Genomic DNA, 72,089 nt, shown 5'->3' with positions numbered 1-72,089 from the left:
ACTAAGCTAGTCAGGCTTATGGGGCGATAGTTTCCAGGGTCCATAGAGGCTCCACCTTTGTGGAGTGGGACCACTGTTGCTGTACGCCATTCTGTGGGCACATATCCTGTAGTGAGGCTGAGATTGTATAGCTGTTTTATTTGAGGGATTAGTTCCTCTTGGAGTTCATGTAGGACGCAACCTGGGGCGCCATCTGGTCCCATGGAAGCAGTGTTTTTTTGCTTTGGAGAGGGCAGCCTTCACCTGAGCATCAGAGATGTTTGGGAGGCAGCCCTTTGCTGGGATAGATACTTGCTTTTTTTTGGGGGGGGGGGTGGAGAAGTTTGCACTGAACCTGTCTGCCAGGATATTGGCGATGTCTGTGGGTTCAGTGTACTTTTTGTCATTTAGAATCAACTCAGAACAAGTCTGGGAGTTGCATCCCAGGTTTCTAACATAATTGAAAAAAGCCTTATGATTGTCTTTGGTGTCCTGTGCAATTTTTCTCTCAAAGCTGGCCTTGGAGGATTTTATGAGGGATCGTAATTTTTTGCTAGTACTGATCAGAGATGCCTTCCCTATTAGGGATTTTGCTCTATCATGTAGTAGCTTCCTCCTTCTGTTGTACAGTTTATTTATGGCAGGGGTCCACCAGACTGGACGCCTGCCTTTGGATGATTGGGTCTTGGTTTTGTTTGGGATAGCATGATCCATGCATTCCTGGAGATGTCCGTAGAATGCATTTATATAGGATTCTGCAGTTTGGGCCGTAGTTTCCACTGGCCTTGGGGCCTTGAAAGATTCCACTTTGGTTTTGAGAAGTGAGAAGTTCACTTTTGAGAAGTTTTTCACTGTGGTTGTCTGGGCTGGGGGTGGGGTCGGGATGTGGACATCCAGTGAAATTAATTTATGGTCTGATCTTACCAATGAGGGATATACTTCTGGTGTGGAGCATAGAGTCCCCATGTTGGTAATGATCAGGTCTAGTATGTTGTCCCCTCTTGTGGGAGTGGTGACTAGTTGTTCCATAGCATTTGAGTTTATAATTTCCAGGAACCTTTGGGCTAAGGTGCTAGAGAGAAGTCAGCCTTTGTGACTCCTTTTGGCTTGTATGAGTTCACAAAGATGCCCTTTGGGATGAAGAATGCCCCGGCAACTTTCCAGAGACTGGTAGATTATATCCTAGCAGGGGCAGGAGAGTTTGCCCTTACTTACCTAGATGATATTGCTATCTACAGCCATTCCTGGCCAGAGCACCTTCAGCATGTCAGGGAGGTGCTGGGCAGACTACAGAGGGAAGGGCTGACCATTAAGCCGAGCAAAGGTCAGGTGGGTATGGCAGAGGTCTCCTACCTAGGACATAGAGTGGGGAGTAGTAAGATAAAGCCAGAACCTGTAAAAGTGGAAGCTTTTCAGGCATGGCCTGCACCTGTTACTAAAAAATAGGTGAGGGCATTTTTAGGGACAGCAGGGTACTACAGAAAGTTCGTCCCAATTTATAGTACCATAGCTGCTCCCCTCACAGACCTGACAAGGAAGAACAGACCAGATAGACTAGTGTGAACACCAGCATGTGAGCAGGCATTCCAGAAGCTTAAAGAAGCTTTGGGTGGACCCCCTGTGTTAGCCAGTCCAGATTACAGCGAATAATTTGTTGTGCAGGTGGATGCTTTGAACCATGGGTTGGGGGCTGTACTTAGCCAGATTTCTTCAGAGGGAGAAGAGCACCCAGTGGTTTATCTCAGTTGTAGGCTCCAGCCCAGGGAGGAATGCTACGTAGCTGTAGAAAAGGAATGTCTAGCCATAGCGTGGGCACTGCAGAAACTTCAGCCTTATCTGTATGGTAGAAAATTCACCATTATGACAGATCACAATTCTCTAACATGGTTAAACAGAACCAGCCAGCAAAATGCCAAGTTACTAAGATGGAGCCTGGGGTTGCAAGTATATGATATGTCCATGCAGCCAAATGAAACACAATAAGAGAACCTGGATGAAGCTCACGACACACCTTCTTAGTAATTCAAAAGTTCACAGTATGCAAAACAGTACATCTGAGCTACCCAGGTTATGTCCATGCAGCACCGCAGTGGGATTAGCACTGCCAATGCAGATGGACTCTTAAGACAGGGAATGGGGTAAGGTATACTCAGATAGACCTAACTCCCTCAAGCAGCATTTCTCAAGGGTCACTTGAAAAACTAGCTTGAGTTCTCTGGGGGGGGGGGGGTATGTGAAGATTGGGTGAAAATAGGTGAAGGCTGCCAGCCTAGCCAGATAGAATTTTGGAGATAATTCTGCCATCTGTAAATATTAATGTAAACCACAGGCTTGTTGTCTTAAATGGTAAAATAGTGTTACCTGTGGAACTGGAAAATAATGTAACAAGAGTGCACTCTGCTGACCACGTAAAGCATGTTGTGACCCTTTGATCTAAACACGGCTCCGGCCAGTCTAGATGAAAGAATTCTTGCTATTGTTTTAAGGCCAGAGTTAATGGACAGAGTTTGCATGCATAAATGTCCTGTATGGCTTTGCTTCCTGACTAGGTGTACGCTTTCTAAAGAATGTAGCCTGGGAACCCCAGGGAAGTGTGAAGAATGATGTAATGTGAACCAGGAATGTGATTTTAAAAACAGAGAGAATCAGAGATCATTAAGCATTTTTGTCTTTACCATCCAACTCCCCAGCACTGTCTTGCTCTATATGTAAGTTTATCTTAGATTTGCGTTTTCTCTTAGAAATAGCTAGAAACTAGAAAGATTAGACTGTGTTTTTCTGTGATGTCAGAACTGTACTACTGAATTATTTAAAGTATTTCTCTGTGATCTCTGAACTCTTGACTAGCACTGTGTAGTACAAAGTATTGTCTTGTGTTTTGACTATTTGTTATTAAATATTTTTAAACCATTTCAACTGTGGCTGTTTTTGTAGAGATAATTTAAGCTCTTTAGATTACTTGCATGCCTTTGGTAAAATTGTACAAAGCCACTCTAATAGCTTTAGCCCTGGGCTATACTACCAATTGGATAATAATATTGCACAGTAATAATTGGACACCCTTTTAAGGGCTTTTGAGTAGCTGATAAATATTAGTGGGTGGTGGCAGCTGGTACTATCATATAGTCTAGGAGAAAGGGGCACAGCTGGAGAACCTGTGCCAGTCTTCCCCAGTAGTGTCTGTGTGGTTGTATAAACTCTTCTCAAAGTGTGTGTGTGCGTGTGTGTGTGTGTGTGTGTGTGTGTGTGTGTGTGTGTGTGTGTGTGTGTGTGTGTGTGTGTGTGTGTGTGTGTGAGTGCGTGTTGTGTGTGTGTGTGTGTGTGTGTGTGTGTGTGTGTGCGTGTGCTACTTGGGCAGGGACATGAAGCACAGGTTGGACAGAGAGGGTGCTGGAGGTTTTAGCTTGCCCACTAAGCTGAGATCTGGACCTTATAGCTGTGCCAGTGGGGAGTCTTATTGGGGATCTGGAGAGCAAGGGAGCGACCAGCCCTGGACTGACTGTGATCTCTGTGTGGTCTTAAGGGTAATTGCACTTTACTGTGTGTATTTGTTATCCTTTCTTCCTATATGAGACACCCCTCTCTGGTGTTAGTGGTGAGAATTGAGGCTCCTTGATTGCTGAGCCAGGGCACGGGCATCACACCCTGTATTATCAGATTAGGTATCTTGTGCCCACAGGAAGGACATTTCTTAAAACCAGTGGGTTTATCAGCCATAGCGACAATAAGGGAAATAGCTGACAAAGACAGAAGGAAAACATTTTTTTTAGAGGACTACCAACAATAGTAGATGAAAGGAACTACCCTCTGAAGGGTAGGAAAAAAACAGAGAAGAAGAAGGGTAGTATCAAAAATGGTACAAAGAACTACCAAAGGCAGAAGCAGGAGAGAAAATAAACTATAACCCTAATATGAATGAAACTGAAAAACTAAGTTAAGAGAGAAAGATGAGATTAAAAAATAAAGCTGTAAGAAAATTACAAAAGAAATTGCACTCACTGCAAAAAAAGAAAAAAAAAACACACTCCAAAGCTCTGCGAGAAGGATCTGCATCTGAAGTGATAAGGCAGCAAATGAGATCTGAGGTATTGTATGGTGACCAGGGCATTATGGGTAAAGGAAGGCGTTCAAAAGTTGGATCTGAGAGTCTAGTAAATGTGGTTGAACAGGATCATCATGAGACCCATCAGTTAAGGAACGAATGAAAAGGACAACATCAGATCAAAAGGAAACACCCTTAGACAATCATTTGGTTATCTTGTCTTCAGACTCTTAATGGTCAGCACCCAGCATTTGTATTTAGGCTACAAGTTCACTCTCCAAAAACTCATTATTTTCACTTAGTACAGTAACTTATCACATTACAACACATGCATTTATTTCCCCTTGACTTATTAACACTTACATGGTTTGGATTGTAATTTAGGGAAATTTGTTGCCTCCATCAAGTGATTTTTCTTCTTACAAACCCCAGCATTGGGATTTGAAAAGAGGAAGACTGTTGGTGCTGGGACCAAAGATACTTCAGATACCAGTCTATATTTCTCATGTGGAGTCTTGACAGGGATATAATGAGAATCATAGATGCCATGAGACCTAAAATCCTAAGGTAGTCCCTCACATTGACCTACGTTTGAGTGGAAAACCTTAGAAATAGCTCTAGATATAGATCTATTTTTCCTGTAGAACTGAGGTGTCTAGTTGGCATCTCAGGAACACAATCCTATTTGAAGGTGTCAAAAAGAACTATTCAGTATTCTCATGGAATTGGAGCTTCTGTAAGAGAGATCCCTGACACTTTGAAAAAGACTCTGCAAAGGTAAGCAAGCTAAATATGGAAAATGTGTGCCTGCAATGAGCTATAACTGGAGCTAGACACTTTGTAAACACTCTTGGTGCAGTGGATAATTCAAAGGGTATGGCAGAAAACTGATCATGTGATCCAAACACGCAACCTTAAAAAACTCCTGGTGCCTGGATGAATGGGGATGTGATGATAAACTTCCTTTAAATCTACTGTTACCAGGACACTTAAATGAGGAAGACAGTGGTAACATATTGTAAAGTCACATCATTTTAAATTGGGCACTATCAAAAACAGGTTTAGGAAATGTCTTCATTAAAATGGAATCAGTCCCTCTTTCTTTAGCAGATACCACCTTATAAGTTAGATCAACAGCCTGAATTAAACCCTGAGTCACATCCAATAAACTACTTCTAAGGAAATTTGTGGAGGAGTAGATACATGTTTAGTTTTCTGTTTCTTTTGGACAAGAAAAATGGTGCTAACAGTGTTATTTATGGTGACAGCAGCTTCCTCAGGGGTGAGCACAACATCCTGACCAAACAGGAAGTCTTCTCTGTTCCTTCTCCCAAGACCAACAACAGTGGCTCTCCCTTGCACACTGAGGGGATCCCAACAGCTGCAGAGCAGCTGTATGTCCCCCTGTCTGCCAAACTTTACCCCACTGTCTCCACCAGACATACCTCAAAGCATACCTGTCACCAGTCCTCTACCTAGTATCTCCAAAGAGCAGGTCATAACCAAACTCTCCATGGCCAAATACACAGCCTCTATGGGACCAGATGACATTCCACTAAATGGTCTAAAACAGGACCTAGTGGAACCACTTGGCACTCTCTTTAGCCACAGTCTAAGTACTGACTTTGTCCCAGCAGAGTGGAAAACAGCAACAGTAATTCCCTTGCACAAAGGGGTCCATCAACCATTCCTGGGAACTGTAGCCCCATAAGCCTAACCAGCCTTGTCTGCAAGGCCATGGAGAGAATCATCATGAACCTTATCAACAAAGACATAGATGACCTTCAAACTCTTGACCTGGCCCAATTTGGCTTTATTAAGGAAAGCTCTTGCTTATTAAACCTGGTGGAATTCTTTGAGAATGTCACCAAAGCCCTGGATGAAGGCAAAACAGTACATGCAGTCTATCTTGACTTAGCCAAGGCTTTTGACACAATCCCTCACTCGGGCATCATTGAGAAACTCACCCAGATGGGAAATGAAATGGCTACACCCAGTGTCTTGTGTACAGAGAGGCACAAAGTCATAAAATATCAGGATTTGCAGGCAGAAGTGAGAGAAATGTGGAAGAAAGATATCCAGATAGTACCAATAGTAGTAGGAGCAACAGGTCTTATAAAATAGAATCTACAGTTGTATTTAGATATGTTACCAGTGCATGTAACTCTATACAAATTGCAGAAGAAGTCATTACTGGGCACATTACGGGTGCTGCAAAGAGCACTTCTGGCTGACATCAAAGACTGAAAGCATACTAATTTCATGAACTTTAATCATACTTTGACTTAGGAATGGGGTACATTTCTGTCATGGTAATAGAAACCCAAAAGACTTGGAGAAATTGAAAAAAAATGGGAATTAACCCATATGTCATTCAATGGATAGCCAACTGACTCATCGACAGAACACACACACAGTCAAAGTTGGGAATTCCACCTCTACCAGCAGATCAGTTACCAGTGGTGTACCACAGGGATCTGTGCTGGGCCATCTACTGTTTGGAATCTATTTCTCAGAAGTCCAGGTGAAACTAGATGGCCTCTGGCTTACCAAGTTTGCCGATGACTGCAAACTGGGTGCAATCATTGAGTCTTCCAATGATGTTGACATACTACAAAAAGGGATTACAGAGACAAATGATTGGTGCCAAAGCCACAGACTTAAATTAAAAGCAAAAAAAATGTGTTATTATCCCTTCCGGCAAAGGGGAGGTCCCTGCAAATTGCAATATTAACAGTAACCTATTAGCTCAAACTCTATGGTGACAGACTTGGGAACGCAGGTTAACAGCAACCTTAACTTCAATCACCATGTGTCCAAAGTGGTAAGGAAGGACTTTTATGTTGCACATCTCATAAGTAAGGTCATTGCATCAAGAGCTAAGGACATTATAACATCCCTGTATTCATCCTTCATCAAACCATTACTAGAGTACAACACTCCCTTCTGTATGTACCTCACCACACACCTGCAGCAGCTGGAGAGACCTGAGAGGATTCTCATCAAGAAGATTCAGGGCCTTCAACACATGACCTACATAGACTAAAGGCTCTGTCACTGTACTCTGTGTCTTATAGGCTGCTGATAGGCATCTTGTGCCTCGCCTACAAAGCAGTCTCGGGCCCTGCTCTAATGGAAATGCTGCACATCCGCAAGTCAAGTGGGACAAGATTTACTCACCCTAGGGATCTTAAACTAGCCTTTGACATTATCAGGACATGCCTGGAGAGACAGATATGTCTCCCGGAGATTGCCACTCCTCTGGAACAAACTCCCAGTTCATGTAAAACAGAGCTCCTCAATGACCCTATTTAAGCATAACTTAGACAACAGGATAGGAGACCAAAATTTTACCCCCGAGGACTCACCTACAGTGGATATAAAAAGTTTACACACCCCTGTTAAAATGCCAGGTTTTTGTGATATAAAAAATGAGACCACAATAAATCATTTCAAAATTTTTCCCACCTTTAATGTGACCTATAACCTCTGCAACTCAATTGAAAAACAATTTTATTAGGGGAAAAAATATAAAAAATAAAAAACGTACAATAAGCTGGTTGCATAAGTGTGCACACTCTTAAACTAATACTTTGTTGAAGCACCTTTTGATTTAATTACAGCATTCAGTCTTCTTGGGTATATACCTACCATCAATTAAAGAGACTCTGATTAACCCCAAATAAAGTTCAGCTGTCCTAGTAGGATTTTCCTGACATTTGCTCAGTTGCCTGCTGCAGCAAAAGCCATAGTTCACAGAGAACTTACTTCTTTGCCATATCTCTTTCTCCCTACCTTATTTTAAACTCCATTTTCATTTTATCTCACTCACTAGTTATCCCTTTTAAAGAAATTTCTGTTTTCACTAATAAATGTCAGATTAATTCCACTTCCTGTTTCCATAATTCCTCTCTTTTTAACAGGTAAGCACAAAAGTGCTACACTTCATTGCCTTGCATCTTTGCTAGTTTTTAATGATGTATCTTAAATAGTTTTTGGATGTGTATAAAAGCTTTCACTTCAATACACATGCTCTTCTAAAATATAATTCCTCCCCAGCCTAGCAGAATAATTGTACCTTTTGGAATAATATTGAAATTCTGTCTGAGTTACTACTATAGCAATAACCCATGCCTGAGTGTGGGTAATTCGGGATTTACCCACGGTTGGCATGGTTTGGTCCCGAGGGCGAAGCCCGATGGACCAAACAAAGACAACCGTGGGTAAATCCCACATTACCCACACCCAGAAGTGGGTTATTGCTATTATACTATGACATTATTTAAGAAAAGAAATAATTACTTTTCTTAAATAATGGCATTGTATAATGCCTCTTTGCTGCCCTTCCGCAGCTGTCTGGTATCCGCGGCAGTTCTGATGTACTGCGCATGCCTCTGCCTCTGGGCATCAGAGCTGTGGCCAAAAGCAACGGAGAAAGCAAGATCTCCGTTGTTTTTTACTGTTTCACTGTTAAATGGGTTTAACATAGCGAGACAGCTTTAAAAAAAGCAACGGAGATCTCCGTTGCTTTTTTAAACCTGTGTCGCTATGTTAAACTCTTTTAACATAGCGAGACAGTGTTTTAAAAGAGACTTATACTAATGGAAAAAGTCCGGGCGACCGGACCTTTTTCCATTAGTATAAGTCGATTTAATGTGGGGTCATGGTATAATACTGAATTCCCCATCATTCTACCAAATATTTTCATATATTTCTTCAAAACTCTATTCTTTCTTGTTATATTTTCATTTTAGGTCCCCTGATACATCCTCACTATTGTAAATCAAGTTCCAGTCCCCACTTATACAAATATTCCCTGCTGAAAGCTGATTATTTCTCCCAAGATTCTCTTACTCTTCATCATAGTAGTTTCGGTTGGAATATTAATATACATCAATTTAATCCTCCTCCTCATCTGCTAATAACCCCTTACTGCCACAAATCTACTATTATTGTCTTTTTCCTTCTATCAGTATTCGAGCAACTTGTATTTTTACTCCCCTTTTCATTTATCCCTGATATTCTGCTGAATGTACACCCTTAAATCCTTTCTTGTCAAATTCACACACTTTCACTACTGCAATAGTGATCTACTCAAATAGCTACCATTGTGGTAAGTTTACTTGAACAGCTGTACTTTCTCAAAACATTTATGTCTAAGTACTCTATAAAGAATTTTTTTTAATTTGCCAACTTGTCACATTACCAGAACACGTGCTCTGTAATTCCTTTCTCTTCCCTATCATATCTGGAACATTTGTCATCTACCTCATGAAAAATCATCTGAAGTCTTTGATTTGGATACTAGCCAGATGTCTGATCCTTGGCAGGATACATACCACTTAGCTTTGGCTACTGTAACAGTGATCTAAAGATGAACATCATATGTTATTAACTAAGGAAATAATTTTTTGAGCTGGGATATAGGATCTGAACTGTCCAGATATAGTAAGACCTTACTACATTTAATGTTTTTGGCTGCCTAAAAAAGCAATCACAAAAAGCTGGGTTATAAAACTCTAACACAGGGATTTGAAGATGTACATAGTTATGTGTGTTTGTATTAATAGGTTTTAGTTGTGTTTTGGGTGTGCGTCTGCTTTTTTTTTTTTGTTTGATTTTGTTTTTCGTTTGAGGGTTTTTATTACAACAACATATCTTGTAAAAGGTGACATAAGTCCCAGGGTTCATGATAAGAAAAAAATATAAAGGACTGACTTGGAGAACATTAATGGGTCCATGTACCACAAAAGCTGGAAAGAGACATCTAAAAAAATAAATATATATATGTATGTATATATATATATATATATATATATATATATATATATATATATATATATATATATATACACACACACCTACAATAGGCAGGAATAATGACTTTTTACCATAATGGCAACACTTAACATATTTTTTATCAAACACCTTTATTAAATTATCACTTGTGATATAGGCAAGTTTACATTCATATAAAAGTAATCAAACTATATTAACATAACAAACATTATACTTACATGTAATACTATATATCATATAACCTAGGCAATATTACATAAATTATTCAATTCCTGCTATTTTTTAAACAAGAAACATCTTTTTTAAATCATCACTTACTACAAAGGCAATCATACAGTTATATAAATGAAAACAAACCTCACTGACCCAATCCTAGTTGCAAGATTTTCATCACAAACCATACTGACACACTCCCACTTGCAAACATTATACATAACTAATAATTTACCCAATATTTCACACTCAAACATTACATAGCGCATTTAAGTCCTGCTGCCTTTTAAGCATCACTCCTCCCTTATATGTATTGTTCTCACAATTTCCATTTTTTTCCTATGTAGTTTGCTCCTACCCTTTTCCAAAGATCTCAATTCCAGTTGTTTATCTCTGTTACTATAGTCACTACTTCAAGTATAGTTGGCTTAGATTTTGATTTTCTAGTATTTTTTGGCAGCCACAATTATTAGACACAGCAAGGCCTTACCATGTCTAGGCAGTTCCAATTTTGTATCATAGCTCAGAAAAATCATCACCCTCATCAGAACAATCTGCCCATTCAGCATCTCTGACAGTGCATCCCACAGGGAATCCTTAAAGTCTGCCAACTCGCTGCACTCTCAGAAAACATGTTCCCAATTACGTCTTTCTTTCCCTTCACGTCTCTAACATTTGCTGTCTGCCTGAGGAAAAATTCTCTGGAGTCTACTTGAGGGATAAAAATATCTATGTAAATATTTCCAGGCAAAAATCTGAAACCTTCTAGATTTTATTGCATATTTGGGAGACATACTGTATGTGTGTGTGTGTATATATATATATATATATATATATATATATATATATATATATATATATATCCTCCAATTGTTTCTTTGTGAATTGCTTATCCAATTTCTCTTCCCAATCCTTTCTAACCTCTTCTGATTGATTCTTATAGTTATCATGCAATATTTTATATGCTGTACTAATTATTCCTTTTTTTAATACCAGTTTCTGTTCCAGAGTCTACTAAAAACTCTACCAGTGCTGGCCTTTCATTTTGGACCCCTCTATTTCTTTCTCTTTGCCTATACTCTGATATCAGTCCCTGATAAGGAAGGCAATCTCTAGCCTGCAGTCCAAATAAATTCCTGGCATCTTCCCATTCTATCATCTTTCCCTCTCTACTCATTTGCTCCCAATACCTTGGTTCCTTTGCCAGTTTTCTCCAATAAATTCCATCCCCCTCATGCCTATTGCTTGTATCGCTAATTTCAGTCATTCTCATTGACAGAATCTCCTTTTTCCATTCCCATGTTGGTAAAGTTCTTAGAAAACTTTCTACTACTTTATGGATATAATATTCTGTATGATTATTTTTATTCTACTTAAGGGTCTGCATCCAAAATCCTAATTGCTCCTTGTTTCTTGAGCTTCCCCCCTGTTTCATCATCATACCTTTCCACTTTGAATTATAGTTTTCTGCTTGTTTTATATATAGGAGTCTTAACTGCGTAGCTCTGAAATACCCCTTCAAATTGGGTAATCCCAATCCACCCTGTGTAGCTCTAAAATTCCCCTTCAAATTGGGTAATCCCAATCCATCCTGTTCTACTGGATGGACTGCTGTCTTCCCCTCCCAGATAAAGTCATTTAGCTTCTTATTAATTGCTACCCAGAACTTCCCTGGTTGATAAAAATATGCCTGACCTGTGTATAAGACTAAAGGGACTAAAAACATTTTAACTGCTTGCATCTTACTACTCCATATCCATATAACAAAGCTTCAGTTTTTGTGTTATCTTTTGTTAGTCTCTTCCCACATATCCTTAGCTGCCACACTAGAATAATTTTAATCCATACTCCTATATACCTCATTTTGTCATGCATCCATAAATATGGATATTCCTGAACCAGTTCATGTGTGGGTACATAATTTACTGCTATTGCCTTTGTTTTATCTTCATTAGGTTTGTATCCTGAAGATATCTGACTGTCTCAAAATGTTCCAGAACACTGTTATGTCTTTTTCTAGTTTTGTCAGGTTTAAAATAATATCATCTGCAAATAAAGCCAACTTTTCTTGACTACCATACCAATTATATCCTTGCATTTCTGAGTCCCTTATTTTCTTTGCCACTAATAAAAAATAACAAAGAGGACACCCCTGCCTGGTTCCTATGCTCAAGCAGAAATTAACAAAGAGGACCCCACACACTTTATTTTTCACTACCGATCCCTCATATATCCTCCTAATCAACCTTATATTTTTTCAGGAAATGCAAATGTTTCCATTGCCCTGCTCATAAAGACCCAGCTTACTCTCTCAAATGCATTCTCTGCATCAAGACCCACCAACAACAATGGTATTTTCTTACATTCTGCTTCCCTCTGGATCATCAATGTTCTGTTAATGTTGTCAAGTGTTTGCCTCCCCTCCACAAAACCACATTGATTCACATCTATCAGTTTTGGTATTACTTTTGCCATTCTTCTAGCCATTATGGACATTAATAATTTATAATCATGGTTTACGATTGAAATGGGCTAGTACAACACTGGATCTGATGGATCTTTACCCTATTTTATGTTTTACAGCTACCACTGCTTTCTTCCAGGATGCTGGTACTTTTCTTCTTAAGATACTGTTAAACAAAACTTTCCAGATATTTATCAGTTTTTTTTCCTCCTAGCTTCCGAATTTCCACAGGAATACCATCTGTTCCTTGGAACGTTCCTGTAGATTGGTTATACATCACACTTTTTATCTCTTCTCCTATCCTAACCGTTAGTAATTGAGCCTCGTCTCCCTCTAACCTTGGCATATTTAATTCTTCCATAAAAATTTCCATTTGTATCTTTCCTTGATTTTCATATTTCACTGCTTTATACAGACTCTCATAGAATTTCTGAAATATTTTTTATACCTTTGCAGCATCTCTTGTTACCTTCCTTGTGATAGGCTCCCTAAGTGTGGCAACAAGCCCTTTCTACTTTCTGTGCCCGAGTCATTGTGCTAAAAGTTTTTGTGCTCTAGTGTTATCAAAAAACAGTTGCTTAACAGCAGTCTTTCTAAGCTTGTACATATTATCAAGGTAATCCCTTATTTTCTGCCTAGCATTCTGCAGTTGATCCTCTTGTTTTGTAAACCTCCCCATATTTTGCAATACTTTTACATTTGTCAGTCCCTCTAAATAATTATTATTACTTCTTAACCATAGCTCCCTTTCTTTTACTTCCACCCTATTTTTAAACTCCACCTTAATTTTATCCCACTCCCTAACTATATTTTCAGAAGAAATTTATATCCTCTCTAACAGCTCCTGAATAATCTCCAGTACTCATTCCTTACATTCCTCTCTTTTAAAAAGATAGGTGGGAAAGAGCCAATGTCTCATTTTTATTTTATTACCAGATTTCATTACCAGGTGCTTTTATTTTAGCTATTATTGGTGCGTGATCTGAAATAGTTATTGGGTGAGTATCATGACCTTTAACTAAATGCACATGTTCCTGTAAAATGTAATTTCAGTGTAGTCTAGCCCAGTTTTTATATCTTGGGGAATAATATGTAAATTCACTCTGACCTCTTATTACTGAATTCACATCTTCCATGCCAAATATTTTCATAAATTTCTTCAAAAATCTACCCTCTTTTGTTATATTCTCCCTTCTGAGCCCCCAGACACATCTTCACTGCTGTAAATCAAATTCCAGTCCCTACCTATAAGTAATATTCCTTGCTGAAAACGAATTATTTCTCCCAGAATGTTAAGTTCCATTATAGCAGTTTTTGGTGGAAAGTAAATACATACCAGTGTAATCCTCCTCCCCTGCCAGTAGTCCCTTAGCACTACAAACCTGATACTATTATCTTTTTTATCTTCCTATATCACTACTGGAGCTCCTCCTGCTACTAATATAAGTCCTCCCCTTTTTCTTTGTCCCAGGTATTCTGCTGAATAACCTTCATGAAAACCTTTCTTTATCAAATTCTCATATTCTTTTCTTTATAAGTGCATCTCCTATAGCATAGCTATTCACACTCTACATTTTTATATAGTTCACCAGTCTTTCTTGTTTGTATTTATCTGTGAGGCCATTTACATTTAAAGACATTAATGAAAGCATCATTATATTAAAAATATATTATTTCCACCTATGTATAACACTTTTTTTGTTAAATGTCTAGTTCCAGCTTTTGCGTTATCTGCATACACTGGCAGGTTGAACTTTTATACAGTTGTTTTTTGTCATATCCATTTGAGCCTATGTCGCATCTTATAAAACTTTTTGTTTTATTGAAAGCCCTCATACAAAAAAATAAAACACCCCCAATACCCCCCTAAAACCTATTAACTTAATACTAACACACAAAACTATGTACTCCTTCAAATATTGAAGTTTTACCCTCCTAATAGGAGCAAAAGTCCCAAACAGACAGACACACTTATAGACTTGAGTTGACCTAAAAGAAAGGTTATCCATGGTAAGACGCATGGTGCAGCCTGTGCTTCTACTAAGTGCTGATTGGTTTTATCTTGTCTTTATAGCTCTTCCAGTTTGGAAAACCCCTGAATATTTTCAGAGAACACTAACTACCTTGGGAAAGCTCCTGAATGCTTTCAGAGAACACTGTCTAGTTTGAGAAAAACCCTGAATACTTCAGAGAACATTATCTGCTCTGGGAAAAACCCTGAATGCTCTCTGAGAACATTATCTCTTAGCCATGTTTTCTTTTTTTCCTCAGCCAGTCATTCTCGACCAGACTGTAGCCAATTTCTCTTTATCAGATCGCCTCCATGGAGACATGAGAACCAGGAAGCCAGTTTGTCTTTATCAGATTGTTTCCATGGAAACATGAACACCAGCTGCAGAATTGTTACTGAACTTACATGTATTTGCTAGAAAAAAAGCCTCATAATATTCAATGTTCTTTTTCATTTACTTGTTCTTTCTTAAAACTTGTTAATAAATTGGGTTAAGGTCTTTAATACAATCATTTCCCCATGCAGGAATGAGGAAAAAGCACATTAATCTCTCTTTTACTATGCTTTTTATCCAGGCTTCTTTTTATGCATTGCAGTGCCTACAGTTCTTAAAACTAAAAAAAAAGAGAGGGAGAAGGCAGAAAGAAAAGAAAGAAAAAAGAACAGCATCACCTGTCCACAACCCCCATTACACTTAAAAATAACTGAAATAATTTTACTTATAGCATGTAAAGAAAACCACATGCCACAAAACTGGTACTATTTAAGGAAAAAATCTTTACTTACAGTTAACTTTCTCCCTCCTCTTGCCCTCCCCAAAGCAATTTTCTGAATATTAATGACATGAAGTACAGCTTATGCTTTAGAGTCCCCACAAGTCCAACAAACTATGAAAACGTTAAATACTTCCAGATTTTTTGGCATATTTCACAAATAATAATTATTGCATTGTAATCCCATATTATTTATTACTGTTCTCTGAAATCATGTTTCTGTTTCATTGCCAATGTACTCTCAATTCTTCTAATCAACTCTTGTGCTCCTTCCCTTCTCTCCATTTTCCACTGAAACAGTGGAAAAGGTTTCAGAGTTACAATCTCTCTGTGGTCTTTATTATCAGAAGAACAAGAAGCAGAATCTCCATCTGAAGCAGAATCTCCATCTGTTTCACAGCTCACTTTTTGTTGGACAAACTTTTGTATTTCCTCCTTAGCATGTACTTCAAGGGAAGAATATCCTGAAGACAGCTGGATACAGCAGTTTGAATCTCACACCCGCAACTCAACATTCCCTGAATAATGGAATAGATTTGCTCCTCTTCTGTCTGGTGTACAATGAGTAATCATTCTCCGCAAACACTCTGCTGTCTCCCACTTTTAGTACTTTATCCTTCTGCCACAGTTTTGTCAGAATCAACTCCTTCTCCTGGCAGGATTTCATCTTTACTATTAAAGGTCTAGGTTGCTTTTTTATAGCCAGCTTTGGAGCATACACATGATGTGCCTTTTCAACTAACAGTTCCTGCTGTGGAATACCAGTGCAGTTCCTTATTTGTGTTTTCATAAAATTAATGCAGTCTGTTCCTTCCAGCTTCTCTGATATAGCTGAAAATCTCAGGTTTTCCCTATGTGCTCTGTCCTCTAATTCTATTATTTTTTGAACCATCTCTTTCTGAGCAGTCTCATGTTCAGCTAGCCTTTTCTTTATTTTGACCTCTGATTTTTGCAGCTTTATCATCTCATCTGAATATCTGTTTAAAGCTTCTTTCATTTATTCCAGCCTTTTGTTGTTTGTGTTGATAAACTCCATCAGTGTTTTGTTTATTTTAACCAGGACTGTATGCAGTTGTCTTATACCTTCCTGATGGTTACTGGAAGTCATGTCTGATGTTTGCATTGCTTTTTGATGAACAGCTGCAGAACTCTCCCCAGTTATTGTTTCTTACTCACTTGTTATAGCTGATTTTTCCCAGGTTTTCTGTATTTTTTATTCCTGGCATCCAGGCAGTCTACTTACTAGTCAGTTACTGAAATTTACCAATGAACACAACTCTACTGACTTTCTATTTTCACACTGAAACAGCTAGAAACAAGCTGTTACTCAATGTGCAGCCATCTTGGAAGTTTTGAGGTATATTTATTTTGATGTAAATTAAGACACCTCCACCTTTAGTCCCTGTCTGTGTAATAGCTGGTCTAAATGAGTGGAAGGCATTATAACCTTGCAATGTTGGTCTGCTCTCTGCAGCTTTAAACCATGTCTCAGTGACTACACAGACATCAGCATTCACTAGGGTGAAGACAACTTTTCGGGAGTGGAGCTTTTTGTTTAGACTCCTGGAAATGAGCAGTAACACTTTTAGATTTTCTTGACTGTTCTGTGTGAAACTAGATATTGGTGAAATTTCAATGGTGCTTTTACAGGAAAAATGTCAACTCAAGGTGTCTGTGTCTATACACAGCACTGCCAAACAGTAGAGGGGAAACTATTAAGTAGACCATGATGATTTATGGATGATGTATTTAGGCAGACACTCTGAAGTTAAAAGCAAATCAAGCAGTACTTTACTGAAAAGAAAGAATTAGCCCATCAGGAATGATGAAAAGAGGAGAGTCATTTGGATGGCTACTGCCTGGCTACTACTAGTGTTGGTCTCACCACAGCTTCATGCTGATGGGATACAATGCCCCTTTGCTTCTTGTCACACCAGAAGCAAAACAGTAGCACCAATCCCAAGATGAAAAGTAGGACACAGGCTGTTTAGTGATCCACAGCCTTGTCCCACATGATGCAAGAGTCTGTAGGCTTGTTGCAGCCTTTTCCTAGTAGATGTCTTGAATAGCAACCAGATCAATCAGGAAGATCAAACTGAAAGAGACAGGAATCACTGCACTCTGCTCCTTCTCTCACCAGGAGCAAAATATAAGCACAAATTCCAAGCTGGTACCTATTAAGCAGGTATTAGGCTTTTGGGTGATCAGCAGTTTCCATAAAATAAATGTCCCTATGCTCCTTCTGTCACCTGCAGCAAAACAGAAGCACTAATCCCAAGATGACTACCGAGAGGCAGAATGCGGGCTCTCCAATAATTGGTGGTCTTGGAGTAGATGTTGCAGATTGTAAAGGTATGATGGAAAAAATAGATTAATATCCCAAGAGCTGCAGTGTGCAATAAGCAGTTAGTAACTTAAGCTTTAACTATCTATGTGGAGAGAGACTAATTTTAAAACAGCAAGATAGCTTGGAAGGTGGTGGGCAATCTGTATTCTGGTTCTATGGAATATAGTCGGATGGCCAATAAACTTAAGTAGTTGAAGGGGAGTGATTCCCCAAAATGATAATTTTGTGCTTACTCACTACAGCGAATGAAAGTGGAGAGGAAAGGAGATATGTGGTCAAATTAACAAAGGGCAGGCAACCAAAAAGACAGTTGAGTTTAAAAACACAACACCAGGGTGAGAGAGTGGGGAAAAACTTAATTTCCATGTGACTCACTAGACACACAGCTATGGTCTCTTTCCTAGTTTAAGCATGCAATTCAAAGCAAAATATAAGTAAAACACAGTGTAAAGAAAATAAATCACAATATATAGAATAGAAAAAGGCAACAAAGCAATACAAAATACAAGAAAGCAAAACTAACCTTTCCCACACAGCCAAGTGTAGCACAGTCCGGGTGAGCTTTTCCAGTAAAGCCTTGAAATATTTTATTTTATCCCTTAAACACAGAAGGTTTTGCTCCTAGCTGTACCCTCAGTTCACAGGTAATTACCCATAATCAACCCATTCTAATTTCTGTATGGCTCACAAAAGATGCAGCAGTGGTTCTGTTTTCTAGTTTAAATGTGTGATTAAAAGCAAAATACAAGTAACACATCATGAAAAGACAATGAATCAGAATAAACAAAACAGAAGGCAATGAAGTAATACAAAATACAATAAAGCAAAAGTAAACTGACCTTTCCTTCACAACAAGTTGTGGCAAAGTCTGGTAGGCTTTTCCAGTAAAGCCTTGAAATGTTTTATTTTACCCCTTAAATAGAGGGTTCATTTCCTAGCTTCACCCTCAGTTCACAGCTAATTAATCTTAACTGACCTGTTCTTATAGCAATACAAATATCAGATACATCCACTGTAATTGCCAACAGGTTAAGCAGACAAATACTGCTTCTACATAAATAGTTTCTCAACATGAATATAGCTTCTAACACACTTCAGAGATGGGAAGAACTTTATTGCAATCTCTTTGCTTCATCACCCAACACTAAATGCAAAACTTTTGTCAACATTGTTCCTCAGGAAGGACAGTCACCAAGAGATGCATTCTCCCATAAAAGGCCACCAGGTCTACTGTAGGCATTCCCCCAATTTTCCACTAACAACTAGGTATTCCAGAAAGCAAAGCATACCCAGCAAAGGTCATTCTTATAGCCCTGTTCTAGCACCACAAGATAAAACTCCCCTTGGTTTGGTTTCTTCTCAAGAGAAAACCCCTTCTCCTTCCACAGCACCCTTGTCTGCTCTTGTACCCATCCAGGAAGCCTCACCTGGGGATATACTCCCTTTACTTGATCACATTGTTTCTCATCTTCCATTGATGGCTGAGGAACAACTGCTTCCTACCAAGGTAGTTTCTTTGATCAATGCATCCCAAAGACTCCCAAAACAAGGAGAGACTACAAGGATGAATGAAAAAAAAAGTATGCACTGGGCCTTGAAGCAAAACACAGATCTTACATCAGCATCTCTTGCCAGTGTGCTCACCTTTCTAGCAGATATTTTTAAGAATGAAGTCAGTTATTCCTCAATTAAGGTACAGTTCATGTCCATTTCATCCTTTCATAAAGGTTTTTCCATCTTTCATTTCATCTCTCAAGGCATGTAAAGCTTTTTTGAAATGTTTTTTTTTTTCATTCCAGACCTCCACTAACTGAACCTGCTATACCTTGGACTTGAATTTTGTTTTGGAGACCTTAACCAAATCACCCTGTGAGCCATAAAATTTCATAACTTTTAAATTTTTGACCTTATTAAATTTTTTAGTTGGGAGACAGCTGTTTTGGTAGCTATCACTTCTGCTGGAAGAGTTTTTAGATTTCATGCCTTACCTTCAAAATATCCTTATATCATCCATACACAGTCAAGTTCGGGGCTAACCTGTCCTTCATACTGAAAGTAGCTGCACAGACCACTCTCAACCAGACTACTAATTTCCCAGTCTTTTTTTCTTAATTGTTCTTGTAAAGGAGAATATTACCTTCATTGTTTGGACGTTCATAGATACCTTCACTTTTATTTTCATCGCACAAAGGACTTCAGAGAAGATAAACAGTTATTTGTATCCTTTTCACCAGCCAAAAAAGGTCAAAAGGTATCCAAGATTATCCTTGCCAAGTGGCTATCTGATAGCTTTGTCCATTGTTACTGTTCTGCTGGGAAATCCTTGGCCACCAGACTGAAAGCACACTCAGAGCTTTGGCCAAATCTAATGCCTTTTTGCATAATCTACCCTTGCAAGACACCACAGTGGTTGCTAATGGTCATCTTTATATACCTTTGCCAAACATTATAATTATAGTTTGAGTAACTTTTTGTTTGACTAGGGCTTCATTTGGAGCTACCATCCTCAGAAGCTTGCTGGTTTAGGCCTCCAAGGTCAGCGGGGGACTCTGTCCAGTTGTTCCTGTGCATGGACAGAAGTAGAAAAATATGTAAGTCATATATTTATCAGAACATTAGATTTATTTGGTCTCTGTCCAGACACTGGAATGACCTGTCCTCCTTCCCCTTCCATACTGTCATGTCCTAAAGGGCTGGTAGGAATGTTGTTTTCTGGTCTTCCTTCCTGTAAGGTCCTAAACGTTTATGCCATTTTTCTCCATTGTTAATGCATAAGTTAGCTAGTCTTTTACTCAGTTTGGAGATAGCTCTCCACAGCAGGAAGTTATAGGACAGGGCCGAAGCCTGACCTTGCGAGAAGCATTCTTGCTGGGAAAGATGGTACCATGGAGACCAGTTCAGTTGTTCCAGTGTACATACACAGACCAGAATAATCTAAAGTTCTGGTAAATACATAGCTTAACTTTCCATGTGCCTGTTTTAAAGGTAATGCAAATGGAAGTTATTAAAGATATTGCAAATGGAAGTTATTAAAGATAATGCAAATGGAAGTTAAAGACATCATGGCACTTACTGAATTAAAATAGAAACCACTTCCTGGTGTTGTAGTTCACTTTTCCCTCCGTAAAAGTGCTACTTTATGTGTTTCTTGAAAAACTGATGAATGGGTAGTGAAGTCTAGCTGGTTAACAAAAGATAATAATAATAATAATAATAATAATAATAATAATAATATTCTTTTTCTTTCAGTTGCTCCCGTTAGGGGGTCGCCACAGCAGATCAACTGTTTCCATTTCTTCCTGTCCTCTGAATCTTGCTCTATCACACCAACTACCTGCATGTCCTCTCTCACCACATCCATAAACCTTATCTTAGGCCTTCCTCTTTTCCTGTTACCTGGTAGCTTCATCCTTAGCATATTTTTCCCAATATACTCAGCATCCCTCCTCAGCACATGTCCAAACCAATGTAATCTTGCCTCTCTGGCTTTGTCTCCAAACCTTCCAACCTGGGCTGACCCTCTAATATATGTATTCCTAATCCTGTCCACTCTCATCACACCCAGTGCAAATCTTAACATCTTCATCTCTGCCACATCAAGCTCTGACTCCTGCCTTTTTGTCAGTGCCACTGTCTCCAACCCATATAACATAGCTGGTCTCACTACCCTCTTGTAGACCTTCCCTTTCACTCTTACTGGTACTCGTCTGTCACAAATCACTCTTGACACTCTTCTCCACCCACTCCATCCTGCCTGTACTCTCTTCTTCACCTCTCTTCCACACTCACCATAATAATAATAATAATAATAATCACAATTTGAACAGGTAAGAGCAGGAATAAATAATGTATCATTTGTTACTAAAAAGAGGATAGTGCATGAATGTATTGACAAACTCTGAAATATTTTAGCTGTGTGCAAATGTTTGCATTAATTTTTGGGATGCATTGTTAAACTTTACGAGTTACTGCAGATAATGACATGTATTTTTTATAGTGTAATGCCAGACTTTAATTAACTTATAAGAAATATTTAAAGCAGAGAAACATTAAAATAGCATACAGTATAAAGACTATAACACAAACAATGTGTGTGTGTTGAGGGGGGGGGGGTCACGTGTGCCTATACAATTGTGTGTGTATACATGTGTATATCTACATGTGTATATGCATGTATGTGTGTGTTGGCAATTCTGGTGGGGAGTGGTAAACCAATGATGCTAAGGTAAGCCAAACCAATAAGAGAAGGCAACAGCTAAGATGACAAGGTGAAAAATACAAGTTGACATACAATAAATACCACTCAATATACAATTTGTACACTGGCAACATACTAGGAAATCCTGCTGCACCAATAAATAACACAGGCTATTATTCCACAAATATATGTAATTTAATGAACTTGAGTGCTTTCGTTCTGATCATTACATGGAACTTCTTTAGAACTCTGAATAGCCTGTGTCGCTTATTGGTGCAGTGGGATTTCCCAGTCTGTGGTCACTTTATATTTCCTGTGAGATTATTGGTTTATGTGTACAATTTGAATAGTTATAAATGGGAAGGCACTCTTAATCCAGGAAGTATGATAAAGTAAAGAAGTCGTGTAAAATGTATCTGAAAAGAAACGATAAAGTGAAGTCGTGTAAAATGTATCTGAAAAGAAATGATAAAGTGAAGTCGTGTAAAATGTATCTGAAAAGAAATGATAAAGTAAAGAAGTCGTGTAAAATGTATCTGAAAAGAAATGATAAAGTAAAGAAGCCGTGTAAAATGTATCTGAAAAGAAATTATAAAGTGAAGTTGTGTAAAATGTATCTGAAAAGAAATGATAAAGTGAAGTTGTGTAAAATGTATCTGAAAAGAAATGATAAAGTGAAGAAATCGTGTAAAATGTATCTGAAAAGAAAGCTCTGTGATGCCGAGAGACACAACTCTGACTATGACCTATGAGATGCAGTTTTGAGCAGCAAACCCAAAATACCGGAGAAGCTGGCTGGGGGGCTGACTATGTGGCTAATGCCTGCTCTACTACTTTTATGTTCATAGGTGTTTACTAGGCTAACAACCACAAGGGCCTTTCTAAGCCTAGCCATGCATCCCAAATCTCTGACAAGTTTTGATATCCTTGATAAGTGTAAGCATGGGTCTGGGAGATGAACCATTTATAGATTTTTGGGACTGGAATGGATTTCAGCCACAGTCTGGGCACTGTCTAGAGGAGAATGGAAGGTGCCTTTCTCACAGATATGTACACTGCTACATTACTACCAGCTACAGGAAGGAAAAAGCAGATATAGCAGCTGTACGCACAGCAGTATTGTGTGCTGTAACTGCATCACTGGACATGTGGCTCTCCTGCATAGGGATGTCCTCCCCCATCCAATTTATGTTTCCCTAATAAAAATACATTCCCTGGTCATATACAGTCTGACATTTCCTTCCTCACACCTTTCCCTAGGTGTCACAGCATACCCAGACGTGCCTATGGAGGACTTCTTTCCTGAAAATAGAGGAACTGCCTTCTGAGGGGGAAGAACAGGATACTACAGCACAAGGGAAACAAATGTGCAAATCTGGGAAAGGTGGAAGACATAAATCAGGGGTGGCAGAGATAAGAGCCCACAAAAAAATAAGCATGTATCCAAATAAAAAGTAAATGAATTTAAAATCTGAGCAGGACTGCCACAAACACTAATTGTCCATTTACTCTATTTACCTCAACACTACTTCTCAGATTTGCGACAGGTTAGAATATAAAGCAAGAAGCATTGTAGAAGCTGATTAACAGATTAACCTGTTTTTGATTATAACAGAAAGTCACAAAAGCTAAGAGATCAAACTGATAGGAAGACACACCATAAAATAAAACCAAAATTTAAAATAGTCAATGGGGGCTTTGTGGTTTATTTTGTATTTGCAGTTTTGTTTGTTCCCATCAGCAGAATCAGCTGCTGTCATTAATTAGAAGTTATGTACATACCATAACTTGGCATCTGTGTTGTCCATTTTCATTCTTCCTCACAAATGGGTTACGACTCTGACCCTTGGATCTGACTCGGCTGCATTTACAAGACTTAGGATCTGAATCTCGAGCTCCTCCTTCTACCCATAATGCTCTAGTCCATCCCCAGCTCCTCAGATCAAGTTTGTTGCCTTACTGCCGACTGTGTTATAGAGACACAACCGATGCAAGAAAAGACTGAAGCTCAAGCCTGAAACTTAAAGGTTCCATTATCATCCAAAGATCCTTCTAGAAGTGACAAAGCTGGGGGATGTCTGGGAGGGAAGGTGAAGAAGAATGAAAATGGACAACACATGCCTAGTTATGGTAAGTACATAACCTCTAAATCTGATGTTGTCCTTTTCATTCTTCCTCACAAATGGATCAGAGTCCCTAGCTACATAACTCTTGGGAGGCCCTTAAGGAAGGACACGCCAGAGCACTGTCGGACCAAAGGAAGCTCTACTTCTGGAGACAGTGTCCAAGTTGTAGTCTGTAACAAAGGTATGGATCTTTGACCAAGTGGCTACAGCACAGATATTGTCAATGGAAGTTCTTGATGAGAAGGCAGAGGAAGCAGCCATAGATCTAGTGGAATGTGCTCTAGAAGGATGAGGCAATTCCAAACCTTTTCGAGAATAAATCAGCAAAATACAGTCAGAAATGCATTTAGCCATAGTAATTTGGAAACTGCTTGACCTGAGCAGTTAGGGAAAAAGATAAAAACAGCTGATCAGATTTTCTGTACTGTTTTGTTCTGTGAAGATAAAATCTTAGTTGTCAATGAACATCAAGAAGACGCAGCATATATTTGCCCTTATTAGTAAAGTTTGGAAAGAAAACTGGCAGTTGCATGGACTGATTAATCTTAGTCTCAGTGGCCACTTAGGCAGAAAGTAAGAATTGGTTTATAGAGACACACTATCCTTATCACAATTAATTTCAGGAGGCTTAGCCAATAAGGCCTGGAGCTCAAGTGACAGCTACCAACAGGGCTGTTTTACAAGAAAGAAATTTCATTTCGCATTTGAGTGCTGGTTCAAAGGTTTTCTGAGTCACCCCTTGGAGGACCACTGTGAGATCCCAAGGAGGAAAGCTTTACATAATCTGGAAGTTGCTAGATAAAGGGATTCATTTCCAGCATGGAAGTTGGATATGGCTGCTAACGGAAGTATAATAGTACAAAAACTAGCGTTTCCTTAAAAAGAGTAGTGAGAAAAAGAAGGATGGCCAAAGTAGGAGCTGAGAAAGGGTCAATATTCTCTTTGGAAGCACATGTAGAGAATCCTTTTCCACTTGCTTCTGTAGACTTTCTTGGTGGAGGCATTCTGGGAGGCCCAGATAATGTCACAAACTGGGGAAGAGAGCCTGGACCATCATACTATCACTAGAAATGGAGAAACCATGCAGTCAGCTTGAGGGCATGGAGAATGGGATGTTGAATTTCTGATGGGTGAGATAAGAGATCCAGAGTTGGCTCCAGTATCCATGGAGGATATTGCAAGTGAGCCCAGAGGAAGAGGGACCATACCTGTTGAGGCCAGAAAGAGCAATGAGGATGACTCAGCTCTTCAGCCTCATTGTTTTCTGTAGGAATTTCAGGATCAGTGGAAGAGGGGGGTAGGCATAGTGGAGACCCAGGGGTCATTTGTGAATCAAAGCATCTCTCGGTGACTCCCCCAGAGGGGGGATCAGAGCGAAGTGCTTGCTGCATTTGTTATTGACGGGAGAGGCAAATAGGTCACAGCAAATCTGGCCCCAGTATTGGAAAATTATGATTGCTGCTGTTTGATTGAGGGACCACTCATGAGGAATCAGAATAGATCTGCTGAGTCTGTCTGCCAGAGCGCTAGTTTTCCCCGGCGTGTGCATTGCAATTAGAAAGCGGTCTGAGGAGATTGCCCATTCCCAGACCCTCATGGTCTCTCTGCACAAGTGGTAGGAATGGGTTCCTCCTTGTGATGTACCAGGCTACTGACATGTTGTCTGTGTGTATTGCAATAGTCCCTAAGGGTAGAATGTCCTGAAACACTTGCAACATTAGAAGAACTGCTCTCATCTTTAAGACAATGATATGAAACTTGGTCTCAAAGGAGGACTACGTGTTTGACCATCTGTCCTTTGAAATGCCCCCCACCCCAGTTGGGAAGCATCTGTGGTCACTGTGGCTACTGGGGGAGGAAGAGAGAATGGCATGCCCATGAATATGATGTTTGCAAATCAGAGTGCCTTTTATGGAAACAGATAGAGGCTGGTAAAGAACAGACCACTGTACCGCCAAAGTCTACTGGAAAATTTGCATGAAGAATCTTGCTAGAGGAACTAGAATAATGGCAGCTGTCATTGACCAAAGAGCTTATAACACTAGTTTCACTGGAGGGGATGGATGAGACATTAAGTCCCACACCTGATTTTCCAAGGATGTGATGCAATGAAGAGGTAATGAGGCCACTTAATGTATAGTATCCAGTTGAGTTCTTATAAATTCCAGAGTTTGTACAGGTGTCAGCTTCAATTTGGCAAGATTTATCTTAATGTCTAGGGAGTTGTAGATCTGAAGCAAGTAATTCCTGGCTTGTAGATGCAATTATCAAGACAGAGAAACACCTGTAATCCTTTGAGTCTCAGGTGAGCTGACAACTGCCATGCATTTGGTGAATACCCAAGGGGCTATGGTGAGTTCAAGGGCAGTGGTCTGAATTGATAGTGACTGGCTCTTGGCCAAAAGTGCAAGTGTCTCCTGGAGTGCCTGTCTATTTTGATATGACAGTAGAAATCCTGCTGATCTACAGAGTACATCCAATCATCCTGGTGCAGAAGAGGCAGGATGGACTGAATCATTCAGAACTTTGATTTCTTTACATACTGATTCAGATTACTTAGATCCAGAACTGGTCTCAGTTCCCCTGTTTTCTTTGGCACTAAAAAGAAGTGGTAGTAAGTTCCAAATTCTATTTGTTTGAGTGGGACCTCCTGAATGACTCTTTTTTTGTAGCAACTTTTGAACTCTTGAGCTGCGTACTCCCTCTCACTGGGTGGAATGTAAAGGAGTTTCTTCCTTGTGACAAGAGGTGGAAGGAAAAAGGGAAAGTAGTAACCTCTTCATATTGTACTTAGCACCCATGCATTGTTTGTAAGATTTGTCTAAGTGGTCAGGTGCAGGGAAACATGACCCTCGAATACCTCCAGAGATAGACAGTCAAGCAGCGCTTCAGGAGCGCTGATAGGACCTATCAAAGAAGGAGTCTCTGAAGCCCTGGTTCTGCGGACCCCCTCTGCCTCTCGGGTGACATCTTCTGTTGAAACCTCCTCTGCCTCTGCAGGAAGTATCCCTGTGCGAGTACTGGAAAAGTCCCTAAGGTTTCCAGAACCACATTTTTTTACCACCTTGCTGATTCCTAGAAAAAGTGTTGAGATGTAGAAAACTTGATTCCAACAGCAGAGAGGGTCTTTCCTTCCAGCTCACTGCAGGAAAGTATATACTTCACTGATGGCCTGAACAAGGAGGGGCCATCAAAGGGGGGCATTAACAAAAGACATCTTAAAGGGCTCCACAAAGTCGCATAGCCTCATCCAGGCACGTCTCCTAACAGTAATGCCTGAATCAGTTGTTCATGAGGCACTCTCTGTTGTGTGTGCGATCAGCTTCATCGATGAATTATCAACATACGAAAGCGTAGCCAACTGAGGAGAAACCTTCTTGAGATCATCCTCAGAGATGGACTCGATGAGAGAGTTTGAAAGCTCTCTGATCAAATCTCTCTGTAAGCAAGTAAAATGTGCCAGGTAATTTAATGACCTCAGTGAGAATGTGGCTAAGGTGTAGATGTGCTTACCGAATCTATCCATCACTGTGGACTCCCTGTTTGGTGGATTGACAGAGGAGCTCTGCTTGGCCAGCTCCTTCTTAGTGCCTGCCCCAACAGCTATAGCATCAACAGGAACACCCTTACTCCAGTGGGGTCTGTCTGATGGAGGGACTAGAAACTTATTCGGGCATTTGGGGATGGGGTCAACAGTGTCTGGTTCCTTCCAAGCCCGGCGGAAACTAAATCAATAAGTTCATTCGCCGGAGGGGGTCACCCAAGTTGTAGATAGGCCAGCCCCAAAAGCCTCCAGAAACACTGACTCCTCAGAAGAAGGAGCTTGTGAAGATGAGCTACTCTTCTATTTAAGGATTTCCAGGATGTCTCCAAAGGAGACATCATCAGGTGGTGATTGTGGGGATCCTTCTCCCTCATCAAAGTCAGTGTCTTCAATGAGAGACTCCATAGAGGAGTCTATGTGCTTCCTCTTGCATGTTTTCTTCTGCAGTACATCTTTCATGGGGTGTTTAGGAGAGGTGCTGGAAGAAGGGGGAATTCCACTTAGGAATTAGTGTAGAAACTTCCTGCAGCTGGCTGATCCTGAGGAGCAGAAATGATGGGTTCAGAGCTTGCACTCAATGAGGGGTGAGAGGTAGAGATATGGGATATGAGAGGATAGTTCTCTATGCAGAGAGAAGACCCTTTCTAGTACCTGGAAGGCTGACAGACCCAGGGACACCTCTTTACTCCTCCTCAGAGCCAAAGATGAGAGGTCGGGGCCAACACTGGATCCAAGCCCCCCGGACAGAATTGGACCTGAGCTGTCAAGAGCTGAAGCACCAAAGGGAAGGGATGAATCTGACAAAGTAGGAGCTGAACCTAACCCCTCAGACCTGGTGCCAACCTTTGGATCTGAGGCCTGCCCTCATTCGATGGCATTGGAGCAGAGCCAGTCAGGGAAACCACCAGAGTCAAAGAAGAAAGTTTCCTTGGATCCGACGCAGACCCTGTCAGGGATCTTGGATCCTGAAACTCCGAGAAACCACAGGTCTGATCGGAGAAGGAGACAGTATTGCTTAGTCAAGTACACTCATGGAGCCAGGACCCCCATCTGGATCTGAGCCGTGAGAAATCTCTCCATCATTCTGTCCATATCTGCCTCAGTCAAGCTCCTAAGGATCTGGATGATGCTATGGATGCAGGCCTGGAATGCTTCTTATGAGTTTCAAACAACTCTGAGGGCAAAGCTGGAGAAACTGGCTTCAAAACATATTCTGGAGCTTGGCTCCTAGATGTCAGATCCAAGGGTCCGGGATACGAGCAGGAGGTGGCTGGCCTGGGAGAGTTAGTCATGGTTATTACTCCTGTGGAGCCAAAGAGGACTGTGGATCCAAAGGAGGTGGCACCATCTTCAGATCTCAAGAGGTCAGTTCTGGTCTTTGTAATTTTTCAAGGAGGATCTGATAAAGCCCCTTGGTGACTTCTGTACAGCTCACTTTTTCGATTCTGAGTAGCCATTATGTGATTTTGAGGTGGTTTGAGGCCCAGATGAGGAAGATGAAGAGGCTAGATATAAGCCCTTGAATAATAGTTTACAGAGGTGATTGGAGATGGCCCTGGGATTAAAAGATGCACATATGTCACATGCTGACCTCAGATGCTCAAGCCCCAGGCAATAGACACACTTCTTGTGGGCATTGAAATTGGGGATCTTATGCTCAAAAGAAGTGCATTTATAAAACCAGAAGATTTTTCAGACATGCGCGCAACACCAGATGAGGAAAAGAAAACCAGGTTCTAAAATTCAAGAGCATAACAGCTACATGCACTACCTGAAGTACAGCAAAATACTTTAAACACTCTAAACACTCTAACAATGCATTAAACACTTTAACTTCATTAAACAGTTATTATTACTATAGATATATATATATAAATATATTTAACAACTGATAAGAAGAATGATAGGAAGAAAAGTAAGGAAAGAACGAACACACCCTAATGCGAGCGAAATTCTAAAAAAATTAAGCGAGGAAGGAGGAGAGACAAAAAGCAGTAACTAACATTATAAGAATCTGAAAATATTAATCCAATTTTAACAATAATATTAAGGCAAATTTCACTCTCATAACTTGAGACTGGATCTGCATTTTGACACAATGGCGGCAAATGAGATCTGAGGAGTTGGGGATGGAATAGAGCATTATGGGTAGAGGGAAGACCTCGAGATTCAGATCCTAAGTCTTGTAAATGCATCCAACTCAGATCCGAGCATTAGATCCATAACCCATTCGTGAGGAATAATGAAAGGGACAACATCAGATCAGGTTGTTTCTGTGCTCACACACACACACACACACACACACACACACACACACACACACACACACACACACACACACACACACACACACACACACACACACACACACACTGGTGTTTTACTGAAAAGGGACTGTAACCCTCATTACTTAATTTTAGGCTTACCTTGAAAAAAAGGAAAGAAACAAAAAAAAAAAAAAAAATGGAAACTGAAACTGAACAACTTATTTTAAGGGTAGCCTCAGCAGTCAAGGATGCATGTTTGATCACACTGTTAGTGCAATTTATTCACTTTTTCAAGAAGCATTGTAGCATTTTTTAAGAGACTTTTTCAACAGGACTTTATGGAAAATCATACTTGGAGTGAGTTTTGAGTCTATTAAGTGCTATAAATGTTTTCTTTTTCCACCTTAATTATCAGTAAGTTGTTATGCATTAAACCAAAGTATTTGTTCTTCCTAAACTTAAATCTCTCTCTTATTTTATTCCAGTTAGAAGTTAAAATGAAGAAACTGGAAATTCATAGTTCCCTTATTGCAGCACACAGTATTATCATAAAAGAAGACTGTGACATCAGGTTGAAAAGTACAAAGTGTATTTTAAGAGAGAAGCTATCATTACTTATAAAGATACATGTAATATAATGTATCACGAACAGTAACAGAGGGAGTATATCTTAAAAAAAGGAACTATATTTGTTGTATTTTCCATATTTTCTCTGAAATATCCTTGTATTTGTTTTACATAAAGACCGCTGTAAAATACAAGTAGGATCTCACTGTAACATCTTGTAAAAAATCCAGTACCTTACAATTGCAGTCTACCACTCCTAGTATAGTGCTGGTTTTGTTATGCAAGAACCTGTATCTTTCTCACAGTTCAGTCTCAGCGGGTGTCCGGGAAAGCAGTACGCTCAGCTGAAGTCACTGCAGATATGATCAAGATGTTGGGTGTTAGGGAAGAAAAGGCTCCCAAGGGTAGTCATCATGGTATGAAGAGGAGGGACTGCCCTAGATGAATAGGGAATAAGCATTCTAATGCCAGTGTACAAGAACACGAAAGACTACTGTGGGTAGTACAGAAGTAGCAAACTCTTGTCACAGTGCATACAAGTGATGGAGAAGGTGGCTGATACACGAATATGCAGAGTAGCATTAAATAAGACAGAAGATGAGCAGTGTGGATTCAGATCATGAAGCAGCACACATGACCTGATTGCAGTGAGACAATTTCCAGACTTGGAGAAAGCATATTAACAAAGGTCCAAAAAATCTGGCGCAATCCTGTGACTGAAGTCTTGGAAAGACTGGTATAATTAATGAATGCTAAGTCTGCCTGGGAGGACTTGGTAGGCAGTCCTAACTGCTATACCATGGATGGCCTGCACCTATCACCCCAAGACTTTCGTATATTAGCTAAATTCTTGGTCACCTCTGTAGTGCATATTTTAGGCAATGTCAGTCTTCTAAACCTTCCAACATACCCTTATGTAGTTGTATTAAACTTAATATGTTTATACTTGTGCTTTCTATAGCGTATATAGTTCTATGTATAATTGTATCTGAATGTGGATCATTTCATCCAGGGCTGCCACTGAAAAGGGGGTACACTAGTCATTTCAGATGGACTATCCCATTAAACAAATACTAAATAAATAAATAAAATAAAATAATCTGGATATCATTAAGATGTTACTGCTCAGTGCTAAGAACCTTAAAAAAACACCACTCCCTACAAGCACTTCTTACCCTAGAAAACACTGAAATATGCACCACACCATCACAGAGGCCAGATTCAAGACTACTGAAAGCACTCCTTCAGTGTATGACTTCAATACCTATCACATATTCATACCCACCATGCTAGATGAAGGCACTAAAGGTGGCGGTGTCTCCATATTTGTAAAATAAAACACAACGCCAGACTAGTAGGACAAGATGGCAATCTGAAACTCCTCCACATCCAACTTTTCCATTAACAAGAGCCCTTCACACCTCATGGCTGACTACAGGACCCCCTCTATATCATCTTTCAACCCAAACTCCTACCAAACTAGTATGGAGTCCCTATGTACTAAGTCAGACACCATTCTCCTAGGGGACTTCAACTATCTCACCATTAAATGGAAGACATACTGGACTTCATTAATACCTACTCTCTGGATCAGTTAGTCTATATCCCTACCAGGGGCAATACAATCCTGGACTTTGTCCTTACCAATATGGGACAGCTCTGTCCCTACCAATTCTAACTCCCTCCCTGGTCAAACTGAACCACAAATCAGTCACTTTCAACTTACGACTGGAGCCAGAAGCATCCTCTAAAACCCTTGTGTCCAGAGATTATATCAGGGCTACGATTAAACTATTCAAGGTGCCAGAAAGTCTGCTCTTCAAATTTTCCCTTAGAACTAGCTGGTTTCTCATTAGTAGTGCTAAAATCTGAACCCCTATGACTAGCACTTGCTCTAGAACCTGCTGGAAAGCACTAGGAAGCCTGAAACTGATACAAAAACTCAAGTCTCCTTGTCAATAAGGAGAAATTAATCGTAGGCACTAAACAGCCTAAAACTGCAAAGTACCTTGCAAAGGTAAGGGAAATCAGCTCTTCTACTTTACAAAAAAAATCACCTAAACAGACATGTCCAAGGGTCAGCTTCTGGTGATTTCTCCTGTCCACCTGGTGAATCTGGGCATACTGGGGCAATGTGGCAACTGCCTCATGTACACAGACAACCCTCTCCTCCTACCACCCAACACTACAGCTTGCGAGAGATGCACTTATATAGTCAAATTGGAAGTAAAGCTCTCTCCAGCCAAGATTGTGATAGACAGTCAAGAGGAGAAGGTTAACACCTGCCCTACACCTCAAGCAACACATAGCCCTTCAAAACCCATACCATCAACACCCACACATAGCAACACTAAACTCACATATGCGGAGGCCCTTAACATTAACCTGCCCAAGCAACAAGGACCTCCGAAGCTGAAATGCAAACAAACACCAGTCACAACCAAAGTGACACATAGTTCACAACACCAGTGTGCCACCCAACAACAGCCCCTAAGACAAGAAAATGTACCCAACACTTTAGTCATAGGTGACTCTATAGTCAGGCACACTGATGTCCCACTCACCAGGCTGAACAAGGAGAAAATTGCAGTCAGCAGCCTGTCGGGTGCCAGGATCCGCCACATAACGCATGCATTCAAGTCACTCCACAACAAGTACAAATGCGATGCTGTCATTGTCCATGTTAGAATGAATGACTTGAGACGTACCTGCCTGGACTACATGAAAAGAGGCATGGAAGAGCTCTCGGATCATGTGGCCCAGGCAGGTATGACCCTAGCCCTGAGTAGCATCTTGCCTTCACCCAGAATGATACCACAGTATAAGGACAAAATGATTGACTTCAACAATATCTAAGCTTCTGGTGTCATTCAAAGGGGATCCAGTATCTGTCTGCCTGGAACTTCTCCAAAGCCAACTTCATACTACTCAAGTCAGAAGTGACAAACTTCATGGCACAAAGGCAGACGGGGTCTGAAAGTTCGACTGATGAATCCTACACTAAGGCACTGTACGAGCACATCCACTTATGCATGAATTGTGCCATCCTAAATAGAACCAAGATACTATCCTCCAAAAAAAGGAAGCCAATCAGGTGGTTCCCTGACATAAACAAACTATACAACAGAAGGAATAAACTGTTGCAGAAAAGAGGAAAATCCCAGGATGCAAAAAACTCCCTTACCAGCCTCAGTAAGAAGTTGAGAGCCCTCATAAAATCCTCAAAAGCTAGTTATGAAAATAAAATTGCAAAAGATTCCAAAGACAACCACAAGGCATTCTATAGCTATGTCAAGAATCTAAATGGCAATGCTCAGATCTGCTCTGAGCTACAACAGAATGGCATTAAATATCCTGATCCCAAGGATATTGCCAGTATCCTGGCAGATCAATTTAGTGCCAACTTCATTCCCCTCTCACTCCCTAAAGGGCCCATCTCAATACCAAAAATTGCCAAATTCTGTTAATCACGGCCACACAGGTTCATAGGTTCATGGGTTCATAGGTTCATACTAGGCTATCTGCCCTAGGGCATTTATAAGCTTAGCTAGAGTGTGTTTGGCTTTCGCCACCCATTTTAAATTAATTTTGCTATGCCCTTTTTCGAGGTTAGTATACTGTGCCTCTGTCTAACAGTGACACAGAAGTGATACCCGGGGTAAACCTACGATCCCCCATACACTCATCAAGATTCCTCTTGAAGAGAGCCAATGAGGGACTCTGCCTAACCTGGACTGGGATTTTATTCCAGAGTGAAGGGAGCCCCTGGGTTATGAATCTGTCCCTCCAGCATGTCCTATTTATTTCAGTGCTGAGGTTCAAGTCTCTCGAGCACGTAGCTCGATGGGATTTGGATTTTCTGAGGTGCAGCATGTCCATTAATTCTGGGTTGGATATGGCTTTATACATCAGGCACAGATCGCCTCTGAGCAGGCGGTATGCCACTGAGTAGAGCTGGAGTTTCTTTAACCGGGCAGCATATGGCATCTGTTTGAGCCCTTTGATCCTCTTGGTGAGGTACTTTTGGGGCCTTTCCAGTTGCTGCAGGTGTCTGGTAAGGTACATCCCAAAAGGGGCATTGTACTCAATTATGGGTGTGATGAGGGATGAGTAAAGAGGCACGATGACCTCCCCTGATCTAGATGTGAATCCCTTCATGATTAGGTGGGCTATATAAAATGTTTTTCTAACCACTTTGGCCACGTGGTTGTCAAATGAGAGATTGCTATCAACTTGGGTCCCCAGTCCTTAATTACTTCTTCCGTACTTAATGGATTACCACCTATGTGGTAATTTGTGGGCACTTTGTTTTTGCCAAAGGGGATGACTATACACTTTTTGGCATTTAGTTTGAGGCCATGGCTCTGGCACCAGTTGTCTGTTTCTATGAGGCCCTTTGGAGGATGCTTGTGTCGGCTGGAGAGTCGATTATGGCGCCCAGTTTGCAGTCATCTGCGAACTTGGTCAGCCACAGTCCTTCCGTGTTGGCCTGTACCTCCAAGAAATATATACCGAACAAGAGAGGTCCCAGGACTGAGCCTTGTGGGATGCCACTTGTAACTGGTTTGGAGTCTGACATGGCTCCAGCAATTCTAACCATGTGGGTTCTGTCCTTGAGCCAGTTTGCAACCCATCTAGTGACATAGGGGTTTATATTTAAGCTGGTGAACTTATCTATAATGCCAGAGTGGGGTATTGTATTGAAGGCTTTTGTGAGGTCCAGGTAGGCTGTGTTGACCACCTTCCCCTCGTCAATGGCCTTGGTGACTGTTTCAAAGAAATCAACCAGGTTTAAGAGGCAGGATCTGCCCTTAACGAAGCCGAACTGGGTAGGATCCAGTGTCTGTAGGTCCCCAATATCTTTATTTATGATGTCCATGATGATCCTTTCCATAGCTTTGCAGACCAAGCTAGTCAGGCTTATGGGGTGATAGTTTCCAGGATCCATTGAGGCACCACCTTTGTGGAGAGGGACCACTGTTGCTGTACGCCACTCTTTGGGTACATATTCTGTGGTAAGGCTGAGATTGAACAGTAGTTTTATGTTTGGGTTTAGCTCTTCTTGGAGTTCATGTAGGACGCAGCCTGGGACACCGTCTGGTCCCATTGATGCTGTGTTTTTTGCTTTGGAGAGGGCGGCTCTTACCTTAGCATCTGAGATGTCAGGGGGGCAGCAGTCTGCTGGGATAGATATTTGCCCTTTTGGTGGGGAGGGGAGAAGTTTATGTGAACCTGTCAGCTAGGATGTTGGCAATGTCTGTGGGTTCGGTGTATTTTTTGTCATTTTGGACTAATTCTGAGCATATCTGGGAATTCCCACCCAGGTTCCTAACATAACTAAAGAAAGCCTTGTGATTATCCTTAGTGTCCTGTGCAGTTATTCTCTCGAAGCTGGCCTTAGACGATTTTATGAGTGCCCGTAGTTTTTTGCTAACACTGATCAGAGATGCCTTCCCTTTTTGGGATTTTGCTCTATCATGTAGTAGCTTCCTCTTCTATTGTATAGTTTGTTTATGGCTGGGGTCCACCAGACAGGGTGTCTGCCTTTGGAGGATTGGGTCTTGGTTTTATTTGGGATTGCATGATCCGTGCATTCCTGAAGGTGTTCATAGAATGCATTTATAAAGGATTCTGCGATCTGGGCCGTATTTTCCACAGGCCCGGGGGCTTTGAAGGATTCCACCTCAGTTTTGAGGAGTATGAAATTTGCTTTAGAGAAGTTTTTCACTGTGGTTTTCTGGGCAGGGGGTGGGGTCGGGATGTGAATATCCAGTGAGATTAGTTTATGGTCTGATCATACCAGTGAGGGATACACTTCTGGTCTGGAGCATAGAGTCCCCATGTTGGTGATGATCAGGTCCAGTATGTTTTCCCCTCTTGTGGGAGTGGTAACAAGTTGTTCCATAGCATTTGAGTTTATAAATTCTAGGAACCTTTGAGTTAGGGTGTTGGAGCTAGAGTAATGCTGCCAGTCTATGTTTGGGTAGTTGAAGTTGCCCAATATAATGGTGTTTGGAGAGACCTTCATATTTTCCAGTGTTCTCAGGAAGGCCGAGTGGGGTTCCTGGGTTTGGGAGGGTGGTCTGTAGCAGGCTATAAATTGGAAGGCAGTTTTACCCACTGTTAGTTGCACATGGATAGTCTCTGATGCTTTGTGCTGTGCCATCAACCTGGAGGTGTGGGTATCTTTGACGAATATTGATACTCCCCCTCCTTTTCTGGTTCGGTCCAAGTTTTGGGGCCGAAAAGCATGGTATGAGGTATAACCTGGTAGTGCTGGGGTGCTCTCGGGAGCCTTGAACCAGGTTTCTGTTACTGCACAGATATCGATGTTCTCCATGCTAAGGAGAGTTTCGAGTGCATGCATCTTGAGGTTTAGACTTCTGGCGTTGAGTAGCATTACTCTTAGTTTCTTATCCCTTGTGATACCTATGGAGGTGGGTTTGTCTTTTGAGCCTTGCCTAAAAAAGGCACTATGGGGGTAGCAAGAGCCTTTGCCAATATCCGAAAGCCCAGGGGTGACAGGTGCAAGCCGTCCCTAGCGAAGCATCGTGGCTTGTCGAGCATGTCATCCCCAGGCTGGCAGGCATTGGATCCCCTTTGAATGACACCAATACTTAAGCCAATTGCTGAAATTAATCATCTTGTCTTCATATTGTGGCATCATTCTTGGTGAGGGTAAGATGTTATTCAAGGTCAGGGTCATACCGGCCTGGGCTACATGCTCAGAGAGCTCCTCTGTGTCTCTTTTCATGTAGTCCAGGGAGGTACGTCTCAGGTCATTCACACCAGCATGGACAATGACTGAGTCATATTTGTACTTGCCTTGGAGTGACCTGAGTGCTTGTGTTATGTGGCGGATCCTAGCGCCCGACAGGCAGCTCACTGTGACCTTCTCCTTGTTCAGCCTGGTGAGTGGGACGTCAGTGTGCCTGATGATAGAGTCACCTATTACAAGTGTATCAGGTGTGTTGTTTAGCCTTAAGGGCTGTGACTGTTCGGCACACTGGCTTTGTGAGCTATGTGTTGCACGTGTTTTGTTTTGGGGTAGCGGTTGCTTGGGTGTCTGCTTTGGAGGTCTCTACTGCTTAGGCAGATTTTTATTTAGAGCCTCCAAGTATGTTTTTGTGTGTTTATGTGTTTGGTTTGCAGTCGTGGTAGGTCTATGTGAGACTGGAATTGTAGTGAGTGTGGTTTCCTTCTCCTCCTGACTGGTTATGCCAGTACTGAGTTGAGAGAGCTTAGCCTCCAGTTTGGCTATATGGTTGCATCTCTCACATGTGTTGGAATTTGTTAGGAGGAGGAGAGGGTTGTCTGTGTACATGAGGCAGTTGTAACATTGCCTCAAGATTCCCAGATTCACCAGCTGGACCGGAGAGGAGATTGACAACTGACCTTTGGACATGCTAGAATAGTATTGGGAATTCCTTTATAATTGAAAAAAGGGCCAGTGGGGAACAAGGTACTCAAGGGGAGTTTGTGAGGGTGTAGTGCTTTTAATTTTTTAGTGCTGACTTATATAATTGCTTTAGTGAGCAAGTACCAGGTAACTTAAATGCAATGTGTTACAGGTAACTTAAATGCAAAACGACAAACAGTAACTTTCTTTCAAGTGAAACAAGGAAATAAGTACAGTAAGCAATGCAGATATCACTAGGGATCCACAGAAGCGCTGAAAAGCCGCATTTTAGGTGGAATTAGCTTTCAGGGAAATAACAAGCAAACAAGCATACAAACAAAGCTAGATTCAGCAGGCCTGGATCTAGTCTATACTACAGCAAACAATCGCACTCTCCAAAGCTAAGAATGCAGCATCCATGGGACCAGATGACATCCCGGGCTGTGTACTACATGAACTACAAAATAAACTGGCACCTCACCTAAGTGTCATGTTTAATCATAGCCTCACCTCAGGCTTCATGCCCACTGAGTGGCGCACAACTACAGTTATCCCACTCCACAAAGGGGGATCCACCTTGGATCCTGGGAACTACCGTCCCATCAGTCTGACGAGCCTGATCTGCAAGGGCATGTAACGCATTTTCATGGAACTTATAAATAAAGACATTGGCAAGCTTCAAACACTGGACCCCACCCAGTTTGGGTTTGTGAAGGGCCGATCTTGTCTCCTGAACCTGATTGACTTCTTTGAATCAGTCTCCAGAGCTGTGGACGAGGGTAAGGTGGTACACACAGCCTATCTGGACTTCGCCAAGGTCTTCGACACCATCCCCCACTCTGGAATCATAGATAAATTTACTAAGCTGGGCATAAATCCCTACATCACTCGATGGGTTGCCAACTGGCTTACTGACAGAACCCAGACTGTAAAAGTGGCCAACTCCAAATCCAGCTCCAGACAAGTGACAAGTGGAGTACCTCAGGGTTCAGTCCTGGGACCGCACTTGTTTGGCATCTACTTCTCTGAAGTACAGGCCAACACTGAGGGACTCTGGCTAACAAAGTTCGCATATGACTGCAAACTGGGAGCCATTACTGAATCCCCAAATGATGTGGATATTCTACAAAAGGGCCTTACAGAAACAGATGCTTGGTGCCAGAGCCATGGGCTCAAGCTTAATGCCAAGAAATGTATAGTTATCCCCTTTGGGAAAAAACATGTACACATGAATTACCACATAGGTGGCAGTACACTAAACACTGAAAGTGTGATGAGAGACTTAGGGACACAGGTGGACAGTGGTCTCACCTTCGATAACCACATCACCACAACAGTCAGGAAATCCTTCTATGTGGCACACCTCATCACTTAGGGATTTTCATCCAGAAAAAAGGAAGTCATTGTCCCACTGTACTCATCCCTCATTAGACCCATTATAGAGTATAATGCCCCATTTGGTATGTACCTCACAAGACATCTGCAACAGCTGGAAAGGCCGCAGAAATACCTCACTAAAGGAATCACAGGCCTAAAGCAGATGCCATATGCTGACCGTCTAAAGAAACTCCAGCTATACTCTGTGGCATATCGTCTACTCAGGGGCAATCTCTGATTAACATACAAGGCCATATCAAACCCTGAGCTGTTGGACATGCTCCACTTAAAGAAATCCCAATCCCTCAGAGCCACACGTTCCATGGATCTTAACCTTGTCATCACAATGAACAAAACATGCTGGAGGGATAGGTTCCTGACACAGAGACTTCCCATACTCTGAAATAGATTGCTCATATATGTCAAGCAGAGTGCCTCCTCCTTGGCCATCTTCAAAAGGAACCTTGATGATTGGATGGGAGATAGGAAATTGACCCCAGGGATCATGTCAGTCGCCCTGCTTGACAGGGGTCCAGGGAAGTAAATATTGTGGGAAGAAATATCCAGGGAATTGTTATGGCTAGGCTTGTATAGGCCCTAGGACCGACAGCCTAGTACCAACCTATGAACCTATAAACCTATAAGGCTAATCTACTGAACCTGAGTGATAACCTGGCTGAATTCAGCACCCCTTTCAACCCGATGGACCCACTGCTTATGCAGAATCATTTACCTCCAAATTCTATGCATGTTAATAGCTGCAGAGAAGCATCTGTCCTGATCTGAAGTAACTACAATGTCAAATTCAAAACTAAATCATTATGGTGGAACACAAACATACACAAGCTCTGTTATAAAAGAAAAACCTCACTGCATGTAACAATAAATATTAACTCTCAGTATGCAAAAAATCTGTTGCTAAACTTAAGAGGGAACTCCAGACCCTGATCAAATCAACCTTAGCCAGATATGAGGTAAAAACAGCCACCCAGGCAAAGGACAGCAAAATGCCTTCTTTAACTATGTCAAAAAGCTTACAAACTAAAGTCAGCAGTTCACAGAACTAATAGTAAATGGAATCACATACTCAGACAGAGGACACAGCCAGTCTACTAGTGGATAAATTCATCTCTGACTTCATCTCCTCTCACTTCACGCCTCCTAAACTCTCAGATCTCATACCTGCATCTACAACTCCCCCCTTCCCATTCTCCCAGGAGCCAGAAATGATACTGACCCATAAATCTAACTAGCATCATCTGTAAGGCTACAGAAAGCACCATAATGGAAGTTAATAAACAAGGACATAAGTAGCCTACAAAACATCGACTCAAACCAGTTTGGCTTCATCAAAGGTAGATCACAACTGCTTAACTCGGATGACTTCTTTAAGACGGTTACTAATGCAGTGCTTGAGAGCAAATAAGTATATATCACAAATCTAGATCTCAAAAAGATGTTCAACAGTATCCCACACTCCGGTATCATAGATAAACTACCCCAGCTAAATGTTAGTCCCTATATAACTTGTTGGATAGTTAAATGGCTCACAAATAGTATCCAGGAAAATAGGGTGGACTGCATTACCTCCTCCAAAAGAGCTGTCACTAGAGGTGTACCCCAGGGTTCTGTCCTTAGGCCACTACTCTTTGACATATACTTCTTGGATGACAAATGTACTGGTATGGGTTTATGGCTCACCAAGTTTACAGATAACTGTAAACTTGGTGCCATCATAAACTCCTCAAAGCATACCAAAATCGTCCAAGAGGGCTTTTCCCAAACTAATACCTGGTGATAAAAAACACAGACTAAAATTAAATGCCAAGAAATGTATAATAGTATATTTTGGCATGCAGGAATTCCCTTGTAAATATTACATTGACAACACACCTCTGAAAACTGTGCCAATAGTTAAGGACCTGAGAACCTACACAAACAACCAACTGCCCTTCAATCACCATGTATGCAACATTGTAAGAAAGTCTTTTTTTCACTGCATAGCTTGTTACTAGTGACACAGTGTCCAGGTCCACAGATGAAACTATTCCACTGTATTGTGCACTCATCAGGGCAATCATTGAATATAATTACCCCTTTGATTATGCATCACAACCTGAATGCTCACAACTGAGCAACGAAAAATGACTGTCAGGACCAAAAAACATTGTCAGGAACAAGTTTTAATCTTATTAAGCTCTTTTCATCTCACGAAATTGTGGGACTTCTTCAGATTTAAGCACTTAATAAAATTAAACTTGTTCCTGAGAACGTTTTTTGGTCCTGACAGTCATTTTTAATTGTTCAGCCATTTACTTCTTGGTCTTCTGGTTTTTGAGTGAATGCTCACAGCACTTTCTTATTAAGAAAATCAAGGGCCTACATTAAAAAAAACTATGCATTCCATCTCAAAGCCTTGCTCTCTTCTTAGTGTCATACAGGCTACTGAAGAATGATCTCGCATACAGAACCTCAACAGACTTTATCTTGTCATACCTGCTGCACATTCTGAAGTCCAATGGGGGCATTAACACCTACTCAAGAGATCTCAATCTCTTTTTTTTAACATAAACAGAACATGTTGGAGGGATAGATATGTATCACAGAAAATACCACTTCTTTTGAATTGTCTTCCTCCCCACATAAAGCAAAGTAGTTCTCCTACACTATTCAAATGTAATCTGGATGAATGGATGGATGGGTAATTGCAAATTTACCCCTGTTTAGCACACCTGTCCCTCATGGAAAGGGGCAACATGTAAATAAAAATGAAATGCCTTTCCACTTTTTCACTAACGTGCATCTATCTCTGTCATTAAAACACATTGTGCAAATCATAAGTCAATAAAACAAAAATGCAGAACAACAGTTACTCACCTGTTTGATGTCTACTGTAGGTTTGCACAGCTGAGTTCATTTGAAAGATATGTTTCTGAGAATCTCCGGTGTCCCGAGCTATTCTAAGTTGTCTTCCATGATTCTTGGCTAAATAAACGGGAAACTGAGAGTTCCTTATATTTGTGCATGGCTTGGATGGGCTTTGTAAATAAGTGTATTGTTGGACAGTTCCACCTGATGTAAAAATATACAAAATTGTTTTATCAATACACACACAGCATGGAAGACTACCAATCCATCTCTCTCCAAGCATCAAACAATACCACATAAAGTAACAAAGCATTATCATTGGTGTTAGAGTACAATGCTGCAGATCTGAATATGAATTTTGTCACCATGCAGTTACATACTCTGTAACAATAAATAGATCACTTTCACTTTCTTGTGCACCTAGGTCACTCATGAAAAGGGATCTCCTGTACCAGTGGTATGCAGCTTATCAACATAAAAATTAAATACAAGAACAACAACTGGGCCAATTAGCTGCTTTTAACTAATTTTAATAAAATTGAAGTTCCATGTGTAATTCTCAGTATTATATAATAAACCTTTACTCCACACAAGAGCAGCCTTTTAGAAATGCTTTTACAAATCAGATGAAGTGTATCGGATGATATTCCAGTCTTTGACAGTGCAGCCTAGAACTAGCTGCAGTTCATACAAAAAAAAAGAAGTTATGTGCTTATCATAATGTTCCATCTGTGTTGTCCATCTTCATTCTTCCTCAACTGATGGTTCTCGGACGTTACTAAAGCTCGTGGTAACCAAAACGCTCTTCAGCTCCTCCCTTACCCATAAGGCACCAGCTGAAAGCTACTTCAGATCTTGTTTGCTGATTTTTACCAGAACAGAAATGCTTAACGTGCATATAGGAAATGCAAAATCGCATGTGCTCAATAATGGGAAAAAAAAAAACTCTATCTGGAGCTCAATATGAATGGCAATGATGTCCCTCTAACAGCTCATTTGCCCAGAAGTTTGTGAACAGAAAGGATGGGTTTGGTGGGCAGGAAGTTGAAGAAGAATGAAAATGGACAACACAGATGGAATGTTATGGTGAGTACCTAACTTTTTTATCTGATGTTATCAATTTTCATTCTATCCTGAACCGATGGGACAGAGTCACCTGCTACCTATAATCCCGGGTGGACTCTAAGGAAGGATATTCCTGACACAGATGAACCAAATGATGCTCTACCTCTGCAGACCAGATCCAATTTGTGATGAGAAACAAAAGTATGGGAAGTAGCCCAAGTAGCTGCTGCGCATATGTCATCCATGGACATCCTGGAAAGCAAAACTGAAGACGTTGCCGTGAATCTAGTTGAATGAGCTTGTATTGGATGCGGCAAGGTAATACCCATTTTGCTATAAATAAATGAAATATAATCAGTAAGCCATCTGGCTTAGGTTACTTTTGTGACTAGTTTACCCAATTTCAGTTCTGCAAAGGAAATGTACAATTGATCTGTTTTTCTTTTTTTTTTCAGACATTTTTTTTATTTTTCAAATACATTTGAATTAATTCCATAGTATTTATACATAACATCTTAAATAACTATGTACACTATTTACGTTAGCCTGACACTATAACATATCTTAATGTATACAGTTACTTTATAAGTATGTCCAATCTATTATCAGAGTGTCTGACCAATTATTGTATAGTGTCAATCAAGGATAAGAATCTTCCCCAAGGGTTGTTGATAAATGACTTTGGATAAATTCTTAGTTCTTTAATTTTAATTTCCAATAATGCTGTGGTCTTCAGTAAGCTGTAGAAGTCTTCCAAAGTTGGTATTGTGTTTGTATTCCATCTTCTTGTTATACACTTCCTTGAAATTGCAAGTATAGTCCATACTAGATACATGTTTGACCTATTCAAATGAGGACCCTTGTTCACATTTAATAATACAAGAGCTTTAGTTAAATAAAACGATTCATTAAATAAAGTTTGTAGAACGTTATTAATACCATTCCAAAACGGCTTAATTTTAACACAAAGAAAATGTGGTTCCAATCTGCAATGTGTACTTGCTCACATCTCCAACATATCCCTTTTATGGAAGAACTTATTTTGTTGATTCTGTCTGCGGTTAAGAATGCTCTGTGCAAGCATTTCCAATTAAAAACTTTCCAGTATTGTGTAAAGGATGTATATTTTATCGATAATAAGATATATTTGTTTCAATATCTGCAGTTAACTGTATTGAGTGCCCTTTTGTTATATATTTCCAATATGAGGTTTTGGGTGTTGTTTTATAGTTTATCAATATTTTGTAAAATTTTGAAATACTGTTTCCCATGTCAAAGTCATTATATATGATTTCATATATGTATTTTGTAAATTTAGGTATTTCTTTAAATGAAGAATTGTTAATTATTCTACTTAAATCTTGTGAATACTCTGTAAAGTTAGCCAGTCCTGTTGTGGAATTTTGTATGCTGTTTTTATTACTTGCATATCTAAAACTTTTAGTTCTTTGATACAAACAAATCATTTCTGTTCCCAGGAATTAATAATTTCTCTGTATATTTTATGTGGAAAGTTCTTTGTGACTATAAATGGTGTTAAAAGATCAAACCAGACTTTTAAATCTATATTTGCATTAATAATTTTCCTAAATGAGTCAATGTAATAATTAATGATACGAGTTTTAGTGGGTTTAGTTATGTTATATTGCATACTAATACATAATATGTGCCATGGCAAATTGTTTTTTATCTATTTGAAATTTTGTTTTTTAAATCAATTTCATTTACTGATATTGCATTAGTAATTCTTTCCAGTTTGCAGAGTAATTTCGATTTATCCAATCTGAGATTGTTTTAGATATTGATGCTTTTATATATGTTTCTATATCAGGAAAGTTTAATCCTCCCTGTTTCCTTGGCCTGATATGATGTATTAAAGCTATTCTGTTTCTTTTGGGAAACCATAAAAATTTTATTAGGCATGAATTTATTTCTTTAAGTATATACTTTTCTGGTAACAGTTGCATTGCTAAGGCTATATATAGGATCTTGGGAAGTAAAACCATTTTTATTAACTGTAGTCTATCTTCAAATGTTAATATTATTTTGTTACACAATCAATTCACTGTGGAAGTCCAATAAAGGGAGATAACACAAAAAAGGAATGTAATTTATTGTAGAAATCCCACACGATAACACTAACGCTGATAAAATCACAAATACGTTTTTGTTCAACACTTCGTCAGATGTAATAATGAAATAACTGCAAAGAATTAATTAAATACCAGATTTAAATAGGTGGCTTGGAAAAAAAAACAATCAAGGCTTACAATTAATAAACATTAGGGCCAATCACCTTAAAATCATGAATATGTAAGTTTAAAACCATGAATATGTATGTTTAAAATGTAGAGCATATAAAACCATGTTAATTTAAAACTCAAAAATCAGACCATAAAAATCTTAATTAATAATGAAGTTGTACTGTATATGATAGACAAAAAATGTATAAAAAATCATTTATACAATAAATATATATTGTTGCTAAATAATACAATCCAAAAAACATTAAATATACAATGGTAAAAGCAGTAAACAGTAATCCATAAATGCCCTCTAGTGGACAATAATGTCAATTACAACTTAGCAGATCTTATTTTTAATACAGGAAGAATGGAAAGCATATAATTCAGCCCAGGATACTTGGTGGCTTCTAATACTATTTGCCAATAAAGCTCATGATACTCAAGTTTTGTTTCCCACATGTCCCCTCTGATTTCTTTTGGAACCACCTCCAAAACAAAAAATGAAAATGAAGCTTGTGAACATATTAACTTGTGACGAAAAAGAGCATTATTTGTATTTGCCTTACTTATTTCATACATATGTTCATAAATACGAGTTTTTAATTTTCTCTCTGTCTTACCAATATAAATGAATTACATATCTTGCACAACGCCAGATATACTATTCCACTCATATTACAATTGGCAAAACAGCTACTCGTAAGAATTCTATCTCTACTCTTTATTTCCAATGAAGTGTATTAATAATATGGGAACACTGGGAACATGCACCACATTTGAACCATTTGAACCACCATTAGTAAAGAATGGGGGAAGTTTAAGGACATTTCTGACCTGGGACCTCTCTTTAAGAATTCTTTAGCATTTATATATAGAAAAGAAAGGAATTTCAAAAACTTCTTTGAATTTGGAAGTTAATAGCACCTGGGTAGGGACGTTCAAATGTGGTGCATGTTCCCAGTGCTCCCATATTATTACCACTTCACTGGAAATAAAGAGTAGAGAAAGAATTCTTAGGAGTAGGTGTTTTGCCAATTGTAATACGAGTGGAATAGTGTATCTGGCATTGTGCAAGATATGTAATTCATTTTATATTGGTAAGACAGAGAGAAAATTAAAAACTCGTATTTATGAACATATGTATGAAATAAGTAAGGCAAATACAAATAATGCTATTTTTGTCACAAGTTAATATGTTCACAAGCTTAATTTTCATTTTTTGTTTTGGAGGTGGTTCCAAAAGAAATCAGAGGGGGCATGTGAGAAACAAAACTTGAATACTGTGAGTTTTATTGGCAAATAGTATTAGAAGCCACCAAATATCCTGGGCTGAATGATATGCTTTCCATTCTTCCTGTATTAAAAATAAGATCTGCTAAGTTGTAATTGACATTATTGTCCACTAGAGGGCATTTACGGATTACTTTTTACTGCTTTTACCATAGTATATTTAATGATGTTAAGTTGTCAATCTCGCCTTCATTCTTGCGGGGTTTGAACCGAGCCGATCCCCTCGACTCGTACTGCTTTAGCCTCAGAACTCCTTTTTACCAAATGAGCAGGCCCATATCCCCATATGCCATGATGAGTACCCAGATCTACCAGATCCTTTTTGTTTTCGCTTCCTCAGAGGTCTTCTCTTTTTGTAATTCACTTTTGTTTTTTTTTTTTTACTTATTTACTTTTTTTTTACTTTAAACTTTATTAATTTTTTTTCTTTAAACTTAAAGAAATCTTTTCTGACAGAAATTCGTCAGTTTTTTTTTTTTTTTTTCCCTGTTAGGGTTTGTGCCCCCCTGTGTGTGTGTGTTGTGTTTGTTGGTTTTATTTTACTATTTCCTTTGGGTGGGTGTGTGTGTTTTTTTTTGGGCACCATGTCTAAAGAGAGGGTTCCAGTTGGTTGTAGGTGGCTGTGGAAGGTGGTCAGTGTTGTCAGAAGATGTCTCTGACAGACGGCCTTACTTCTTGCCTGTACTTCTGTCCCCTCTTCAGCCCTGCCTTTCCTGTGTTAGCCAGTCTGTCCTCAGCCAGAAGAAGCTGCAGAGAGAGTTGATGGGTCTTCTTAAGCGGAGGTCTTCTTTCGGAGGGGGGTCCTCCAAGTCGCCCCATACCAACCCAATCAGCCCAATCAAGACCCCTCTTCTGGCTTCAAGCCTGTGGCCTGCTCCCTGTCGGCTGGAGCGATTCTCCCGCTGGAGCCCAGCCGATTCAGCCTCTCAAGCGCCGGCGGCGGCACCACTGTGGGGTCGGCGCCGACCCCGACTGACACACGCCCGGCTACGAGACCGCGACACGGGATAGGCACGGCGTAACGACACCCGATCGGCTCAGTGGCCCGGTGGGGACTCGCCGTGCGGCGCCGTCCGGCGGGTCGAAGCTGGCGCTGGGCTCCGCCCGGAGGAGCGGATGCGATGTATGCGGCGGCCGCCGGTCGCCCGGTGCCGTCATGATCTCGGCTCCGATGGCCCATTCCAGCCGATGCAGAGGTCGCTCAGTCCCTCTTCCTTGCTGCCGGGCCCGCCTCCTCCCTCTTCTATCGGAGTCAGGCCATCGGAGCCCCTCTCTCAAAGGTCAGGAGACAACCTCAGATCAGTGGTCAGAGAGTGGTCAGCAGACCAGTACCAGGCCCAAGTGGTTGGTAGAATGCCACAGCGGCCTCTACAGATTCCACCACCCACCACACACCCTCCTTCCAGTCTCCTGGTCTACCTACCCCCAGGTTTGGAGTTGGAGTCTACGGTAAGTTTTTGGAGGGGGAGAGGATCCCCTGCTCCCTTCTGGATCCTTCACTCTTTCCTCCCTTTCCTCCTTCTTCAGTGGTCGGGCTTCCATGGTCTCCTTGGGGGGTCTGGCTTCCATGGTTTCCACCATCTCCTCTTCCTTCCGACCTCCCCCTTCCCAGCCTCGGCCTGCTGAGTCTCATGCGGCTGCCTGCCTGAGCTCTTTCGGAGTTCCCCGGCCTTGGAGCTCCCTCCGGGCGGGCGACTCCTACCTGCGGCCTGAGGGGAGGGCTGTCTCGGATGAATCTGGGAGGGAGCGACCGAGGTGATGAGTGAGTTGCTCTCCTCCCTCTATTCTACTCTTCCCTGCTTCCCTGCTCCTCTCCTTCTCACAGGACCCTCTAGGAAGAGGCTTCTCTTGCTACAGGATTCGAGGATCCCCTCACCTCTCAGGATTCTTTTGAGGTTTGAGGAGGAAGGATAGGGAGAGAGGAACTGAGATGATACTGAGTGACTCACTTAGAGGACCAATTTTGATAGGTCCTAGATGTCTCAGAGGGTACTGACTTGGATGAGGAGACATCCTCCAGGATCCCTCCCCTAGAAACCCTCTGAAAACAACTCTCCTCCAACATTCCCTCTGGAGAGGGAGGCGTGGTAGGTATCTTACTCTCTTTGGATCTCCCCTCCCTCCTTGAGGGCGCTTTGGATCTCGCCCCCAGGTTATAGCACTTATCCAGTCTGTAGCTCCTGACATACTTGTAGAGCCTTCCCCCAGGGAGGCGCACTGGGTCATAACTGCCCCCTAGTGACAAACAGCCAGTCTCTAAAAAGCCTCAGCTGATGCCATGGTGGTGTGGGCCCAAGCCCAAGAAACTTCCTCAGTGCCCCGCTGCGGCCAGGCCATCATAAGGACTAAGGATCTCTAGGACATCTGGCCGGTCCTCCAAATCCTTTTAGTCTCTCTAGGACTGCAGGGCGGTGAAATTATTATGTTTTCCTCAGCGACACTCTTGCCATGCGCTGGCTGGAAGTAGTTCAGGATCATTATTCAGCTGGAGGGCCAGAAAGGATTTGGGAGGCTAGGAAAGCTCAATTCTATTGCTAACTCCTCCATGCGGCTAATATCTTCTGCTGCTGATGGGTGAGCCTGCCTCAGTTCTCCTTGTGGCCAAGCTCTTGGATTTGGCCTTGCGATTTAAGGATGGCGAGCACAGGTGTAGTTTTATGGACAGACTCTTGGCCCTTTGGCTGTGCTTTTTTTTGCTAGGGTCCCTTTAAACCTTCCTCAGGTGTGAGCAACCTTTTGCAGGTGTGTTTGAGCAAACCGGCGCCCGTCAAAGGCCTCCTAGGTGTGTCCAGAGGCAGAGGGGGGAAGAGAATCCCAGGCCGGAGTTTCCCAAAGAGGGGTGGTTCCGTGAAATCCCAAACCCTAGATGGGTGGGAAAAGTTTTGCAGAGAGGCAGGACAAGGGCAGAGGGGTCGCTGAACGGGGCCAAGGTCGAGAGCAGTCTCCCCGAGAGGAAACTTCCACAAAAGAGGTGAAGCCCAGGCAGAGGGCCGAAAGGAGTAAGTTCCCCGGAGTCCTCCTTGCTCCTCCAGAGGGAAGATTCCGAGGCTCCCCCCAAGCCTGTACAAGGTACAGCATCCACAGAATCCTACAGTCTTCCAATCCAAGTCCTAAATCCTCAAGTCAGGAAGTTCATTCCCACCAGTTCATGTCCCATTGTGTAGTTAGAGTCCTTTCGAGAAAACTACTTCAAAAGAACCAAAACCACAGATCAGCTGCCGCCATTTAAGTCACAAATCTATATTCAGATACTTTGGTCCCCAAAAATTCTTTCTGTCAGTCAAAGACGACCAGCTGGAGAAGAATATCTAGGAAGAAGACTCTTTTCAAGTCTGTCAAGATTTCAAGATTCACTGCCTTCTTATCTTGGATCAGTCAAGTCTCAAACAAGTTGTCTTTGGTCTCTCTTCAGCTCAATCACATCTCTTCATGCTGCATTCAGGTCATCACTCATCACAAGGGCCCAGTCCTCTCAGCCACAGATCCCAGAGTCCAGATGTACTCCTTTCAGAGCCCACGGTCAGGTCCAGTCACTACAGCCCCAGGGTGCTCACCTCAGACATTTCCATGGTCCATGAGTGGTGGTGTTTCAAGGGCATCAGGGTGATCAGATCAGCCTGCACCACCACAGGTTCATAGGCCTTTCATCAGCTCATACACTTGCAGGATTTTCTTATAGACCTGCCATCTCATTTGGCTCCCTCAAATAACATCTTATGGAGTCAGCCTATCATACCCCCCAGTGACACAAGCTTAAGAAGTTCTCTTAAACATCAGCCATCTTAAGCTTCCCTTACCTTCAAAAGGCCCAGCCAGAACACAGACTCAGGTATCAGGTCTCATTCTGGCCAGCAACTCTGGACAGGCCAGAATGGTTCTAAAGGTATCCTTAAAGACATTCTTGCTTTCACGAGCTCGATTCTGGCCTTCAAATGGGTACAGGCGCTTCAATGGATGCTGTTCCAGTGAACGTCTCACCATGTGCTCATTCAGCGCTTCATTCCCAGGGCAGGCAAGTTAATGCTGCTTTCCATGATCCCTGTTCACCCAGTGATCACCAAGGTTGTGGAGCTTCGTCTGCTTCAGGGATCCGCCCCCGGCAGGTTACTGTCCCCATCTTGCTTGGACCTGCACAGTGAGGGTTGACACAGCACATTGGGCACCCCTCAAGGGCAACGGCTCTCGATCACCATCTGCACATCCTGATCCTGGAGTGCATAAAGCGTTTTTAACGCTTAAAGACTTCGACGCAACCAAGCAATTCATCTGGACATCAGCAACCCACAGATGAGCAATAGCTGATCTCTGGTATATCAACAAACAGGTCCTACCCCCCGTCAAAAGCTGTGTGTCGAAGCTACAACATCCTCTCAAGAGGCTATATCAGCCCTCCGCAGCAAAACCAGTCCCAAAATGCAACACAAGCCTTTACGATTGAATCAATTCTCTGCCTGCGCGATCTGGTTGGTGGTAAAACCAAGAAATGTACGCCCCATAAATGATGGGGTCAAACCATGAGATCATTTGAAGCTACTCTCCAAAACAGCCCCCCCCCAGGGACTTCTTTAATCCTTCCCCCAGGGACTTCTTATCCCTTCCCTCCATTTCCTCTGGATCCTCAGGCAGGATCCTTCTGCTCACCGCTTTGAGAGCCAAATTGATTCTCCCCTTGATCCCTTACATCCCCCATTTGTTTCTCTTCCCCTCCATTTTCCCCAGCTTTTGGTCTGCTGCGCCCTCCAATCCTGCCAGTCTTACTGATACTGCATTCTCTACCTTGCAGCCACACATTGATTTCTCAGCAACTCAACAGGCTGGCTGCTCACTGGTAAATCTTTCTGCCATCTCTCCCTTGACTGCAACCCCTCTTCTCTTATCCCAGTAGCTTCTCATGATCTCTCCACAGGAGTCGATACACGGTTTTCTTTCTTCTCAATTTCAGCAGCTAAGGATCCCAAAATTGTTTAGCCCCCACTATTTTTGTTTCTAACCCTTCTAGAGATATTTCTAAATTTTTTCACCAAATCCAGTCTTCCACTCCTTCTGTTCAGTTGTTTGCTATTTCTAATTCTCATGTTGGGATAGCAGATCATAATATTGCTTTTTACTTCTTTCAAGAGCAGTAGTCTCCTCCTTAGCAGAGATTCTGGGAAGTCCCTCCTACCTTTCTCCTCAGTGGGATTCAGATTTCTGCCTGACATCCTTGAAATTCTGGGAGTGGGTCCTAGAATTCTATTTCCCATAACTTCTGAGGTCCTTGATATTCTGGAATTTTATTATGAAAAATCTTTAAGATTGTCTGAACTTCCTAGTTGGGATTCGACTGCCCTCCTTTTGATTTTTCTTCAAGACCTTTCCTCTTTTACCTTTATTAAATTTTAAAATACCTAAACTCGCTTTGTTTTCTCCTGGAATCAATCCAACAATTTCACATTTTTGTAAAGTGATTCGTTCAATCTAGATATCTTTGCCTGATTATCTGATTATTCAAAGATAGAGTAATAAATTGAAATAATCTATCAATTTAAATTAGGTTAAATATTTTTTGGAAAAAGATCCACTAACTTCTCTAAAAAATTCTAACTTTTTTTCTAAAGTGACAATGTCAAAAAGGCCACACCTGGACTCAACACAAAATTTACAGATATCATTTGAAACAGACATCCTCAAAACCTAAAACTCATTCATTTCGGAGTTCTTCTACTCGGGACGCCTATTTGCTACCTTCCCTAGGCCAGATGACTTTCTCAGCAGCGCCAAAGCCTCCACCACTGTTTTGTTTACGTTGCATTGAGCCTCCCGGCATAGAGGGACTTTGGCCAATTCAACTACAGTCCTCACACATTTAGCCACTTTGCAGCTAGACTACCTTTTAGAGGTCCATTTGCCTCCAGGAAGTAGGCCCTAGATGACACAGATTGACACTTAATATTAATTGTTGATGGCCCAAGGATAAAGCTCAGTGTTGTCTCTACCCCATGCCTTTTCATGTTAGGTTATTTCACCATAATGAAACATTATCGGGGCGCCCTGAACCTTAATGCTAAATAGGAGTTATTGCCTTGAACCATGCATCTGTAAGTATGTTTCTTTGGCAACAAATGGGATATGGGGTTCTCTTTGCCCTTACAGTTTCTTGCTGATCTGGGTATCTGCTGGAAAGCATCAAGGGATATGGAAAGGCCTCTTGTAATGTTATTTCTTCTCAAGGGCTGCAGTACAAGATCGAAGCCTTGGGAGATGGACCAGTATTCAAATTTTTGGATTGTATTATTTAGCAACAACATATATTTATTGTATAAATTATTTTTTATACATGTTTTTTTGTCTATCATATACAGTACAACTTCATTATTAATTAAGATTTTTATGGTCTGATTTTTGAGTTTTAAATTAACATGGTATTATATACTCTACGTTTTAAACATACATATTCACGGTTTTAAACTTACATATTCATGATTTTAAGGTGATTGGCCCTAATGTTTATTAATTGTAAGACTTGATTGGTTCTTTTTCCAAGCCGCCTATTTAAATCTGGTATTTAATTAATTCTTTGCAGTTATTTCGTTATTACATCTGACGAAGTGTTGAAAGAAAACATATTTGTGATTTTATCGGTGTTAGTGTTATCATGTGGGATTTCTACAATAAATTGCATTCCTTTTTCATGTTCTCTTCCTTTATTGGACTTCCACAGTGAATTGATTGTGTTCCAAGTTTGTGTTTGTTCCCTGTCATCTCTATTTTTTGTTTTTAATATTATTTTGTTCAATTTTTCCACAGAGATTTTAATTGTATTGATGATATTATTGTAGTTTTTGAGTGACCCCCTTAGTCTGCAGTTCTTTTTTTATTTAAAAATAAAATTTTTGATTTTGATTTATTGAAATGGAGTCCTGAAGTCATGTGAAATTTGTCAATTAATATATCTAATTCTTCTAATGTCTCTTTTGTATTAGATAATGTTAGTAATATGTCATCAGCAAATAGCATTACTTTAGAATTGTATTGTTCATAAACATCTATTCCTTTGATTTTTATACTGTTATGAATTAAATCTTCCAATATTTCAGTAGCCATAGCAAATAGAATCTGTGACATGGGACATCCTTGGTTAGTGCTTTTTGTTATATGTATAGATTCAGAGGTGAAAGAACCTAACTTGACATACGCTAAATTATTTGTATATATATTCTTTAGGAGATGAACAAAGGATGCAGGAAATTCAAATCGCATTAGGATTTTGAATACATAGTCCCAATTTAGGGAATCAAAGGCTTTCTCTATATCTAAGCCAATTATGAGTGTTTCTTTATTTTATTTATTAACATAATCTATAAGAGAAATTATCCTTTTAATATTGTCATGTGTGTGTCTATGATATATAAATCCAGTTTGATCATTATTTATTTTTTTGGATAGTGGTATTTTCATTCTGTTAGTTAATATTGTCATAAATATCTTATAGTCATTATTTAATAATGATATAGATCTATATGAGGTACAGAGGTTTGGGGATTTGTTTTCCTTTAGGGTTGGTGTGATTAAGGAATATCTCCAAGAGGGTGGTATTAAAGCTTGTGACTGAATTTCTAATAGAGTTTTATGGAAGAGGGATAGTATCTTTGAAGGAAAAAGTTTATATATTTCCATAATTATGCCATTTATACCTGGAGCTTTATTATTTTTACCCTCTTTTATTGTATCTGTAATTTCTTTGTAGGATATGGCTGCTTGCAGATCTAGTTTTAATTTTTCTGTTTTTTTATATTAGAACATTTTTCATCTAGATTTCATTGATTGATATGTATATTTTATTTCTGGAAATGTTCCATATAGTGATTTCTATATGCATCAAGAATGTCACCTATATCCATGACATTTTTCCCTTTCTTTTCATGGAAGATACTTTTAATGTTACTAGCTTTTGATTGTATTTTGATTCTTGTGGATACATTATGTAGATATTTGATAGAAGTGGCCAAGGTATTAATTTTTAGGTTTTCTAAAGCTAAAGTAGTTTTATGTGTTAGAATTTTGTTGTATTTATTGTTTAATACTTCTACTTTCTTTTTCATCTCCAAATGATTTAGATTTGTTTCAGCTTTTACTGACAAAAGTTTGGATTGTAGATCTAATAATTCAGAATCCCATTTTCTGATTTTTTTATACTGAGTTAGGGTTTTACCATACATGTAAGCTTTTAATGAGTCCCATATCATTATTTTATTTCTCTTTGTGGTGTAATTAATATCTAAGAAGAGCTTTAATTCAGATAATAACTAGGGTTTGAACTCTTTAATTTTAGTAATATATGCTGGAATTCTGGAGTTAAAGATTAATGGTTTGTACACATTTTGAAGTTTTAATATCAATGAATTGTGGTTTGAAAAGGGGGCAGGGAGTGATTGAGAGGTTAATGATTTTAGAGTGCAAGTCATGGGCAGCAAATATTTTATCTGTTCTAGTTTGGGTACAAAATCTGTGATCTTGATGGGAAAACAACAAAGATGTATCTTCTTTAAATTTAAAAGTTATCTACAAGACGAAATGATTCTACCCACTTGTTTAAAGCTTTTGTTACAGCAGATGTACACAGCGTTTTTTATTTGTAGTTTCAGAAATATCAAATATATAGTTAAAATCTCCTCCTAATATTAAGTTGCCTTTATAATTAATGTAAATTAAATCCAAGTGTTTTTTAACATTTCCTGTTCCAATGCCTGGGAAGCAGTATAGATTGGCTAGGGTCCATATTATGTTATTATATTTAACTATTACTAATGCCATAAGGCCTTCTTTATCTTCATACTTATAAATGATTTCTGGGTTAATCACATTTGTTTTCCATAAAATTGTTACCCCTTTTGTCTTTGCCTTATAAGTGGATTGCATCAATATCATATATTCCTTAGGATTCCATTTGTAATTGTCATTTGTTTTGAAATGTGTTTCTTGAAGGAAGACAATTTGTGGTTTGTTCAGTTTTAAATATTTCAGTAGATTTGATCTCTTGCTAGGATTGTTTAAGCCATTGGCATTTAAAGATAATAAAGTTAAATCCATCTTACCTTATTTAGACTATATATGTTTTGTTTTATTGTGACTATTAAACATTTTCCTCTGATAACTATAAAGTATATGTTTGAGCTTTTAAAGGAAATTATCAGTTTTATACTTTGAGTGTTTACCAATAAAGTAATGTTTTGGTCAGGCATACTAAAAATGTTTTTGTGAAATCAATTTAAATTAATAAATGTTAAAAAAACTAAGATACACACTAGCCATGGAATGAAAATCATTCCTAATCTGATGGATAAACCTAAGTCATCAGATTATCACTCATACCGTGACAATCCATAACATCTGAGATCCATAAATTGAATTATTATATGGAGAAAATTTGTAATAGGAATAAGCAATATTTATGTTATTTTGCACAGATATAGTACTATTGTAGATTTGACAGAATTCTAATACAATATAGATGTCTACTTATTGTATAAGCAATTAATATTTACATGAAAGATAGATGACAAGCAATTCAATCATAGTAAAGTAGGATGTATCATATATAAAACCTCAGTAAAAGATTATAGCACACAGTTATTTAACATATTCACCCTTATTGATGAAGTCTTTCAAAACTTATTACTTAATATAAATAGATGGTAATAATATTTATACCTAATGTTTATAATACAATGTATTTTATTGGATATACCAGACGTTATATTTCATTGTTTGCCAGCAGTTAATAATCACATTGTTTGTTGCTAACTTACTTAAAGCATCAAGTTTGTTTTATGTGAACATTGATGAAAGTTAGTGCATTTTAATTATCAGTGCATCCCTCTTCCCCCCATTTCCTACACATAAGGATTTTCATATCTGTCATTTCTTATTATAAAAATGAGTGAAATTATAGGTTAAAAACAACAAATTCACTTATTGTGATTAATGATTGCATGTTCTCTTTCCATATTCATAAATTGCCATTTTATGGCATATACTGAAAGTTTTTAGATTTAAATGGTAATGTTCTATTTTGTATAATCAGCAAAGGTTAAACTGAGTGATTATTGTCAATTTAATACTATTTGTTCAGAATGTGATTGTTACATTCTGTGATGTTCCTAGTTCAGGCTTCTATTGTTTTTCCCTTGAACGACTTTGTCAGTTTGATGTCATGTATAAACATTAGTTACCTTGGTAACCACTTAAGTATTATATATGGTCAAGATGGGTTACAAACACTACAATTCAAGTTAAAGCAATTATATGACTTGCTATGCACATTTACTTATATGAGAAAATCATCATGCTTCCCCTTGATGTTCAATATAATGTATGTCATTTATGACCAGTTAAAAAAGTAGTGTTATTATACACAAGCCATGTTATTAAACTGAGTGTCTATTGTCAATTTAATACTATTTGTTCAGAATATGATTGTTGCATTCTGTGATATTTCAAGTTCAGGCTTCTATTGTTTCTCTTGAACAACTTTGTCAGTTTGATGTCATGTATAAAACATTAGATGTTCATCGTGTTACACTGTTGCAGTCATTACACTTGGGTTATCCTGCCGTCAGGCGGTTCCCCAGTCGGCCTGAGTTCCAAAGTCTTGGTCCGGCGTCGGTTGCTGTCGCCTCCTCCCTGACGTCAGTGCGACAGGGGTATATAAGATGCAGCCGACGCCATTTTCTTCAGTCTCTCTTGCCGCGCGGTACCCGAAGAAAAAGCAGTTTGCAAGTGCCGGTCGAACGTCTCCTGAGATTTTCATTCCGAATCCGGAACCAAAGTCTTCTACAAAGCTAAGTACCCTGTTGGGGAAACTTTTTCTTGCTTCAGACTGATGTCAGTAAAAGTTAATAACTGTATTTCTTATGGGAAGCAAATACCTCATAAGGATTTCCATTCCTATTGTATCCATTGCCTAGGCCCAGACCACAACGTCACTGGTTGTTGGTTTTGTGCTAGGTTTAACAAGCGCACTATTAAACGTCGGTTTGATTTTGCCTGACATTATTTTGGTAGAAAATTCAATTATACCATGCCGTCAGAACTTCCGACGACCGGAATACACAAAAAGCGCAAAGACAAGGATAGGCATCCGAGGCCCAAAACTGACGACAAAGCCTGTTCTAGGCCAGTCGCCGGTTCTCTGGTTTTCAGCGAGGCACCTTCGCAGCCCCTGACGACTGCTTCTGCAGAACCACAGGCCGCCTCTGACTCCCACGTGGAGATGGCTGGGCCTTCGAATGCACAAGTTATTCAGCCTACTGAAACTAACCCTTCAGAGGGATCCGGAGTAGCTGAGCTACCCGCAGCTTCAGAGGGTGTCTTCAGACCTACTCAGTTAAGCATTAAACTCTCAGCTAAGTCTAAGCCTCCTTTAAAATCAAAGGAACAAATACAGCATTCTCCAGGACAGGCCTCCATGCCTAAGAAACAAATGCTCAAAATGGCCGAAGACCTAATCACTCTGATCAGGGGGTCCCATCCCCCTCCTGATAAAAGGCCTAGACAGGATGCAGACTATGATTCATCCGACCAGGTGTCCATCTCATCAGATTCATCCTCAGACCTAGGATATTCTTTACCCCCTTATGAGGATTATGATGCTGAGGAATCAATTCCATCAGCCTCACCGCCTGAGGACTACTCCTTTGGGGAAACCCTACATACCATGAGGGAGCATTTCCATTGGGAAGGCCAGGATTACTCAGAATCCAAGAAAAGGCTCAGAGACTTCCTTTTATTACCTCAACACAGACCCTTGCTATTCCGCCAGTGTTAGATATTGTGGATGATGTGTATACTGAATCCAGCTTAAATCCTGATTCCTTACCTCCAGCCCCTGTTAAACCTGACAGATACTACAGAGTCCCTGACTCACACAAATTTCTGTATAAAAGCCCTGTAGCTGACCCTGAAACTATTTCTCAGGGACCCAAAGGGGTTAAGGCCTCATCAGCCAAGAATCCAGTTCCCTCTGACAGAGATTCCAGTGCATTAGACAGATGGTGAAAGAAAGTATATACGTCTGCAACTTTAGCAATGAGAGCCTTAAATTGCCAGTTTCACATGCTAAAATATCAGCAATTTTTACTGTCTCAGTTGAAACAAAAAATGCTTCCAGATTCAGATCCTCCTAATTTTAAAGAAATGCAGGATTTATTGCATGCAGCTGAACAAGTGGGAAAGCATACTTTGCAATGTGGTTTTGATTCTTTAGAGGCCTCCTGCAGAGCAGCGGTTACAGGCTCTGTCATTAGAAGACATGCTTGGTTAAAAGAACATACGTTACCAGATCATGTTAAAGCAAAATTATTGGATGCACCTTTGCAGCAGGATGTGTTATTTGGAGTTAAGGCAGAAGAGGTATTAAAGAAAATGTAGGATAAGGCAAAATCTATGCAAACGGTGAAGGATTTCTTACAGGTTCAGCCTCCTAGATTTAGCAGAAATTGGCCAACTAAGAATTGGTCCTTTCCAATTACAGACAGATCTCAAAGGGGAAGATACAGACATCCAGGAGGTAGAGGTCAAACACAAGTTCCTTACAGGCCTCGACAATGGGTTGCATCAGGCCAGAAAGAAGGAGAAGACAGGCCCCAACCATATAAAAAGCAGCTCCAATGACTTCCCACTCCATCTGCCAAACAAATCTCTCTTGGCAGCCCCCTTGGGAGGAAAACTGGCACTCTTCTACCACAATTGGCATATGATCACCAAAGACAAATGGTTTCTCAACATTGTATCTCAAGGTTACAGGTTCCACTTTCACACTTTGCCAAGGTTAAAAGGAATGCCAAATCTGCCACCAAATCAATGGGCAGAGGCTCAAAAACAAATTACAGCATTCATGGATATGAGAGCTATTCAAAAGGTACCATCACAGGAGCAAGGACAAGGATTTTACTCAAGACTCTTTCTAGTACCCAGAAAGGACAAAGCCTGGAGGCCCATTCTGGATCTTTCTTCTCTAAACACTTACCTGGATGTTCCGAAATTCAAAATGTTGACACTACAGCAGCTTCTTCCCATGCTGGGCAAGAAAGCTTGGCTCGTGACCTTGGACCTCAAGGAGGCATACCTGCATGTCCCTATCAGACAAAACTGCAGAAGATACCTCAGATTCATAGCTGGTTCAATGCACTACCAATTCTCTGCACTGCCCTTTGGCTTATTTACTGCGCCCAGGGTCTTCACAAAGTGCCTGGCACCAGTAATTGCATTTTGTAGACAGAAAGGAATTCAAATTTATCTGTACCTGGATGACTACCTGATTCTAGTAGAGAGCAAGGACATTCTTCTAAAGCATCTGGTGTTTGTAAAAAAGTTATTAAGTTGCCTGGGGTACACAGTAAACGAAAATAAATCAAAACTAGTGCCCTCACAAGAGATTATATTCCTGGGTGCCAGCTTGAACACAATGGCCCAGATGGCTTATCTCATGCCAGACAAGCAAGGACAACTGACTCAATACTTTCAATTGATGGCAACAAAGACCCAACTCCCTGCAAGAAAAATTCTGCAGGCCTTGGGTTACATGTCATCTTGCATACTACTAATTCCATATGCCAGACTGCATATGAGGAAACTACAATGGTACCTAAAGAATGTATGGTCTCAACATTGTCAAAGTTTGGAAACAGTTATACCACTAATTTCTTGCCTTCAACAGGAGTTTCAATGGTGGGCTCAAGCTTGTCACCTCAACAAGGGACAGCCTATTACACAACCCACAGCCAGGCAAACACTGACAACAGATGCATCGTATTACACCTGGGGAGCACCCATGGCAGGCAAATGTATTCAGGGCAAGTGGCCCGCAGAACAAAGGCATCTTCACATCAATCAAAAAGAGATGCTAGCTGTACAAAATGCCCTTATAGCTTTCAAGGACCTGCTGCATCCAGGACAACTACTACTAAAGACAGACAACACCACAGTTATGTGGTACACAAACAAGCAAGGGGGCACTCACTCCTACCCCCCATGCAGACAAGCCATGACCTTGTGGAACACAGCTATAAACTATCAAGTTCATCTGCAAGCACAATTCCTGACACGAGAGAAAAACACACTGGCAGACGACTTAAGCAGAAACATCATGGATCCCCACGAATGGGAATTGAATCCACAAATATTCAGAATGATAACACAAAAATGGTGGAGCCCGGACATAGATCTGTTTGCATCCCCAATGAACTGCCAGCTACAGAAATTCTGCACAAGGAGTTACCATCCACAAGCATGGAAAGTGGATGCCCTCTCATTCAGCTGGGAGAACCTACAAGTATACACTTTCCTACCACTACCTCTCCTGCCAAAGGTACTCATAAAAGCAAGGCAAGAAGAGCCAAAGATGATCCTGATTGCACCAGACTGGCCACGCCAGCACTGGTACCCAATCTTAAAGAGCTTAGCACAAGAACCACCCTGGATTTTGCCTCAAATCTCACATCTGATGACTCAGCACAACAATCAAATACTACACAGCCAGTTAAAGACCTTAAACCTAGCTGCATGGAAGATTCCTTAGTCAAGCAAGCAATGCCTCTCTCCAAAGCTGTTATGGATGTCATTCTGGAGGCCAGAAGGCCTAGTACCAGGAAAGCCTATTCGGATAAATGGAAGAGATTCTGTGCTTCGAACCAAGCTCACAGCCTTGACCCTCTTGTCCCAAACATTCCTCAGATACTACAATACTTAACTCAGATGCTGGACAAAGGCCTCTCCTTCTCATCCATCAAGATCCACGCCTCTGCCATCTCTTGTCATTACAACACGGATCCACCAATTTTCTCTAATCCTCTGTTAAAACAGTACCTCAGAGGGGCTAAAAACATAAGACCGTCCCGTAGAGCACCTACTCCAACTTGGGACCTCAACTTTGTTTTGGAAACATTAACTTTACCTCCTTTTGAGCCAGCTAACACAGCAGAATTAAAATATATCTCTTGGAAAACTGCTCTGCTCCTGGCAATAACATCAGCATGAAGAGTTTCAGAATTACAGGCACTAATGGCAGTGGAACCTTTCCTCATTTTCCACCAGGACAGGGTGTCTTTAAGAACTAACCCTATGTTTATGCCTAAGGTGGTATCCACTGTGGCTCTAAACCAAACTATTCACCTGCTAACTTTTTATCCTAAACCACAGAATAAAGGGGAGAGACTACTGCACACTTTAGACATTCACAGGCAGTTACGCTTCTACTTGGACAAAACCAAAGCTTTCAGAACATCTGAACAATTATTGGTAGCATATGCTGCAGGAGCACAGGGAAAAGCCATTTCAAAACAGACTATTTCAAAATGGATAGGGCATTGTATACGTTTCTGCTACACATACCATGGAAAACCTGTACCTAGCAGCATTAGATCTCACTCCACCAGGGCAACAGCCTCTTCAACTGCCTACATCAGAGGAGTACCTACCAAGGATATTTTGGAAGCAGCAACTTGGAGTTCTGTACATACCTTCACCAAGCATTACCAGCTGCCTCTATACTCTAAATCCAGAGCTGGCTTCACCACTGTAGTGCTGCAGGGCCTTATAGCCACCCCTAATGCCTTATAGAACCAGCCACCCTACCTCAGCTTTGGGATTCTACCCAAGTATAATGACTGCAGCAGTGTAACACAATGAACATAGTACAGTTTTGTACCTACCATAAATGTAGATGTTCGAGTGTATACACTGCTGCAGTCCAGGTTACCCTCCCTCCTTCCCCTCTTACTGGCTGGTACGTACCTATGTCTTCTACCCTTTACTACCTATGGGGAGTATTTGCTGGTAGCTGTAAGTTGTTGTTTGCTTTTCTTATGTATGTTTTATTAGCAATTTGAATTGCCTACCTATTTAGAGGCACCTGACATCTGGGGCAAGAAAAACTGAAGAAAATGGCGTTGGCTGCATCTTATATACCCCTGTCGCACTGACGTCAGGGAGGAGGTGACAGCAACTGACACCGGACCAAGACTTTGAACTCAGGCCGACTGGGGAACCGCCTGACGGCAGGATAACCCTAGTGTAATGGCTGCAGCAGTGTATACACGTGAACATCTACATTTATGGTAGGTACAAAACTGCACTTTACTTTGGTAACTGCTTAAGTATTATGTATGGTCAAACTGGGTTACAAAAACTACAATTCAAGTTAAAGCAGTTACATGACTTGTTATGCATATTTACTTATATAAGAAAATCATCATGCTTCCCCTTGATGTTCAGTGTAGTGTATGTCATTTATGACAAGTTAAGACAGTAGTGTTATTATACACAAGTCCAAGTTGTTAAATCCTGTCTTTAATATCTAAATTCAGCAGACTGCTTCATCTTATATGATGATTATATATTTTATGTCTAGATTTACTAAAATCATACATTACATAACTATTGTGTGTGTGTGTGTGTGTGTGTGTGCGTGTGCGTGTGCGTGTGTGTGTGTGTGTGTATTTTTAGCTGTTGCTTAGTTAGTTGAGAGACCACCAGCTGTAATGCTTATTCTTATTATTAGCTCCTCCCAAGCATGTTTATACAGTCCATAGACTTTAAATTATGAGACCCTTCTAGTTTCTTATTTGTTATAAGTATATTTCCATCCTTACATACCCACATATCAGTACTTCAAGCACAGGCAACAATGTCCATCCAGTTTTGCCAGAATACTATTCACTAGTTCATGTGGTGGCTGTTCTTAAAATATCCAAACCAATATTTGTCTTGTTCCATTTTACCAGTCTGTTAAATGCAGTGGCCACTTTGCCAGTGAACCACTCAACACACCTTCCATTCCCACAGATATTTCCACTAAGGAAATCTGACTCTCTAGCACTTCCCAGCAACCCCAAACACCCCTATAATCAGCTATCCCCATATGTCCAACACGTCCAAGCAAGCTCACCTCCCAGACCACTGCAAAGGGTACTGCACAAGACCAAGTGCTGTTAGTCTTTCACAATAACTCAGACTTCCACTCTTATACAAGCCCTTAATGTGTTTGAACCAAAATACATTTTAAATGTAAAATTGTGCTTATTATTTTTTTTATTTTATTTTTTATCAAGAATCAACTTAATGAGCTAAACGAAGTGTTGGGAGACCATCAATATGTTTACATGTGGTCTAAAATAGCCCTTTTATTATATATATTTTTTTAAACCAAAAACTTCATTGCCGAGAATAATCTTGGAGGCTCCAAAGCTATTAAGCATTATTGTCACTCTGTGTTCATTACCATAGCAACCTGGGAGCATCTGTTTCTGTTAGTGTGTCTGTGTACTGCATGCCAGAGGCTTGCGATTTACCTGAAGCAAAGCTTTCTTTACTGCAACTTCAAGCCTAAATTCCCTCCCTTTCAGTGAGGCAGCAGCCAGGAAAAGAACGGAGAGCAAACAGATCAAAAAAAAAAAAAACTCCCAACAAGACATTCTTTCAGCCTTCCCACCTGTCACCCAGCAGATGTTTAAACAAACTATTCTATGCCAAAATTTCCCAAATCACAGTTTTATCCACCCCCTTTCCCTGGATCCAGGCTAAAACATCAAATGCCTCTTCCTAATACACAATCACAAGTCGCAATCCACAGCTTCCCGGAAATGAAAACGGCAACATAGAACAGCTGCCAGACACAACTGCATCCATACACACCATGTCAGGCTTAATCAAACAGCAGTCAAAGCTATGATACCTGCCATAATTGATATTAACTATGTTTAGACAGAATAATTATGACATTTGTACTAAGAGCAAGCTAAATCATACTTTAACTGAAGAAGGCATTAATCTCCATGACAGCATTTTTTTTTCAAAACACTCTACTGTTACTGCTATTATATATGATGTTAATTTGTTACATTTGAGTCTGAACTCTGATGAATGGTACCTTGTTGAATTAGTTAATTAATTACTTAAATTATTATAAGTAAAATCAATGAAAAATGAAAGAGGATTACTGGCCTCAAACAGATGCCCTACGCAGACCGTCTCAAAAAAAATACAGCTTTACTCCATTGCATATCGCCTACTCAAGGGCGATCTCTGCCTAACATATAAAGCTATGTCAAACCCAGAGCTGTTGGACATGCTCCACTTAAAAAAATCCCAATCCCTCTGAGCTACACGTTCTAGGGACCTAAACCTTGTCACCACAATAAACAGAACATGCTGGAGGGATAGATTCCTGTCCCAGAGACTTCCCATACTCTGGAACAGACTACCTATCTATGTCAAACAGAGCTCCTCATTAGCACTCTTCAAGAAAAATCTTGATGATTGGATGGGAAATGGGAAATTCACCCCAGGGATCACTTCTGTGGCTCTGCTCAACAGGGGCACAGGAAAATAATTTTGTTGGGTGGCGAAAGCCAGGGTACATTTTTTGGCTAGGCTTATATAGGTCCTAGGGCCAATAGCCTAGTACCTACCTATGAACCTATGAACCTATAAGATAAGTATTCAGTGAGTTCAAGTAGGGGAATAGTAACTTCTCTGTTTGTATTATATGTTGCTTTGTTTGGCTTGTATATAATGTAAATAGTAACCCATCTTGACCTACCTTTGTTTGTGAAGAATTACTGGGCTCTTTGAACATTCTGAATAAATCATTACTGTTTCTCAGTTGTTTAAGAAACTCTCCTTTTTAAAATAAGAACAGATGACAGGTGATGCACCATATCAGTTGATACTTTAGAGATGTAGTTGTAAGAGTTATTTTTTGGGACAGCTATTTTGGAATCAATTTTGTGTTTCTTCTTTCTAGCATCAGTCCAAGGATTTGTTCCTTTTATTCTTTTGAGTAGAGCCCATCCATTCCATTTCTTCTGGGATAGACACAATGTTGTTGTTTTTGATGAATATAGTAGCTTCTAAGTCATTAAATGTTCCCATCTCATTGGCAAAAAGTATTTTATCTTGGCTAGAAAGGCCAGCTGTGCTTTAATGTTATTTTGTTTCAACAGTTTTATTATTGGCCAGTCTTTTTTCCTTTATTCTAGTATTCTGGAAAAATAATCATAGTCTAACCTTATCAGGCTTTGATTGTATTTGTGATTTTCTCCAAGCAGATTTTAATATTAGTTCCTTGCCTAAAAATGAAAGAAATTTTATAACTATGGATAGGGTAGAATATTTTGTGAGTTAAAAGCAGGTTTCCTCAGTGCTCTATGCGTCCTTTCAATTCTACATGAAAGTCTGTCTTTGAAGTCTAAAAATTCAGGAATCCAGGTTAAGAATGAAATAATGTCTTCACCTTCAGTGTTTTCAGGCAGACCAAAGACCCTTATGTTGTTTCTCCTTTCCCTGTTTTCTAAGTCATCTATTTTGTTAAGCAGCCATGTATTCTATTTAAGCAGAAATTCTTTTTGGAATTCTTCCTCTTTGAGTCTCCCTTCAATGTCATTTAGAGAAGTCTCTGTATTTGTTATTTTTGTATGGTGTTGCTGTAATAGTTCCTTAAGAGTATCAGTCTATTTTTGAGAATTTAATTTGAGGTTTTCCTAAGTCATTTTTAAAGCCATCCATCTTCAAAGATAGTTCCTGTAAGGTAGATGTCATCAGTTGCAATTCTTTCTTCAAAGCAGCATCCGGGTGAGAATTCCTTGAGTTGTTCATATTCAGTGACTCAATATATCTCCAAGTTACTTGACAAGAAAATTTTTGTATATCTCCACCAAAATTGACATTTATGTAGTTTAGTAGTTTATATATAGATTTCTGATGTTTTAAACTTGAAAATAATAACATTTTCCTATATTATTATACTAGTTTATGGAGCTCTCAAAATTCACTGCTCTCAGTTGGCCATCTAGGCTCCACCTTGATCTGTTTTTCTGATGTCTTTTGTTCTGTGCAGGTAAAATCATAATTGTCTATGGACATCCAGTAAGTGTAACATGTATTTGCATTTGTTTGCAAATTTACAGAAGAATACTGGCAAATTAATGGATTGATTGATATTAGATTCTGACACCACCTTGGGAAGGAAAGACTTATTTGTTTGTAGCATCACTCTATCCTTGTGAAAGATCAAGTATGGAGGTTTTGAAGACAAGGCTTGAATCTCTGAAATTCATCTAGCAGAGGTAATGGCTACTAGAAAAACAAATTTCCAAGTAAGATAATTAAGGTCACATTTAGCTGCTGGTTCAAAGGGGGAATATATTAGAGCCTGCAGTACCAGAATGAGATCCCAGTAGGGAGTAGGATCCTTAAACAGAGGTCTCAAAAATAGTGTGCCTCTCAAGAAAGCTCAGCACAGTTTGAGAGAGGCCACTGAAGAACCTTCGAATCCAATATGAAAATTTGAGATTGCTGCTAACTGAACTTTAATGGTTGAGAAACTAGACCTTTTTTTTTAAAAGTAAGGCTAAAACCTCTAGCGTGCCCAGTAAACAGATCTTTTCCATTTACTTGTATAAACTTTTCATGTTGAAGGTTTATGGGAAGATAAAAAAAATATGCCAGACAGGGGAAGACAGCACTGGCTGTCTGGCTATTAATGGAATTGGAGAAACCAGGCTGAGGTTCTCTCTCTCTCTCTGGAGCAATAAGCCTTCAAGGTTGTGAAGAGGGAGTTTTCTGCTCTGGCAGAATGGATGGATCCAACCCCCAGGCCGTCAGCCTGAGATTTACGATGTTGGGATGGATCATGCCCATCAGATGAGACAGGAGGTCTGGAATCAGATCCAGAATCCAAGGCTGATGAAGTGAGGCCAAAGGAAGGGAAACCAAATCTGTTGAGGCCAATATGGTGCAATGAGGATGATTCTGCTCTTCAGCCTGACAGCTTTATTAAGAAATTTTGGAGTTAATGGGATTGATGGGTAGGAATAAAGTAGACTGGGGGGGCCAATCATGAAGTAGAGCAACTCTCAGTGAGTCCCCCTGTTGGGGATTAGGGCAAAGTAGCTGCTGCATTTGCCGTTTAGGGGAGAAGCAAAAAGATTGCAGCAAGGCTGGCCCCATAGATAAAAAATCATTTCCATCACATTCTTGTTGAAAGACCACTCATGGGGTAGAAGAATGGACTTGCTTATCACATTGGACCTCCCCAGAAAATGCATTGCTAAGAGAAAGCAGTTGGATGAGATCACCCATTGCCACACTCTGAGTGCTTCTCAACATAAGGGGTTATGATCTGGTCCCTCCTTGTTTGTTGATGTAACGAAATACTGACATATTGTCCATTTTAATTGCAATTGTCCCCAAAAAGAGAGCATGTTGGAAGGCCTGCAACACTAAAAGCACTCTAGGACATTGATATGCCAGCTGGCCTCTTAGGGGGACCAAGTGCCTTGTACTGTTTTGCCCAGAAAATAACCCCCCACACTAACTGGGAAGCATCTGTGGTAACTATGGCCTTGGCCTGAGGGGGGATGAATGGATGGCCTTGTAGAACCTGATCTGACTGAATACACTACCTGAGATCTCTTTTGCATGTCTGAGTGATCCGTATTTGGGTTGACATGGATTGGTAAGGCACTGACCACTGAGTTGCAAGCATCCATTGGAGAATTCTCTTATAAAATTTGGCTATAGGTACTAGGGTTACTGCTGCTGACATTGGTCCTAGAGCTTGAAGGACCAAGTAGGCTGAAATCTTGGTCTTGCAGATTTTTTTTCTGACCTGTGAACTTATAGTTTGTAATCCTGAGGGTGGCACTGAAGATATCTCTGAATTTGTGTTGAAAACTGCTCCTATGAATTCCATTGGAGTTCCCCCCTCTGCCCTGGGGGAAGGTCCTCCACGTGTATCCTGAAATGAACCCTTGGATTCCTTGAACCACATCTTTCTACCACCTCGTTGAGTCCTTGAAAACGATCTCTGAGGGGTCAAAAAATGTATGACCAGACAGAGTTCCTTCCTTCTCACACCTGGATAAAGTTTTTTCACTGAGGAGCTGAACAAGGAAGTGCCATCAAAGGGAGCACTGATGAACTATGACTTGAAGGGCTCCACAAAATCGCATAAGTGCATCCAGGCAAGTCTTCTGATGGAAATGTCTGAACCCCCTGCCCATTAGTTTCCTTTGGCTATATACAAAATAAGCCTCATGAATGAATTCAAAATGGATTGCAGGGTAGCCAACTGAGAAGTCACAAATGATTGGAACTCTGCAGAAATGGATCCTGTGAGAGGGTACTTGACAGTTCCTTAATTAAATCCCTCTGCAACCTATTAAAATGTGCCAAATAATTGAGAGATCTTAGAATGAAGGTTGCTGAAACATAGACATGCTTCTCAAGCCTGTCCATCACTCTAGACTCTCTGATAGGGGATGAACAGTGGAACTCTCTTTTGCAAGTTCCTTTTTGGTGGCCACCATGGTCGACCATGGCATCAGTGGGCACCCGCTTAGCCCAAAACTCCTTCCCTGAAGGTGTTGCCAGAATCTTGTCCATTCTTCTGGGTATGGATTCCACTGTGTCAGGTTTCTTCCACACCCACTGAGAGACCAACTCAACAAGCTCGTCAGCAGGCAGAGTAATCCAGGAGGTAGATGGGCCAGTACAGAAAGCCTCCAGGAATATAACTCCTCAGATGAAGGGTTGCTGGATGCCCAACCACCTCTGTGTTTTAGGATCTCAAGGATGTCTCCAAATGAGATATCTTCAAGAGGTGATTGTGGGGAACCTTCACCTTCATTGAAGTCTGTATCCTCAGTAACTGACTCTTGTGGAGAGTCCAAGTGCTTCCTCTTACACTTTTTCTTCCTAGGGAACTCCTCAGTGGGATGCTCTGGGGAGGTATTGGAAGAAACTGTAATACCCTGCTGGGAAGCCTGGGGGTCTCAGACTGACTGTTTTTGTGATAAAGAGTGATGAGGCTCCAAGCACAGATCCATCAAGGTAGAAAGCTGAAGATCTGAGGGGGTTGGATCCATCCATTCTGCCAGAGCATTAAACACTGTCTTCACATCCTAGATGGCTCCGAAACAGGGGTATATGAAGAGGATGGTTTCAGAGCCAAAGGCTTCAACTCTTCACTTTTGCTTTTTGGGGTACTGGGCCTCATATAGTGCCCCTCCAAAAGCAGATGGTAGTAAACCTTCCAATATAGGTTATTTTTTTTCCTTTCTACTAGAGCTCTAGGATTGAACCCATGGCAGATGGAACAATCGTCTTGTAGACGTAAAGGCCCAAGGCAGTAAGCACACATAGTGTGGGCATCTGACATTGATAGCTTGTGCCCACACTTAACACACTTTTTAAATGCCAAGTCTGATCCAAGGATTGGATACAAACCATCAGTTGAGGCTAGAATAAAAACTAACAGCATCAGATCATTTTTTTCACAATGATGCTGTTAGAAACACAGATAAACAAAGCAGCAAAATAAGGGTCTGCAACAATACAAAAGTAAGATTGTATACAATGTTTACCATAACAGTAGATCTTGAAAGAGAAGTCATTATAACAGTTAATCATGTCCATCTTGTATATTCCTTGTCCTGGCTAGATTTTTCTTACCTGTCCCTTCTCTCTTTAAAGACCAATGTTAGTATCAGACCTGTGTAGATTCATATTTAAGTATCAGAAAGCCTCAATTTATGACTGATGTTCCGTGCTCTGTGAAGATAAGCATGCAATAATAAAATGAGAAACAAATGTGTTTCATACATTGTAAACTACAGAAACTATAAGTATGTACAAAACCTCAACAGGAGGAAGGAGGGAGGGACATGTTTCTGTTTCAGTGCTATCTTCTTGAATAGCTAGTGTTATGGTAGAGTAACTTGCACAACTTTATTATGTTCTACAGGTTAAGTTGCTTTAACAGTAAATCATAGCATCTGTGTAGAAATGCATGTAATACTTAGTTTCCCCTTGAGAGGTGAACAGTTACAGTTCTGCTATAACCTAATTATTACCTTGGAGTGTGTCTCTAGAATATAGTGTTTTGAGACAGTAAGGAAGTAGTGCCCATGACAGCTTAAAAATGATCTTGAGCAGACAAATCTGTAAACTGTGCTGCTGATGTAGTAGCTGTTTCCTGCTTTAATGAGCTCTAACATTGCCTAGTAAGGCTTTATTCTGTTTGTCATAGCACAAGGTAATCCACCTGGCTATCAAATTATATAACATCTGTCTGGCTACAGGCAGGCCTGGCTTTAGTTTCATAAAGGAGATGAAGAACTGTTTTCCTGGAAGTGTATATCTTTCTTCTACAGTATATTAGCCATCTACGGACTTCCAATAAAGGCAGTACAAAATTCTCCTTCATTCTGGCAGTTTAGATAACACATGGCAATTACATGGACTGACTGAGAGATACTGCAGAAAACACCTTAGCATTAAAAGAAGGGCTTGTTTTTTAGGATACAACTCCATCATGGAAGATTGTGTATAGATGTTTTGTATACAAGACATGAGAAAAAAACTCTTTAAATCTTTCTTCCTGATGTTACTTCTACTGCGAATAAGGGTTTTGAGGAATGATACTTAATGTTAATTGAATCACCTAGCTTAAAGGAAGTAACGTTAATTTCCCAAACACAAATTACAGATTCCATTGATATGAAATATTAATTTTTGGAGACATTAAGTGCGGGATTCTATAAACTCCGTTAAATATTTGCATGACAGTGCGTAGTGAGAGGCAGTGAGCAATGCATATTAATGAGGTGCAGTGCACCTAAGCTACATTTCGTGGCTTGCAACAGTGTTGCTGGCTGTGAAAACCTTATTAGCCAATGTGGATAGCAATTCCTTGTAAAGAAGACCATAGTGATCACCAGGGCTTTACACATAGTGAAACCTTGTCAGTGAACACGGATAGCAATTCCATGTAAGAACCTACTTGTCCAGATTTGCATACAATGCCACAATGATCACCAGGGATATTGCAAATAGCTGTCATTCTGTTAGTGCAACACATCTGCACAGAGGCCAACTTAATGAGAGGACAAATAACCAGTAATAGGTACATATTTGGCATAGATGTTACATAGGAACGTATTAGAATGTAATGCTCACAACCTCTTAGAGTGACAAATGTGGACAAAGCCATAATAATGGAGGGATAAAGGGTCAGAAATATGGACAGATTTTTAATATTGCACTGACAAACTTGGGAAGTTGATACAATATATGAGTTGTACATTAGCATGAACTTTCTTAAAAGCATGAAGTTTGAAACTCAAATATTAATCATCAGTGTGGGCGGCGCAGTGGTGCAGTAATAAATGCTGTTGCCTCACAGCAAGAGGTTCTCTGGTTCGATTCTCAGCTGGGGTGCCTTCTGTGTGGAGTTTGCATGTTCTCCCTGTATTCGCGTGGGTTTCCTCTGGGTACTCCGGTTTCCTCCCACATTCTAAAAACATGCTTCTGGAGCATTTCTCCCCAGGCCTCCGCTGAAAACAGGATCTGTGGAACCTAGTGGGACTTTTCCGGTCAGCAAATGTTAAATAAAAAAATAAATAAATAAATAATCAGTTTCTGACTGCACTCTGCAATGACATGACAATGATTTGCCAGGAAAAAAATGTTATGAG

Source organism: Protopterus annectens, chromosome 10.part0, assembly GCF_019279795.1.
Source record: "Protopterus annectens isolate FY-2018-M chromosome 10.part0, PAN1.0, whole genome shotgun sequence".
NCBI lineage: Eukaryota > Metazoa > Chordata > Ceratodontiformes > Protopteridae > Protopterus > Protopterus annectens.
Note: the sequence above shows the minus strand (reverse complement) of the source record.